Raw genomic sequence first — 72,089 nt, 5'->3', positions numbered from 1 at the left:
CGCGGGTTACGTGACAAAGCCAGCTCGTCATGCGCGCAGCGCAGGTAACGCCCATGACCAGCTGGCTTTGTCATCCGCATCGAAGGGGTTAAATAATGCAAAGCCTGTTGGGGCAGCGGTCGGAAAGTAAACTGTAATCCTCTACAATGGAGCGATGCCTGCTCAGACACTGCCGTAGGGATTGTGATCACTGATGTCCCTTTCAGGCAGCCTTTTGATGGCGGTCTGACCACCATCGAAAGGTTGTCGGAAGCGGACTTTGGGGGGGGCCCAGCAGGGCCCACATCGCTCAGCGGACTCCACTGTGAGGCCTTGTGCCACCCTAAACATCAGATGTTGCCTGGCACACGGTTCATAGATGTTTGCAAACATCCATTTTTCCAATGCGTTTGTGATGTGGCCCTGTTTCGGGCGATGCACAAGCCGCAATGGAAAATTTGATGTTTCCGACCGCATCATGGGCGGTCGCATCCAACTTCATCGGATGGCACCGCCGACTGCTAGTCGGTCGGTTTCCATTCCGACACGTTGCCAGTCAGACGCTCGTTTGACCAGCATCGTAATTAGGGTCATAGTTTGGATACCTGCAAGGGCATGAAACCATCTGTTCACACCTTTGGGTTCTTGAGTGCTTTGTGGAAACACACTTTGAGACCTGCCTAAACACAGCATTCAAACCATCCAGTGCAAGTGCCTGGATACCCTCTCTGTGATTAATGAGTTATACAATTCAATATAATATAACATACCATAACATGCTTCAAAATGACACAGAAAGCAACTGTGACACACCTGCAGCCATGGCAGCAATGCCTTGGAAAGATAATGTTACTGCTAAACTTTACCTAAGGAGCACAGGTGTTTTGATGGCTTATTTTTGCTCCAAAACAGCTTCATTCGAGCCCTGCATATATGGGATTGTGTTATCGCTAACAAGGGGGGGAGAGAGAAAGATATATCGAAATTGATTCGTTCTCCCTGGTCAAATGTACATAAACAAAAATAATACAATCCTTGAGTGTAGAGTGTATCCTCCAAATGTGGGGAACACCCTTGTTGTTTTTGGTCCCCTCACGCACCAACAGGCCCCTTGGTGTCATGCTTCATCATCGGGGTCATCGTACCCCTCTACGGGGTACGGGGTGCTGCGACCTACGAATATGCGGGAGCACTTAAGATGACTATGTGTGGTGTGGGTGGGGTATTTAATTTTGAGTGTATGGTGGGGTTTAGATCTAAGTGAGTGAAGTTTAAAAAGAACCTGGCCCGTGGGGTGGCAAAAAAACTTTTCATGGGCCCCCAGCCAACTATTGCTAAGTTTGGATGTGGAAAGCCTATACACAAGCCTCCCTCATGATGAAACCATCACTATAATTGAGGTTTTGTACAGTGCCAACTGGAAGTACCAGACCCCACGTGGTGTCGTAATGGAGTGCACAAGGAGTGGATTTTTTTTGTTTATGTATATATGGGATTGTGTGCCCATCAACCCTATAAGTCATCAAGAAAAATCTGCTGCACATGCACACAAAGGAATTCCACCCATGTCGGGAAAATTCAAGTAACAGTCATGTAGTTAATGCCAGTGTAATACAATGTTAATCTATTTACAACAGGGCACGTCTTTCTGCTGGCTCTACTGATCCTGAGGACACCAAGGGTATTTGGAGCCTGATGCAAGAATATTAAGAGCAGCTATTTCCAAATAGCAATTTTTTTCGAATCACTATTTGGTAATCGCTATTCTTAGTGTATGAAACTGTTCATTTTTTATTTATGTGATTCCTAGTAGGTCGCAAATAGATCAACCTCATGAATCTTGTTGACGTAGGACAACGATAGTGATACAATAGAAATGATAGCCATCACAAGGATGATGGCCTGCTGGAGTCCGCACACAGACCACCATGTCTGTGATTGCTTTTAAATAATTCAATTATATTTTAAATGGAGCCCATTTTCCTAAAGGAACACAGAATGCATTTCTAAAAAATAAAATATAGGGCCACATGTACAAAATGTAGGTGTTGCTATTCCCTAATTGTGGTTCTTACTGAATCGAAGCATAAAATTGCAAAACGTACACCTCTTGAATAGCGTGTGGGTCGCAAACGCCTACCTCATGAATATTAACAAGCGAGGTCGTAGTTTGCCAGCTTACCTTAAAGGAAAGCAGAAAGTGTTTTAAAAAATGAAATTAAATGCGAGTTTCATTTTCTAAAAGCACCTCTTAAAAAATATTTGTTTTAACATTCACAAACGGGCAGGGGTCCCTTAGGGGGCCTACCTATCTGCAAATGGTTACCATCTCCCTTGAGGTGTTGGTAAAACATTAATGTTTTTCAACAGTAATTTAGTCGCAAAAAATTCAAACATACCATTGTGATGCTGTATTTGGAAGGGATGCCTTAAACACGCTCCTTCCAAAAACTGAATCGCTAAACCAAATTGGAATTCGGAAACAAGTTACTGAATCACAATTTGATATATGTACATTAGAAATTGCTTTTTTGTGGTCACAAATGGGCCAATTTTGTGAATCAGCTCATTTTCGACCACAAAAAATATTTGCATATAAGCCCCATAATGCTTACATTTAATTATTTAACAGTAGCCAGAGGTCTGTAGACCACTGCCTGCTCTTAAAAATAGATTTTTAAACTATTCTCAAAGGGGAGGGAATCCCTCGAGAAACTATTCCTCTATGCAAATGGCTTATGGCTTGCTTTGAGGTGTTGATAAAATATTAAAGTTTTGGGACCAAATTTCAATCGGAAAACATTAATACATACTTCTAAGATTCAGTGTTTGGAAGGGTGATCTAAACTTGACACTTTCCAAACACCAAATCGGAAACCTAAATTGAGATTCTGTAAAAATGCCGTTTGGTGTTCGCATATTAAAAAAGCATTGTTTTGTTCACAAACAACTTCATTCTGTGAATTGGGCTGTTTGCGACCTCAAAAATGCTTTGTACATCTGATCCTTGGATGCTAGATGCTCGGGCAAGCAGGACAGAAAGTGAGAGTCTATGCACTCAGGAAAGGGGTTCGGGCAGTGGTCAAAAATCCATGCTCAGTCATTGAAACTCCTATGGGTAATGTTACACTCTTCCCAATCCCTAATGTTTTCTTGAAGTGATTGACGGTGGCATAGTGGTGACGTGGGGAAACAAGGGTGTTTATTTTGAATCAAATGGACAGAGTTCCCTTCCCTCGGAACAGAGTTCAGTGCTGATCCAAAATGTATTGTGATTTCCCTTAAAATGGGAAAATGGTGCTACCATTGTTGCACTTTTGGTCACAACACCAAATTCGTCAGTGTAATGCCATTGCCATAAAATCACATAGGGCCTGATCACAGAGATAAACGTACACTTTTGTGTAAGTTTAAAACATTTGGGGCTGTACAATACCTGCAGCACGTTTTCCTTGATTGCACTGAGCGCACCATTTAAAAGGTGCATCCGGCGTAAGGATGGAAAATGTGCCGTATTATGATGAATGCGTTGCCCCCAGGGCAGCTGCAAATTGTGGTGTCTCCAGTGAAGCGCATTCATGAGAAAAATAGAGAGGCTGCTTCAAAGCAGCACCGTGTTTCACTGTGTAGGCGGCAACCTGCCTGCACTTTGAAGGGGGAACAGAGAACCCCTTGCAGGTGGGTGCAGTGAGTGACTGCACCCGCCTGCAAGGGAATGTCTCGGGGGTCCATGGGAGCCTCCCCCTCCAGAGGGCTACTATCAGGGAAAGCAGTGACAGTACGCCACATTTTAGGTAGCGCCCTATGGTGCAGCTCATCAGAGCCTCTTTGCCTCTGCGCCCGTGTCTGTAATACGGCACGGGTGCAGAGGCAAAGTGATTACCTCATTTGCATGGGGCACGCCCCTATGCAAATATGGTAATGTTCTCTGAAGATAGCGATGACGCCTTATGTCCGTCAGCACTATCGTCAGGCCCGGACTGGCCGTTGCGGGCACCGGGAAATCCCCCGGTGGGCCGCATGGTTGGGGGCCGGTTTTGGGCCCCTGGGGGCCGTTTTATGTTACAGGGCCGTTTTTGCAGCTATGCTGCAAAAACGGCCCTGTAACAAAAAACGGCCGAAAACCGGCCCTGGCACAGAGCGCGGTCACCCCCCTCCCCAACCCCTCCTCCCGGAGGGTGGGGGGGGGGCGGCCGAGCACTTTGCCAGGGCCGGTTCTGGTTCCCAGTCCGGCCCTGACTATCGTTATTACAGTAGCGGCCGAAAAAGCGGCTGTGGTCCCTTCTGTAATACCAAAGTGTCCCAGGAGCACGCAAAGCAGGCGCAAATACCCTTTGCGCACCCGGGGCACTTGTATAATACAGCCCTTGGTATTCACAAACTACGTGCAGAATTTTATGACTCCACCATCTCTGTACTTATTTATAGTCTTGGGTGCAGAGAACGTCACACACAAACCTATAGGGAGTGTGGAGTGGTAAAATCCTGCATGTAACTTATGAATACTGAAAAGTCGAAAACGTACACAAAAGTATGTTTACCTTTATGAATGAGGCCCATAGAGTGCAACCTCAACGATCAACATAATACATTCAAAGTATCAAAAGGTAGAGGCTGTGTACTTTTTTTACAGACTGAGTAGGAGACTTAAAAGCTACAGTATGTGATGATTACATTATTTCAGTCTATAGATTTGAGAGGGCTTGCAGGGGCTGATCACACATGTGCCCAGGAGAGAGCAGGCAGAAGGTAGTAACAGTCTGGAGAAAAAGAGAGGCTGGGCCCACTATCTATGCAAGGCTGCATGTGGCAGCAAGATCACACAATGCGTCAGGGTATGACTCTGAACCTAGATACCTATGTGCTGTGGACTGTGGGGAGTCACTTAAACCTACTAAATGATGGGCCTGTTTGTAGTGACAGGTGCATAGAAAGACTTGTGAGGCAAATATTAAGCACTAGCAGACGTGTCAACATGCAAAGAAAGGTGGGGTCTCGGAAACACACATGCACCATGGGCTGATCCCATGCACTGGAGGTGCCTGGAGGCAGAGGTGTGTGGGGTGCTGACCACACACCCATGCAACACGCACCCATGGCTGAGCCCACACCTTGGAGTTTCCTGCTCTAAGTAGTTTGTGGCAATCCCCTCACACTCATGCAGCAGAGATAGATTGACCCTGAACCCTGCCAAAAAGCGAGGCCATCTGGAGGCAACTTACACTGGCTAGAGGGGCATAATGGACATAACAAATTGTTTTACACAGAGCTTGCTTCAACAGATCAACCAGGTGTTACTATTGTCCAACACGGTGGTAATCAAAGACGCAACAGACATGAACCTACTGCTAGAGATGACTGCACAAATACAAGAAGTCGAAAATTGCCACATGCATGCACACATACGTGAAAAAGAAGCTGAGCCTACGCCCTTAAGATGTCTATACAGAGTGGAATGTGTCAATCATGTGCACATAGAAAGTTATGTGGTGACAAATGCAACAGAGGCTGGGCCAGCATCCCAGAGGTGGCTGCACTTAGAGGTATGTTGGCTTCTGGTTGCTTATGCACTAAACACCTTAAAACAAAAGTGCTTTAGAGCCTCTTCGGGGGTATGAAGTGCTAGACAAATGTAGCAATACAGGACAGTAGGTAGCGAGAGATGACACCACAAGGGGCGTCATACAGGTACTATCGATGTCTCTCATGACCCTGGAGATGACTACCAGTAGACGATTGTGTTACTCTAGTCATGCACAGAGGCTAAGGCTGTGCCCCGGATGCAGCTGCAAGAGGAGGCTGGGGGAGTCGCACCCTTGCAAACAAGGGCGAGCCTACCCCAAGGGGTCTGTACTCAGATGGTTCAGGAATAATAGAGCTGGAAGAACAATAACACTAAAGTCTGCTCAAACGTGTGCACCGGGTGCTGTTCTCACACCTTGAGGGTGTAGAACACAGAGGCTTATAGGGATGTTCACAGAAGTGTGTGCAGATTCTACCCATGCAGCAGATTAGGAAACTCCCATCCACACAAAGAGTCACACCCACAACGCTGTGACCAACACAACCACACCATGCACCCTGGAAGCTGGTACCCATAGATACAGCCTCGCCATGCACCAGGCACAATGTACAACCTCACCATGCACAACCACAATCAATCAATCAATCAATCAAAGCATTTGTATAGCGCGCTACTCACCCGGAGGGTCTCAAGGCGCTTGGGGGAGGGGGGTCCGCTACTGCTCGAACAGCCAGGTCTTGAGTTGCTTCCTGAAGGAGAGGTGGTCTTGGGTCAGGCGGAGTTGGATGGGGAGGGAGTTCCACGTCTTGGCAGCCAGGTAGGAGAAGGATCTTCCTCCCGTTGTGGCTCTTCGGATGCGGGGGACGGCGGCGAGGGCGTGGCTGGTCGATCGAAGCTGGCGGGTGGGAGTGTACAAGGTCAGGCGGTCGTTGAGGTATCTTGGGCCTTGGTTGTGGAGAGCCTTGTGTGCTTGGGTGAGGAGTCGAAATGTGATTCTCTTGCTGACGGGGAGCCAGTGCAGGTTTCTAAGGTGTGCGGTGATGTGGCTGTGTCCATGCACCCTGGAAGCTGGTACCCGTAGATTCTTTTTTATTTTTACATGGTACCCATAGATTCAGCCTTGCCATGCCCCAGGCACAATGTACAACCACACCATGCACAACCACACTGTGCGCCCTGGAAGCTGGTGCCCACAGATACAGCCTCGCCATGCCCCAGGCACAATGTACAACCTCACCATGCACAACCACACTGTGCGCCCTGGAAGCTGGTACCCATAGATACAGCCTCGCCATGCACCAGGCACAATGTACAACCTCACCATGCACAACTACACCATGCACTCTGGAAGCTGGTACCCATAGTAGATACAGCCTCGCCATGCACCAGGCACAATGTACAACTTCACCATGCACAACCACACTGTGCACCCTGGAACTGGTACCCATAGATACAGCCTCACCATGCACCAGGCACAATGTACAACCTCACCATGCACAACCACACCATGCACCCTGGAAGCTGGTACCCGTAGATTCTTTTTTATTTTTTTATTTTTTTTACCTGGTACCCATAGATTCAGCCTTGCCATGCCCCAGGCACAATATACAACCTCACCATGCACAACCACACCAGCACCCTGGAAGCACCTTTGCCATGCACCAGGCTCAATGTACAACCTCACCATGCACAACCACACCATGCACCCTGGAAGCACACTCGCCATGCACCAGGCACAATGTACAACCACACCGTGCACCCTGGATGCTGGTGCCCATAGATACAGCCTCGCCATGCACCAGGCACAATGTACAACTACACCGTGCACCCTGGATGCTGGTGCCCACAGATACAGCCTTGCCATGCACCGGGCACAATGTACAACCTCACCATGCACAACCACACCATGCACCCTGGATGCTGATGCCCACAGACACAGCCTCGCCATGCAACAGACACAATGCAAACCTCACTATGCACTATCTCACCGTGCACCCCAGAAGTTGGTGCCCACATATAACCGAGTCACACTTCCTCACCCTGCATCAGGCACAATGTAAACCTCACTGTCTCATCATGCACCCTGGAGGTTGGTGCCCACAGATGATAGAGTCATAGAGCCTCACCATCTACTGGCACAATTCAAACCTCATTATGCACTATCTCACATGCAGCCTGGATGTTGGTCGACTCATACGGCCTCACCAGGCACAATGTAAACCTCCCCATGCACCTTGGAAGATGGTGTCCACAGCTGTGAATCTGGCCACACAGGCACCAGGTGCTGATCCAGGGGCGCACCCTGTGCGCGGCTGCACAAAGAAGCTTGTGATGCGCTGAGCACTCATTTAGAATGGCATCGACCTTACACTGCATGAACCTGGGATTGCCCTCATTCAGCATTTCAATCAGCGGCGGTGCGTCCATTGGGGCGTTCGGGCGTTGCCTCACCAACCCCAATGCGCACCGCCATCAGAAACTTCACCGGCCGCACCAGATAACGGGTTGTTGTGAGCGTGCGTGCTCACGCTGCTCAGCAGTGCTACTGGCGCTGGCACGCATGTTTGCTTCGGGCTGGTCATTTTTCTGACCAGCCCGAACATGCGCAGTAGCCTCCCCCTTGGGAAACCGAGGGTTGCCTCATGCCACAGCCCCCGGTCTCCGAATGGGGCAGGGAGTCACGCTGCTCCACAGCCAATCCTGGATCTTCCGTCGAAGACTGCCTCAGTGCTGGGAGGAATGAGCACAGCAGCATTTTGATGCCTAGCTACTATTAAACAAATTGTGTGATCTGTGGCACACCCTCAGCTGTACCTCGGTTCCCCATTTAGCCAAAATGTGGAGCGCCCAGCAGAGACAACTCTCAGCGCTGATGTACAACAGCATTCATTCTGCCAGGCAGACATGTGTGTCTCGGGATTTGTGTCTCTGCCCCCAATGCTGGTGAAATAAACCCCCACAAGCCAGTAACTTGGAAATTATCTTGACTTCGAGTAGATCATTTGCATAAATGTAGAACAGATGTTTCCTAGGGGGTGACGCTTTAATTGTGGATGTTACCCTTATTGCTTGTGGGAAGCTGGACCCTCGGGGAATAATTTGTTGTTACGAACCATGGGTACTAGCAAACGTTTTCCCAGGGGCCACAACATTTGGTCTGTGGTGTCACCGAGTCAGTGGCGGATTCAAGTAAGCTGACCTCAATAAACATCCTAAAGAATACAAAAAAGTGATGGAAGGAATTCTTGAATTCATCAGGTGATTACACAGGCTGCATTCCAATTCGTTGTTTTTGTGCACAGTGCAAACCATTTCACCTTAATTTGGACCCAGCTATACGCAAACCAGTCTTCACCCTGCTCCAAACGGAACAGTCCAGCATAAATGGCCGAACCAGTTCATACATAAAGACAATTTTTTCGGTGGTGAGAGGGGGGGGTGGACGGGTGTTTGTTCGGGTACGGGCGCTACGCCCACCACTTTCAAATGTCACCAGCCACCACTGATTTCAATGTTGCGTAGTCGATTAAATGAGTACCAATGAGTGGGGTAAGAATAAAGTGTTCATTATACAGCAATAACCACATGTTTGTCATAGGACTGTACATACGTATGTAGGAATCTTTTAAACTATTCAGTTTACGCCCAGATGTGAACAGGCCTTTGAGAAACTCTGGGTATTTCGAAAACGGCCTTTGCCTCTGGAGAGGCGCTGTAGGTCAGGCAGGGAAGGCCACAGCCAGAGAGTGGTCCCCTGGAGCTGCTGCTGGTGGCTGTCACAGTCAACGCAGGCAAAGACTGCACAAGAGCACATAGCATGACTGCTGCCTGCGCTACCTCTTCAAAAGTGCTGAGACTGCAAGAGGGCAGGCGGGGGCGCTGGGAGATAGAGACAGACTCGACAGAAGGAGCAGTATCGAAAATCCAGCCTACATGAAAGAGAGACAGCGTGGATAGCGCCACATTGTAAGATGAGTTACTTCTAGGCTCTTCCTCCCTAAACAGGACGCTATCTTTTATTTTACGTACGTCTTAGCATCCCAATGCTAACAGAGGGAACAGAGGCCCAGGAGCATAAATGATTTACCCAGGATCACATTGGGATTAAGTCAAGAGGCCGGGATTATACTTTAGTTTTCATCGTGCAAAAGTGGCATCAAAGGGCACAGAAGAAGAGAATATAGAAGAAAAAAAGAGGGACAGAAACAGATGGAAAAAGTCAGAGATTCCAAGAGTTAGTGCGAAAAAGAGGGAAGCAGCTTGTCGATGGAAGTGACAGAGAAAAAATGCAGGAGAAAAAGAGGCGCTGGGAATGTACTTTGCTTGCAGGGGCTCCGCTGCAGCCTTGCAGCTTTGTTACAATGAAAACAAAAGACGTTTCTGTAATGTCATCAAAAAGGACTCGGAGCAGTGGTTGAAATGGAATTATAGAAGTGTGGGTACTCACTGCCCAGTAATACATGTGTGCTATTAGGAAGAATGAACTCTCCCATTAAAAGTACTCATTGAAAAGAGCAAGTACTCTCCCTCTCAAATTAAAGAAGTGCAGGTACTCGGTGCCTGTGAGTCCCGGCTCACTTCAATAAGTCTTTATTTGGCCAATCCTGGCCATCAAAGGGATGTACCAGAAGTGGTGCAATAGCCTAAACCTTCGAACAGATCCTGGCGACCACATGTAGATCGAAGAGTAATCAACGTCAATATAAAGTGGAAAGTGCATAATAAAACTATATCACACATTGAAATATAATGAAGTATCTAAAAAGCATAAAATACAGTTAAAATACAATATCATCATGAAATAAAACATTCAAGCTTATCCAACCATGGTTTTCCTCGCTCGAACTGCTGCCTTAAGAAAAGAACTCACCCTGCAGCAGATAATTGGGGTGTTTAATAGTTGCAAATGGGGCAGGGCCTCAGAACACCTGAGGTATCCTAGCGATTTTATTAGGGGTTTAAGAAAATCTGCATGGGTAACCAAAGTGATTACAGAAAAACATATAATGCAGGAGCAATTGTGAAGAGACCCCGTTAGAGGAACATACTAAAAGCACTCAAACCCCTCCATTGGCTGCCCATACACAAAAGGATCCTCTGTAAGATCCTAGTAATCACCTTCAGAATGGCCCGGTCAACTGGACCCACATACCTCAGGACGAGAATCAAACCTCCCCACTTTCACCTGACGTCCAGAGGGGGAAAGTCAATGGCAGTCCTGGGAACAAAAGCTCAGAATAGCCTGGCCACCCATTTAAGACTTACACAGTCAGAACCCATGTTCAAGAAACTTTTGAACACCTTTATTTTTGCAGTCCCAGATAATCTGGTACTGTCACTTATTTGATGTCTTACCGACTGAGACTACTCCCCCTCAAACCTCAATCCACCCGCTTCCTAGCGCCAAGATGCTCCTCAGAGTGAATGTTGCGCTCTATAAATGATGTCATTCATTCATACCTGAATCCCGGCACATTTAAAGCACTGCTCGGAAAATTTACACATAAGGAAAATGGCCAGCAAAGTGTAGAACCGAGCTCATGTGAAAAGAACAGAGATAGGTGCAAAGCAAGTGTCACAGGAGAAAAGTAAGATGTCTCAATTAAACTTGTAGAGAACTGACAGAGAGAGAATGAGTGCCCATCAGAAATAGACAAAGTGGGAGAAACAGAGGGGCTAAATTACCTTGCCTCAAAACAAGGGTCTCTAGGAAGAATGGTAAGAGTCTAAGAGAAACAAAGAGAAAGATGAACTAAGATAAAAAAGTGAAAGAATAGAAATGATGAGAATGATAGAGAAAGAAGGACTGTAACTTGCTAAGATAAACAGGAAAGGCGAGTCAAAGAGAGAAAGATATAGACAAAGGGTAGCGGCAGGGCTTTAAGCGGGAGGAACAAAACGGAGAGGGTCTCTCAAAGGGGTGTGGCCAATGTAATTAAGGACGTTGTTTAAAAACACCTATGCTGAAAATCTGTGCTTAGCTTAGTGTGCCGAGCGACTGGTATTATGCTACTTCTGTCATTGCATCGAGATATATTATACAAGTAACACTACGCCTACAACAAGCACCTACAACAACTATTGGCTTTGTCAATGGTTGTTAGTTGCATAAGATATATACAGGGCCGGGCTGACTACCAGGCGTTTTTTGCTGGGGTGGCAGGGTGGGGTCCACGTTAACTGCTGAGGGGACGATTTTGTTGCTAGGGAGCTGCAGACACTTTTAAATGAATAATGCAAAACAAATAGCTTTAAAGCGTACTTTTTAAAACTTTTTTAAATCCAGGGTCCGGCCCTGGATTTATAAGCAACAACTATGACTTTGTTGTATAGCAAATTGAAAATGCTTCAGTTCTGAAATGATAAGACTGTGAAAAAACTATAATGTGTCTCTGAAGGTACATCAAAAGCAGAAACGTTTGGTACTGCTGCCTAGTCAAGATTAATTTTTTTCATCCTCAGTGTGAGCGCAAAAATGGAGAGCCCCACAGGGACTCGTCTCAGCACAAGCGTTTTAGAACTGCCAGTGCTGAGCACTGGAAGGACCCGGCCCACTTAAAGACCGAGGTAGCCAAATGATGAGAAGGGAGAGGGTGGCAGGAATCAGAGAGAAAGGGTCAAGTGTCACTGGAAACACTGGTGTGAGAAACAGAAAGCATGTGAGCAAACAGATGGACGACAGCCGCAGAAACAAAGAGAGCGCAAGAGAAAGAGCAGAGCATGGTAAAAGTGAGGGAAAAAGTGAGACTGAAAGAGCAAAATATAGAGATACGAAAGGGAAAATATTGAATTTTTCATCTTTACACTGAGAACTGGGGCTAAACCTGAAGACTGATCTAGGGGAGCTGTGTAGAACAGAAGTGTGACTATCAAAAGTGGCACTGGGGCTCAGGAAGCGAGAGTCCAATGTCTCCATAATAATGGCTGTGTTTTACACCCCCTAGTATATACAGGGGCCTGTTTACTTAATGGCATATCTTACTTTTGCACTAGAGACTCTTAAAGCGAGCTGTATCAAAATGTAATTGTGTGTGTCTATAATAGCCAATTTTAATGATATGCTATTATAAATTCGCAAAGTGCAATTTATGTAGGTTTCAGATTTTTTTTTGCGATTCCTACACATTCCTTGTTAGCGACTCCCAAATTGCAAGTCGCAAATAAGGAATGGTTTACCATTAATTTCTATGGGCGGCCCATAGGAATGAATGGGAATTGCATGCGCAATTTGCGAGTACCCAATAGATACTCGCAAATTGCCCATGCAATTTCAAGGGTGCAAGGGGGGCAAAAAGCCACCCTGATGCCACTCTAAAATATGCATGTGTGCACATGTGGCGAACATACAGGCATAAGTGCATGTACGTGTGCCACATGGCACTTAGAAAAATGCAAAATTGTGCATTTTTCTAAGGATTTTCAATTTACCACTAACTTGAAGTTGGTGGTAAATTGTGTTTCTTTTAAACAGGGTCACAATTTAAAAAGCCCTTCCTGTATTGCATTTAGAGAATCGCAATTTGCGATTCTCTAAATGCATTTGCAAAATAGGTAATCACAAAAATTGTGATTCGCTATTTTGCGATTGCCTTTTGGGATGATACATCCCAAACGGCTTTTTCCCGTTTGCAAACGGACCGATTCTGCAAATCGGGCCGTTTGCGAACAGGAAAACACTTGATACATCTGGCCCTAAGTGACTCCACGTCATAGTGACACTCACAAACTCTGATTCTCTCTCACACACACACACACACACTGCTGCACACAAGAACAGAGGCTTAGAGAACCTGGTGGTTTCCAAAGCAGCATTTTGGCATATTGCTCCCTTCTAACAGTTTTCAAACATGTTATAGACGGCCACACAAGTAAAGGGGGTCACAAACATATTACCAGGTGTTAGTGGGCGTCTTGTCAGTGACTTGGAAAAGGTGTGCAGTGCACTGCCCACAGCCCGCGCGTTTCCAGATTCCACGTGTAAGTTGTCATCCAGTACAGATTTCTTCTCGAGCTGTCCCACTCGCCTTGCAAATTCACACTACAAGTACCATGATGCAAAGTAAAATCCCAGGACTGGATGAACTACGCGCTAATGGAGTCAGAAAATGCCAGAGCTCTGCTGCTCCCGGACACCCACACGGGGTGTGCGTGTCTGGATTCTCGAGCGCACTTGGAGATAGTCTTACAATTCCCTGTGCCGACATCCCTTTTAGGTGCTTGCGGGACTTTACATGTAAAAAAAAGTGCAACTACCGGCAGCTGTTTATCCTGGACGTTGCAAAGATACTAAAACCATGAGTGGGCCTCCCAAAAACATTTTTTTGCTCAAGTCAGTTCACAACATTTCTTGCCCCTTACTGAACCATACTTCCCCCATACAACTATACCAGCCAAAATAATTTCAGACAGGTAAATAGAAAACGTTCAGTTAGTAGGACCTGCCAGGCGTGATCTATCTGACTGGCTCAGCCCCAGCCCCAGCCCCACCGGCCTTTACGAGGCACCTGCTTGTAGGGACCGTCTCTTTAGACCACCCCGTCTCTGCTGCGCGCTCTAACCAGGAGGGCAGGCCAGGGACAGGGGCACAGGTGAACTTCAGGCGTGAACCCGGTGACATTTGGCTGGGCTCTCCAGCCACCGCCAGCTCCCTCTCGCCTTCCCGGAGCTGCAGTGCGCAGGCTCGCCAGCTGCAGCACGCATGCCCGCAACTTATTCCAGGGCTCAGCCTGCTTCCACACCACCCCGGGCAGCGGCGGCAGGGAAAGTTCCCCCCGCGTGGACACCGTGGGAGGACAGGGGCCCAGGGGCCACGACGGGGGCAGCTCTCCCCCGGACCCCCGCTCCCCTGCGGACCGAGGAGCAGCCGGCGCACGGGAGGAGCTGGGACATTCGAACTCGCTTCATCCCCACTGGAGATTCTCCCCACTGGTGTCAGTTTCTGTCTGGCGCTCGATTGTCTCTACCCCCCTCCCCCCCATGCCTCCTCCCCTCCCTTCCTTGGCACTGCCATCTGGATGCATGCAAGGCCATGGGTGTATTGCTTGCAAGTTATTTATCCAATAGGGGGAAAAACAAAGGAGAAATAATAAAAAAAGAATGATGCTGCAGCCTGAAAATGTACAGTTTGGAAGCAATGCCGGTCCTGATCAAAGCATTCCTCTATTGTGATTTATCGGCTGCCTGGTGAGTTGCACGAGCAGACCTGTGAGCGCCATCACTTTCCTTGGATTGCCAGGAGCACCCCACTGCGCGGAGTCACACCCGGAGCCCGGATTACTACATTTTGTGTCTTGTTTTATTCCCCCCCTCCACCATCATCCCCCTCTCGTGGCCGCCGTCGGAGAGGTCCGTGCGCGGGGAGCAGCCCTCCCCGCTGGCGGGGGCTCTGCGATGATGGAGGGGCCACGCTACCACCACCACCGCCACCACCGGCTGGCCAAGAAGCGGAGGTCCCGGTCCCAGAGGAATAGGGACTGGGAGAGAAAGGGGTCCTCCCGGGGCGGCAGGGGTGGGGGCCGGCTCGGGCGCTCCCTGTCCTCCTCTGGCTCCGAGAGGGATGAAAACAGGGAGCCCCCCGCCCGACCCAGGCCCCCCAGGAGGAAAAGGAAGGAATCTTCCTCTGCAGAAGAAGACATCATAGACGGCTTCTCCGTGGCCAGCTTTGTCACTTTGGAAGCTTTGGAGGTAAGCCAGACGTGTGCAGAATGTCTCATTGTTCTGGGCGCCTGCCCGCTGTCTCCTCTGCCTGTGCATTTTTGGGCTAGTCTCGTTTTTTTTTTCCTCAAGTGCACATTGTAGTGAAAGCGGTGGGGCGATGGTGCTGGCGGGGAGGGGGCGAGATGACATTGGCTGGGATGGTTCACTGTGGTGTGCTGCATTGAAATGCTGCCGGGCTGGTGCTGATGCTGTGATGGGATTTCGCTTGCACGGGGAGGGAGGGGGGATGTCGCTGTGGCGGGGAGGGGCCGGCCGTGCTCCGTCTTCGTGTTTGTTTTGGAGAGGTGCTCCTCTCGCAAGGGACCAGGTGGCGGGGTTTGCCTGTCACAGGCTTTACGGGGGGAGCCGTGGTGTTTTGCGTGTGCAGGTGGGCCGCTTTTGTGTGGACAAGGGTTCTGCTTTGTGATTCTAAGGGAAGTGCATTTGTTTCTCTGGAAGGGAGGGGTTGCTTTATGAGATCCGAGTCGCTTATCTTGACCCAGTGTTACTGGGGCCTCCAGGTCAGTAACTGGTAACTATTACACGGTCTGAGGCCGTGGCAGAGAAAACCGCCTGGATAATGGATTGCCTCGTTAACACCAGACGCTCCTGGGCGTCTCTGTGCATCCACCCACAGGGAGGAGGGTTAGTCCTTGGTGCACGTGTGCAAGACGTCCACAAACCTGAGTGCCCCCCCCCCTAGGGAGCAGGTTTATTCCATGGTGCATAAGTGCAAGACGTCCTCAAGCCTCAGACTGGACCAGCTCCAGGGAACTGCTCATTCCTTGGTGCTGGTGTGCAAGACGTCCACAAGCCTCAGAGTAGGGCCACCTCCAGGGAGTAGGTTCATTCATTGGTGCAAGTGTGCAAGAGTCCACAAGCCTCAGAGTAGGGCCACCTCCAGAGAGTAGGTTAATTCATTGGTGCACGTGTGCATGAAGTCCTCAAGCCTCAGAGTAGGGCCACCTCCGGGGAGTAGGTTCATTCATTGGTGCACGTGTGCAAGACGTCCACAAGCCTCAGAGTGGCACCACCTCCAGAGAGTAGGTTAATTCATTGGTGCACGTGTGCAAGAAGTCCTCAAGACTCAGAGTAGGGCCACCTCCAGGGAGCAGGTTCATTCCATGGTGCATAAGTGCAAGACGTCCTCAAGCCTCAGACTGGGCCAGCTCCAGGGAACTGCTCATTCTTTGGTGCTGGTGTGCAAGACGTCCCCAAGCCTCAGAGTATGGCCACCTCCAGAGAGTAGGTTCATTCATTGGTGCACGTGTGCAAGAAGTCCTCAAGCCTCAGAGTAGGGCCACCTCCAGGGAGCAGGTTCATTCTTTGGTGCACATGTGCAAGACGTCCACAAGCCTCAGACTGGGGCCACCTCCATGGAGCAGGTTCAGCCCTTGCTGCACATGTGCAAGAAGTCCTCAAGCGTCACAGTGGCACCACCTCCAGGGAGAAGGTTCACTCCATGGTGCATAAGTGCAATACGCCCTCAAGCCTCAGACTGGGGCCATCTCCAGGGAACTGCTCAGTCCTTGGTGCTGGTGTGCAAGACATCCACAAGCCTCAGAGTAGGACCACCTCCAGAGAGTAGGTTCATTCATTGGTGCACGTGTGCAAGAAGTCCTCAAGCCTCAGAGTAGGACCACCAAAAGAGAGTAGGTTCATTCATTGGTGCACGTGTGCAAGACGTCCACAAGCCTCAGAGTGGCACCACCTCCAGAGAGTAGGTTCATTCATTGGTGCACGTGTGCAAGAAGTCCTCAAGCCTCAGAGTAGGGCCACCTCCAGAGAGTAGGTTCATTCATTGGTGCACGTGTGCAAGAAGTCCTCAAGCTTTAGAGTAGGGCCACCTCCAGAGAGTACGTTCATTCATTGGTGCACGTGTGCAAGACGTCCACAAGTCTCAGAGTGGCACCACCTCCAGGGAGTAGGTTCATTCATTGGTGCACGTGTGCAAGAAGTCCTCAAGCCTCAGAGTAGGGCCACCTCCAGAGAGTAGGTTCATTCATTGGTGCACGTGTGCAAGAAGTCCTCAAGCCTCAGAGTGGCACCACCTCCAGGGAGTAGGTTCATTCATTGGTGCACGTGTGCAAGAAGTCCTCAAGCCTCAGAGTGGCACCACCTCCAGGGAGTAGGTTCATTCATTGGTGCACGTGTGCAAGAAGTCCTCAAGCCTCAGAGTAGGGCCACCTCCAGGGAGTAGGTTCATTAATTGGTGCACGTGTGCAAGAAGTCCTCAGGCCTCAGAGTAGGGCCACCTCCAGGGAGCAGGTTCATTCTTTGGTGCACGTGTGCAAGACGTCCACAAGCCTCAGACTGGGGCCACCTCCATGGAGCAGGTTCAGCCCTTGCTGCACATGTGCAAGAAGTCCTCAAGCGTCACAGTGGCACCACCTCCAGGAAGAAGGTTCACTCCATGGTGCATAAGTGCAAGACACCCTCAAGCCTCAGACTGGGGCCAGCTCCAGGGAACTGCTCAGTCCTTGGTGCTGGTGTGCAAGACATCCACAAGCCTCAGAGTAGGACCACCTCCAGAGAGTAGGTTCATTTATTGGTGCACATGTGCAAGACGTCCACAAGCCTCAGAGTGGCACCACCTCCAGGGAGCAGGTTCATTCATTGGTGCACGTGTGCAAGAAGTCCTCAAGCCTCAGAGTAGGGCCACCTCCAGGGAGCAGGTTCATTCATTTGGTATTCCCTCGTGCTCTCGTATGCTCTTCAGAATGCTGCTCCCCAAGAATATGCTAAAGGTAAATAGCTCCGTAAGGAGGACCTCCGCGCAGTCTTGAAATAAGGCACTTTCATGCAGGCTCCAGTCATTCACAAGTTGCTGGATTAGGAGTCTAAGATCTTACGCAAAGGAAGATTTGAAGATGTCAGTCCTCTCTGAAGGGAGACAGATGCCTCACTCAATGCAATTCATCTCAGGGATTACAAACCTATCCAGCAAGGCATTGGGAACAAGTTCAAGAACACGGCATCTACCTTGGCTTCAATTATCATGGGAAGATAACAGGTCTGGACCCTTTCTAGGGTCATAGCTCTCGGTCCTCAACTGAAGGGACTTATGTACAAAGCTGTCAAAAATATGGTACTTAAGTTTCTGTTGAGGAGAACGTGACATCAGACCTTGCCAGGTGTGGTTGCTATACCGCAGCTCTAATATTTCTTCATGTGCTTATTGACTGGTGTTGTGCATGCATGGCTTGGTGAGCAAAATAACGATGGATTAAACCCAGATCTGTGACTGAGGGTGAATGTTTTGCCATTGTGCAACATTCCGTCCATCATCTTGTGTGTTTTGCTGTTGGGCATGCATGCACCCACAAATGCCCACAACAAACAGCTCCACCTGTTCTCACTCGTAGACAGCTCGCTCCTGACCCTCCAGGTAGGCAGCCAGATCTACATTTTTTTACAATGTGGATGTAGAGCCCCTCAGAACCCTGAGTTCTGAAGACACTCAAACATATATACAAGAATTATTCCACCTCTGCCGCTGCAGGCTCAGGAGTGATTTAGGCTTATGCACACCTATTGCTAACTTGGGATTGATAAAGTGCAACATTCACCCTCAGTGAAGGCCTGTTGCTGCTTTAGAAATAGACACCAGGGGGACCACCCCAGACTAAAGACGCTTCAAAAATGTTGCTCATGTAACTTTCTCTATGTTTAGATGGAACCAAGTCATTATCTCTGAGGCCAAAAAGAACCCTGGCAGCAAGCAGCACTCTGGATGTGCTGTTCCCTCAAGATGTACTGTATTATAGGAGTTTAACTTGGACTGGGTGAAGGTGTCACTGCTGTATTGCACAGTGAATTGTCCAAGAAATAGAGAACTCTTCTCTGGACACAGAGCTAGAAGCACCAAGTCTTTGTGACGACTGTGACCTGCTGAGTCGCAGTCATTACTCCAAAATGCCTAATAGATTCCACAGGGTTGCATGGAAACCGCAGGTCAGGGATTCCAGATGAACAAGAAGAAATCCATTCCTGTTCCGTGGAAAGAAGGGCTTTGGGTTTTTTCCAACATCTTCTGAGTGGAACAAAAATTCAAGGAGCTTCATGGTGATCATAGATTTAAAGAATTTCAATGGGCTATGGTCCTTTACAAAGCAGACCCAGTGCAGGAGATCCTCCTATTGAGTCTTCCAGGTGAATACTTGTAATCTTCGGACCACCCCAAATATGCATCTTCACATCCCTATGAACTGAGCCCGCACTACCCCTTGAAGGAGTCAGCCGTGCTTGTTAATCTTAATGGGCAAAACTCGCACCAAGTCTTAGGTCAATCATCTGAGATGGACAAGATCCAAATTGATACTGAAAAATTGGTTGAAGGACAAGGAAAATGCCATACTCAAGAACACATTAAGAAACATCATTCTTACTGTTAACCAATTGAAAACACACCAAACAATACTTAGAACAGCCCAGTCTTTAAAGACCAAATATAATGGCACTGACCATTGGGACTCCGATAAATGAGAAATTCCAGAATCCTATCGCATTGACTCCCATTTTCCTAAATCACCAATGTGGCATGTGAATGGTCGAAATTAGCTCTACAAATACTCACAGCATAACATATCAACGCTCTAAAAATGCATATTGCTTGACAAGGCATACATCAGGTGGATATACTCAGTCACAAGTTTCTCTTGTCTCAAAAGTTTTGTTTGACTTCCCAGATGTAAGGCGCGGTTTGCACCAGGTTCTTGCATTGTGTTGATTCCCAGCAAAACGTATTGTGTCACCAGTTTATGCTGTGTTCCTGGATCTATCACTGTGGAATGTGTTACACTATAGTGATTTAGTGATAGTGGTTTTCACGTCACCTAATTGCATTTCCACTAATGCCGCCAATGCTTCAGCTTAGTATTCATTTCTAATCCCTTTTAGACAGAGAATGTCTTAGTCTCTTATGTTGTATCACATGCTGTGATAAGAGCAACCTCTCCTCACTCGACTGCAGTCTCTGGTTTCCCAAACTCCACTCTTGCCAAGCTCTGCTCTTGGGCAGGTGCGTCTTTATTACATTAGTGTTAAAACGAAGAATGATGCGCAGGTAAGTCTTGTAGAAAAGGTAGTAGATTTATTCTTGAGATTAAATCTTAGGTTACAGGTTACAGGAAGATAATATGATCCATAAATGTGCCCCTCCAGGAGCAGCCTCCTCGCTGCACAGCCCTTCCACATCAACTGATTCTCCTTCCAATACACACCCACAGAACGTATTAAATGACCTAAACATAAATTTTAAGAGAAGTTTATTCCAAGGCGAGGCAATCTCACTGGAGTACCAACAATCCAGGCGAGACTTCCTCAGTGGGCTTCCTTCCAATGGTGGTGTCTTCAGTGATCTATTCAGTTCTGGGCAGACTCTAACACTACAGCTTCTTCCAGAAGTTTGATGACAAGGGGAGCTCAGTCTTCAGTGGGGTTCAGAAGTGGGATGTGCACATCATGTACTAAGGCACAGATGGCTCCTACTGCAACATTTTCAGAGCAGCCACTTGCGTGTGCCTTTCACATGTGTTCCCATTGAAGCTTACTTGTCAGGTGAGGTTGTGGTTACCGCTAGAGTTGTCGACTTTGTAACTTGGGAATCCGGTTCCAGACCTGGCGTCAGGACTATATCAAGTGATTCTGGGACTATATCAAGTGATTCCCATATCATATTACAGAAAACCACTCTTGTCTTGGGTGACAGTGTTGGGAACCCATATTTCCCTGTGTTACTTACTACACGTTCCTGTGAGTGGAGACACCATATTTCAGTCCTTTACTTTCCCTTCAAAGTTATAATCTAAATGTTAAGAAAAATGGTCTGATTTAAGTTTAAGAGAAATTAATGTCTTTAAATGAAACGGAGAAAACAAATGTCTGCGGTTGCCACACAGCATGAAATGGTATGGACTTGTCTGTCTATTTCCTCTTTCTTCTTTTTCTGTGCGCATGTATCATTTGCTTCAGTTATATTTACTTTATTTATTTATCTACGTTTGTAGTTGTTTGCAGTGGGGAGGCTACTTGAATCTGGTCCACTTGGAGAGGGTTTGTATCCCTGAGGAGGAGGTTGTGTTTGCAGAACAATCAACATACAGTACTAAGTATAGGACATTCTCTGTACATGCTGTTTCTTTTTGTGCCAAAAAAGCTTTCCTTCTTAGCTGGTGTATCCGGTTGTTTGCTGCAGTCCTATGTAGTTGCACATCCAACCGTGCTAAAAGAGCAAGGACAACTTTGTGTAAGTGTTGTGTGTGATTTTACCGAGATCTACAGGAGTGCTTTGATAGCGACCTGTCAAAGGTGATAGAAAGTGCTTCTGGCACTGTGTACTGCTGCTGACATCAGGGGGTTAGTTGCTTTGGTGAATGCCCTGAGGGGGAGATGGTTTACTGTCTCAAATAGATTAGTGTAAGTGTTGATGGCATTAGACAGGTCAAAGGCCACTGTTTGTCCGAGATTTAAAGTGTACTGACATTCACCAGATTCCATTGTTGTAAATGCATTATTTGCACGAATAGAGCAGTTTAAAAAAATAAAAAATGTTTTGCATCACTCAGTGTAAATGTTTTTTGTACGAGTGGACTCTAGCAAATTTTCACTGCACTGGTGCAGTTTTATATAACTTTGACTCATTTTTCTTGAGAGTTCTTTAATGTAAGTGATTGAGTAACAGTTGTCTTTGTGTGCCGCACAAGTTTGTTATACATAGCTCCTGGATGCCCTCATGGGTGATTAGCGCGCTATGAAACACTGATACCATAACAATAGTACAAAACACTTCCTTCTGTCAATTTTTTGTGTATGTCAAATCCAGTTCTGTCTTATGCTTGGAAAAGCTGCTATAAACTATCATGTCTACTGGTTTTGGATGGAATCAAAATGAGAAGGTTTGCCCATACACCTCCCTCTGATGGACCACATGCATTCAGGGTTGTCATCACAGGATATTCTCCTGGCATTTCCCAGGTATTTAAATCTGAGGCGGACGCTGACACTCATCAGAGAGTGGGATAGTGCAGAATGCCCTGTGAGGTGGGTGCTATATAGCAAACATCTCATCTGCTGTGCCAGCCACAAGTCTAACCGTGCTGGGGTTTGGGAGGCCATTTCATCTGATTCCTTCCGGGGGTAGTGCTGAAAACTCCATTTGGACATTTGCAATGGGCTTTAACTTGATCCAGGTCCAGCATTTTTAGTTTTTGGGAAATTGTTTTATAGCTCCTGTGGAGATAGCAAGAAAAATCTTACTTGTTAAATAGAGCATGGCAAATTAAGGATACTATGCACCGCTAGACACCAGTAACTAATTTGAAGTGTGAAGGCGCATCACAGTTTGGGGGATGTCCTCAATACCAGTAAGCCAGGAATGGGGACTAGAAACGGTCTGTGACTGAGCAAAAGGAATTTTCCACCAGGGTAATCATTGTGGACCTCACGGTATAATTTAGCTGCTTCTCATTATATGGAAACCTTCAGCAGAAGTGGTCTGAGGGAGCCGCTGCAGCGTTCAAAGAGGATATTCAACGCAACCTGTTGTTGCATGATCCTCAATGAGCTGTAATAATTCCCACAATTGTAAACACCGTTATTCCATATTATTTCATTCCTTTCCAGATCAGCAGTACAGACCTCCCCGCTATGCACATGCTGGGGCCGCGTGCCTGCGTAAAGCTACTTTGGATGCAAAGATTTACAGTGTGAATTGCGTGAACTGTTGGAATCAATTTTCTAGTGTATACATCATGCCTGCACCAGATGCCTTGCAAAAACAAAGCAATACATTTTAAATATGGTAAAACATTCTCCGTTCTAAAAACAAATACGTTATGGTAATTGGGAAGCTTGCTCAGCACTTGGATTTGTTTGTGTTGCAGCTCTGACAGAATCAGATTATTTGCAGGGCAATTTTCAAGCTACACTGTTGAGTCTAAAAACTGAGCATTTTTCTAAGTCGAATTTCAAGGCAAATTAAGAAGACAGATCCCTCAGATCCATTTCCCCATCTTGTATAATGCTCTATTTATTTATGGACGTGTTTATTTATTTTGCAACATGTATTGAGTGCTGCCTTAGTCACTTCGCAGAAACCAAGATAGACAAAGTGCCCAAGGGTTGAAAATTGTTGGTATTGTTTCTTGTGTAGAAGGTCTGAATCACTTCCAGCTACAGTGAAAGTTTGCATTCAAGGAGGTGGTCCATGGTGTGGGCTAAAGTACCAACTGCAGACTGGAGAAAGGCTTTAATGGACAAGGGCACCTGGGTACTTTTTTTTAAGGATGCTCGCTGGAATAGACCATGGTACGGGTTCCATTCATTGCAGTGCGCACTCTGCCTTTTGATTGTTTTCCCCCCAGTGCTTTCTACATTTTGTAACATTGAGTCTTGATCTGTCTGGTTCTGTCTGATCTCAGGTGTCACCTTGGGGTATAGTAAAGCTCAAGTTTATGCTGGTCCATGCTGGTTCCACCACTGGCCACCACTGGCTTTGTAAATTGTGTGTGACATTCTAACTGTGATCATTTGTTACAATGTGAACCAAGATAGATCTTTCAAAGGTGGTATGATGCAATAGCTCGTCCTCTGGTTTAAGCATAACCTGTCTCTCATTCTGATTCCTATTTGGTGTTAGGACTCGCTGCTCTGGGACTCCGATTATAGACCTTGTCGCAATAGTTTTAATCGAGGCCGTTTCAGAACCCTATCGATCCCTGCTCAATCTCAATCTGCAGCAGAAGTAGGACCCATCAAGCATCACAAGCGGTCATTTGGTGTCTATCGTAATTTCCCTCAATAGGTCTACTTTGGCCTCCTCTGGGATACACAGGAAGTGTTCTGTTTATGGTCATATATGAAGACGGCACCTTTTGGATCCCGAATGTAGGATTGGGATTGCACTCAGTTTGTTATATTAAAAAATGTCATGACTTGCTGCTGCGACATGCGTACTGTGTATAAGATGTTCAATATGAGTGGAATTGTACACCAGCTTGCGGGTTATTACCCCATGTGTTTCTGTGCTCAGTGGGGGATGGACTTTCTCATTTGTGGCAAAGCCATGTAACCTCTACATCACGTTGTTGTGAATCACAGTCGATGGTATTGTGTCTATCCTGTTGCTAATTTCCATTAGTCCATTTTTCTCTAAATGGTAACAAAGTTAGGGGGCATTTAAAAAACTGTGCTGATAGCATTATCTATTGAACTACATTTGTTCTCAGATGATGTGAGATGCGTACCGATGCCTGCCTTGCACATGGTGATGTGCATCACCTTTGGCACATGATTACAGACCCCTTGAGCATCAGTGGCTGCCTCAGCACTTGAGTATACGAAAGAGATTTAGTGCAATGAAATAGCTTTGAGAACATGTACTTTAACCAAGTGATCACCTGCTGGTTTGTCTTTTATGTTTTAGATTAAATGCATTTTGCCTTCTTCAGTTTACTGTTTTGGCTTCATATCCTACCAGTTTTGTCACTCAACAAAACATTGCATATGTATTGAAATGAAGCATTGGCACCCCTCCACAGAGCACATGGTACATTCATCCCAGACAGCCCAGCCTTGGCTAGTTATGTGTTTCACAGTGGTATTTTTTTATACATAATTTGATGGTAAATCAATGTCAGTAAAATAGCACAGTCTAGAGGCGTTCTGTTTGATATGGTCCTCTATGGCGGACAGTGAGAGGCGAATATGGAAGATAAGACGACTTATAAATATAAATATATGTCAATTGTTTTCCATTTTGTTTACGTTTTAGGTGCGATGTGCAGCTTCTTATTGCTATGACGATCCACTTTAATCTTTTTATAGCCATGCGCATATTTGTGATGTACTCTAACACTGCTCATGTGCTCTTATAGGTGTGACTACTGCACCAACCTGCATTGTTAAGAAGAGCCGGGTCTTATGGCTCGGTGGGCTAATGCATTTACTGCAGCTGCAGGGATCTGTGTTTGAGCCATGGTCACAGGTCCAACCCCAGTGGCTCTACTAAGCCTTTCATCCAACCGAGGTCCATGAAATGAACACCCTCGAGTTGAGTAACCATAAACATATATTATTCGAATAAATGTGCTTGAAAAAGACCTGTATTCTATGGGGTTAAGCCACATTATGAACCTGAAATATTCCTGCCCTTTGAAAGATAAAACCCCGCCCAAAAACACACTTTAAAAATTAATATAGGGAAAAGAGTGAAAATTGTACATTTGTATGAAAAAATAGATGTTGCAATAAATCCCTTCTATATCCAGAGCCTCACTACTTGCCAGTACCTCCCTCCAACTGTCCTTCCTCGTACATCCCAACCTTCAATACATATCCTTGAGCTCTATGTGGAGTATTGCATACTACATTAAATAAATACATATACACATTTACCGCACGAGTTCCAATGTAGACGTCATCGGTTTGGTACTCATTCGGAGACAGGTACACTGGTAGGTTTACACAGACTCTGCTAAGAAAGTCTGCTCATGCAGGAAAGGGCAGGCGCTGCCCCTGTCCCACCCACACGTCACGCCCAACCTTCTCATATTCATTTTTAGCAGTCTGTCTCAGCTCACAGTGCTACACAGAAATATTTTGGCTCAGAGCTACAGAAATGTTGGCTTGCCAAGACCCACACATAGCCCAGCCAAAAAACTGAAGCTTTTAGGATGCTACCATACTATTTAAATTACCTTAAAACAACATACATTTTGGACTGTATTTCTGTTTTTGATGTGCAGTGATACAATACGAGATGCTTTTTCTAATGGCACGCTGCCTGTTTCTTTCTCTGAAAAACTGCAGACTTTCTCTGCAACAGTGCAGAGAATCAGTGCTGTGTTGGAAAGACTTATGGGACAGAAGGGTGTGTGTCGATCTTGGTTGTAGGTCTGGAAAGTCATGCAGTCAGTGTGCCACAGGGAAGTCAAAACCACACGACTGGAGCCCCCAAAGCCTGCCTAACACTTTACCAGCTTTCAAAAAAGCAGTGTAAAGAGGCAAGGTGTTAATGGGGTGGAGGGAATCTGGAATTTCTCTGCGGAATATCACTCCTCATAAAACCACACACTCTTCAGAAGACATCGAAATGGCAACCGTCTACAAAAGAGGCTTTAAATTAAACTCTTCTTCCTCCTGCCACCCTCCATAAAACAAAACTGGACTTTAGTGCAGTATTGTCGAGCATGGACTTGTAATGTGACATGTGTGTCAGGATGCAGTTCCTAATTACAAATGAATTAACCCTTTCACTGCGGCGGCTATTCCGCCGCAGTGCTAAGGGGGCGGGGGGGAGCGCGCGGGGCGCCCATGCTGGTGACGGAACCGCTCGGTTACCAGCCACGGTTGCGCTGTGCTCATGACGGAGCGGTTCCGTCACGGCCCCGCCCACTCAATAGAATGCTCAGCGCAGGTGCGGAATCCGCGCCGCGCAGGCGTGCTGAGCGGGCCATGACGGAACCGCTCCGTCATCAGCACAGCGCGACCGCGGCTGATGACGGAGTGGTTTCGTCACCAGCAGGGGAGGGGTTAAGGATTGGTTGATCATTTCAAACCTTCAGTCGCTAGATAGTGTAGAGTACAAACTGTCCATAAGTGTTGGTGGCAGCCTGATAGATGTCTGGATTTAGAATGACATGTTCATGGAGTAGTGGAATGTGCCTCTAATTCCGAGATAGTGCCAACACGTGAGTTTTGAATAGCACAAGAAGGCGGTATATGGCTCTTTTGAAGACGTTCCAGATATAAAGTGAGTTTTAACATTAGAATTCCTTCTAGCTTGGGTTTTACTCCAGGTTGTTCTTATTGTAAAGAATGCAAAAAGTGTTGTGGAGGAAAGGAGAATGGGTAAAGTGGACACCTTTGATGGGATTGTTTGTGAAATTCATGCTGCACCATTTTGTTTACGGTGCCCAAAAAAGATTGTGCCCCAGAGTAATCACTCTAAATAATCGCATGAGACTTTATTCGTATTTGACACGAGGCCGGGCTTTTTCAGTTCTGCATCAGCATCACATCTGCATGAGACAAAGGGTCATTTCGTTGAAAACAGCACGTTCGTCTAATTGGTTGGAATGCTTTCCACCATGTTCGAAGGTTTCAGCTGCGGGTGATCAGGTCTGATTGTGTTCTTTAAATATTAGTAGGTCCAGGAATCTGAGAAAGGGTCATCAGCCATGTTTGTCAGAATCCCCTTATTTTCATGTTTTACCTTTGTACGGACAATGTGGGTTATATTTTTATGAAAAAGTGTTTTATTTATTTATTTGGACATTTTTAGAAAGTGCAAACAAGACCCTTACGGGTATCACAGTGCAGTACAGATGTGGCGAAAGCACAAATAAAACACAATTGTACACATGGTGCATTGTCAAACAGCGGGAGGAAACAAAGAAGGTCAGGAGTTGGGGAGGTGACCTTACCCGTGCTTAATCATAATTGCCCTAGAGCCAGATACCAAAATTAACAGGCAAGAATACAGTAAGACGAAACAACAGAGTCCAGTAAGAATCAGTTGCCCTAGAGCAAGTTACCAAACATAAGATAAAGATAAAATACTTCAACACAACATTGTAAAGATAGGAATCAAACTTGTAGATGGGGAATAAGAACACGTTGAATCTGTGAGTGTTGGCTATCTCTTTCTCTGATTTATACCAGATTATCACGAGTGCAGGATAATTCTAGAAAAATTTCGTGATCTAAATATAGACTATAAAAATATTGAGAAGGCAAGAATACGTATTAAGGATACGTTTACCACAGTTAACATCAAATATGTGTACCCTGACAAAGTATATCGTTAAAGTATTTTCACTTGCAGTTAATAGTGATAAATCTATACTTACCTTCACGATATTGTAGTAGTCCGTATTTAGCTCATGATATTTTTGTAGGACAATGTTTCCTAGGCGATATCCTGACAAAGTAATTCTGGCCTACTTTGCTCATGCCTCAATGAATGCCTCTGCTTGAATTTGCAGTTGACCAATTAAGACATTGATTTAATTACTGCTTATGAGTTGTTGAACATAAATAGCCAGTAAAAAACATGAACATTCTGGTTTTACAAAAAAAGGTAGCTGAATCCAGCTATCTTTTGGAAATGAAAATTAATTTAACTATAAATGTTCCCATAGCAGTTCAGTGGATATGCATACAAATGGGCAAGCGGCTGGGTCAAGTAGAAGCTATTTGTAAGTATTTCACTAGATTTTCCGCCTGGGGTGTTAGCCATGGGTTGAAACATCCCTGGCGGGGTTCTGTTCTGTGTCTTCAGATGTGTGGCCTTACTGTTTTCATTTCTAAATCTCGTGGAGACCTTGTTGCATCCGCTGACGTTGCATCAGAATTGTTGTACAAACAACAGTGGTATCATGCTATCAAATTCAAATGATGAGGAACCCAGATTTTTGTTCCTTTAACAAAAATGTCTTTGTTTTTTTAATGAAACATATAATTTGGCATGTACTATAGCTCTTGAATATCTCCCAATGGGCCTCATTTGTTCATTTTTGTCACCAGGACCCCTTGATAGCATCAGAGGACTATGATACATTCAAGCCTTTAATCAATTCATGAGAAAAATCAACAAACGCTCTAATTTTCTTATTACAGTACACTTGCAGCATTACTAATGCTTGTTTTAAGAACATCACATAGTCTTCCAGTGTATGGTTTTTACAGTAACATGGTACCATCGCAGTGTCTGCTGCCACTGCCAGCAGGCACTGTGAAAAGCAGCCTCCTGAGCCAGAACAATTAAGATGAAGTCTAGCTTTGGAGACCCATTTCCTCTTAACCTTCATCCTGAAAATCCACAGCCATTGGTTGTTTATGGTGAAATGCCTTTGTATTACACCGCTGAGGTTCAGTGCAAGGGAGCAGGAACCTATCTGCATGTTACACATTCTAAAGCACAAAAAGATCTTCGAACCTGAGTTACATCAATCTTCTTAAGGTGATGTGGTTACAAGAAATTACAAGCTGCTTAATGTTTTTGTTTTTCAGCACATGAGAGATCGGGCATTAATTATACATTTTCTGCAACGTGAATATCTCTTTGATTAGAATGAGTGAGAGACTAAGAAGTTATTTGAAGTTTGAGGGGAAGGTGACAGCGTGGCCATGTGTTATAATGGAAATATACTATCCAGTGGCAGCTGCTACTGTTACTTAGTGGTGAGGCGGTTGGGGGGGGACAGTCGGAAGTAAATACATAATTAAAATTATTAAAATTACACTTACCTGCCGCTTCGGCCGCCACCATACTTCTCTCCTCCGATCATGGACTCCGGCTGCACACTGCGCAGGCTCCCAGATGCCAATCCCAGTGCTACTCTCATGGTGGGAGTACTATTCCCTGCATGAGAGAAGCGCTGGGATTGGTCTGAGCGGCAGCGTTTGCCGCTCAGACATTGTCTGGAAGCCTGTGGTGTTTCTCCAACCCGGCTGTGCAACACAGCTAGGTTGGAGAAATGTAAGTGCACATGTCTGTTTGGCCGGCCTAAAACGGCCGCCAAACAGACAGGTGCCCCCCACTCTTCCCCCTCCCATGCCTGTCACACAGGATTGCCTGGCCCCGCCCTGCTGAAGACCCATGTATCAGCTGCCAGACAGAAAAGAATGCAATTATAATAAAATGCTTTTATTCTCATTTTATTTTTATTTTTTTAGCAGGGGCGGCGGTCCTCTGCCATTACACAGGAGTCGCCCTTGATACTATCCGAATTTGATGACTTTCTTAAGAAACATCTGTTGGAGTTATTTACGTCTGACAGGAGGGCGGGACCAGGGCAAGGGGGAGTACTCTGCACTTATAAGTGCACATATGTGTTTAGCTGGCCAGGTCAGGCTAGCATACACACATGCGCACTTATGTTTCTCCAACCCAGCTGTATTGTACAGCCAAGTTGGAGAAACCCCACAGGCTCCCAGGCACCGTCCTATCGCTGCTCTCGTGTAGAGCAGCGTCTGGTTTGGGTGGGGAGCTAGTGTCCCTAGGCCCATCCACCTCCTGCTTCGAGAGGTGCAAGGCAGCTGGCAGCAGGAGCATAGTGGAGTGCAGCAGCAGGTAAGCAGTTTGTATTTGTTACCCTCTCCTCTCCCCTTCTGCCCCCACCGCACTACCAGTTTCAATTGGCGGCAGACACCGCTGCTCATAGAGCCTCGTTCCTACATTTGTGCGCAGGACTCTTTTATTACTTGCAATATCCTTACACCACATATTGGAACTACTTTACTCATCTATCTCTCTATCTATCTATCTATCTATCTATCTATCTATCTATCTATCTATCTATCTATCTATCTATCTATCTATCTATCTATCTATCTATCTATCTATCTATCTATATATCTATCTATCTATCTATCTATCTTTTGTAAATAAAAGTCACACTAATTTATTCACTGCTGATCGCTGCCCAATTAAAAATGCCAGTTCTCTCCAATGACTACTAGAACTGTATTCAAGAAGGCAAAGCATATGTTTTCAAATTGTTTCTCCAAATACCAGATGACAGTAGATTCTTTGTAGACTTAAAGTCACTCAATGTCATTCCTGAAGGTTGTCAAACTTTGAATCTGATTGGTTAACGCTCAAATGATGTTCACAACTAGGATGTAAGGAAGGTCAAACGCCCTAGGCAGGCCGTCCAGGTAGTGAAGGACACTGGTGAGGCTAGCGAGGGCGTTCTTTTCCTTCAGGTTTCAAACTTCGTTGCCTCAAGTTTTCGTAGTAGTTTCCAGCAGTAAAGTTCAAGTATCTTCACCTCCGGTCTCTCAATAACTTCAGGTACAGGTAATCTTTTGTAACACACAGGTGGTTCTCTCCAAATCGTCGCCATTGTTCCATTCGAAAGAAGTCCATTAGTAGCCATGAGGTAAGTTGTAAATAGGAGGTTTATTGGCTTGGTTACAGGATGGTAGTTACCAGATGGTAGTTCATTAGTTAAGCCCCACCAGGAGCAGCATCCTGGCTTCTCAGCCCCCACTCTCCAACTGTCTCTCTCTCTCCACTCCACCAGCATTCCAACATTCCACGTACACATGACATTCATACTGGCTGAGCAGCAGGGAATGGATTACCAGGGAAAGGATGCATTTAAAGGAAATCAATGTATAACACTCATTACTCGGGAGGAGTCCAGGATGAACCCCAGGTTGCATGCGTGATTCGTTGGCTTGGGGGCGGTGCCCAGGGCAGGGGGCCACCAGGAGTCATCCCAGGCGGAGGGGAGTGATCCCAGGATGAGGACTTCCGTCTTGTCTGAACCATGACTGAATCTTGGTTCCGTAACATGTCTACACTCTTTTAGACACTTTGGCAACTCAAGAACGCAAACTCCTGCAATGAGACTCCTAAAGGGAGTGGGTCATATATCCCTCATCTTTGCAGCATCCCATCTCTCGTTCAAAGCTGATAATGAGAAAACCTTTGGCATTCAAGTTGATGGCACTTTCTTTAATTCAGTCTATTAGTATTTAATTCTGTAAACCACAGACAATCTATGGACCCTATGGTCGAACAATGTATTTATTAATTAAGTATACGAATACATTAGTTTACACCCTCCTTGCTAGAATCTGAAATCAGTATTTTCTTAGCGCAGTATGCGCTGATGATTGTAAGCATTGGGTGATTAAGGTTGGAATGCATGTAAGATTAGAACCTGTTGAGGCTACTTCCAGGAAAAATCTTAAAACCTGGCTGTTTCGACAAAGTAATTCCTCCAGTGCCTTGGCACCAGACTCCGACAGGTTCTCGACCCATTCCCCCCTCTTATAGAAGCCTTTTCACCTTCTGTGCTGCCTTTTTATCCTTTCTGTTCCTGTTAGGATAGCAATCCTCGCGCCGGGACCCTGCAGCTGGAGTAATCTGTGGCTTTAGAAAACTTTTTAACATAACAATGGAAATCAACGAGGATTATTGAACAGCTACTGGCAACGACTCTTCTGCACGAGGTTGCTATGCAAAGATAGCCTATGCTCCCATGTGTATGGTGCACAGGTTATGTAGTAATGGCATATTCCTTTATGGAATATGAGGTAGGAACGCTGTGGTAGTTAAATTGTACAGGTTACATATAGAGAGTAGCGTACACTAACCCCTGTGTGATACGCCATGCAAATAAACCACCTTTGTTCCTATTGGGTATGTCATTTGTGATATATTCGCTGATGTCATTGATGTCTGTTGTGATGTCATCAGTAATAGCCACGTGAGGTTGTGAGCAGGCCGTTGCAAGGGCAGGGTCATCAGAGTTGCATAACTTGGCATGTTTGGTGACGTTCATATGTTTCCGGAAGTGTATTTGCTATCGTGACAGCAGACCTCGTCAGTTACCAGTGGCAGCGCTCAATGTGTTGCCGTTTGACTCGGCTCCAAGCCGCAGTGAAAGATGGCTCCGGAACATTACAACCTTATAAAACCCCTACACTGTGTAATGGATCCCGCGAAAGGCCTGTTTGGAGGTAATGGGAAGTGGTTAATGCGGGGGTGGGGGGTGGGGGGGGGGGGGGAGGGAGGTTGGCTCGCTGGAGCAGCGGTTCGTGCTGTGAGAGTGAGTCAAACTCCTGGTGGACTGCCTCGAATCGTTCACCTCCATACCCTCCGTCTTTGTTTTCCCACACTCCTGCCCCCTGTGGCCGTGCGCCCCCTAGCGCCGCAGGAAGGTAGCTATCATTAAAATGATCCTTCTTCGCACTTGGAGACATTACTTATTCAGAAAGAATGCAATATTAATATCCTACACAGGGCCTCTTGCCTGCATCCTCTTTCAATATACGTCATAATCATGCTGTTTAGCATGATTCTAGGCACTTTAAATTTCGGTATATTGAGGAACTCTAAATCGAGTCATTTATCCAAGATCACACCATTTGATTACGCTTTAAGCCGGAAATAGAAAATGATTTTCCTGCTTCCACAGTGAGAAGTGATACAATAAGTCCTCCTCTCCCATTGTATCCAATTATCAAACTGTGTGTGGCAAGTACAGTTGATTAGGCGGGATTATTCTGAGCGACCAGCTATCCTCAGTGACAGCAGGCGGAAGGAACCAGAGGCGGGTGTCCTGGTGCACGTGTGCCACTGTGTACCTTACATTGAAAGGGCTGCAGGTTACTGTCAGTCAGTGGATTCCGTACGAGAGAATATGAATGTGATCTTTTACAACCGTATCCTTTTAAATGTTAGGATTTGGTAAACAAAAGAGGGTCTTCATAGAAGCACATACTTACCCTCTTGTCCTAATCTCATTTTTCCTATGCATTCTTCTTTATACTGGTTACTATTCAACATCAATACGCGTGGCAAAAATGTAAACCATACTTTGCTTTTTTGCATTATAATATGATTATATTTCAAAATAAAATAAAAAATGTCTGTATTGTTGATAGTTTGTGACCATGTTTTGTACACGACTGGTTTATAATAACAACTAAAATAAGTTATGTAGCTGGACAATTAAAAACGATGTCCTCTTACGCCTGGTTCCTGTCCTGTTCATGACTGAAGTAAGTGCGGGTATTAGTCTGTGTTGTGTCACATTAATGCATGGTACGGGTTCTATATTATATCGTGACATCCAATGCGGTTCTGTTACTTTGTATCTTGCTCCTAATAAAGAATGCCTTCTATCATATGTGTCTTGCACTTACAAAAGTCTGCCTACAGTGAGGGTGATGCCCTGATCTGTTCATTGTCCTGTTACCCTGTTTTGTAGTATTGGAAACCAGGCCGCACATGATCGAAAAACAGTCACATGATTCTGTTTAGCAGCTACAAGGTCAACCTCCTGTCACTCATCAGACCCAGTGCATGGATCCACTGCTGCAGGTGCAAAGCTACCTAGGCCCGGGGAGTATGGGCCCGTGAACCCTAAATAGGGTTGTATGTTTCTAACACAACAGTGAGTAAGAGGAACTCATTTTAAGGCTTATGTCACCCTTAATCCATCAAAGTGCCAGACTTCACATATTACAGTAACAAAGTACTTCTCTGCTGTGCTCATATAGAGAATTCTGCATACACTCGATACTTCAGTTTAGTTTTATTTCATAAACTCCCAATTTTGGCTGATACAGGAATACTATGTGAGGGTGCTCTGTGCTCCTTAGCGATAGAATGTCATATGTATATTCTAACAAGAAACCCTGCGAAGCTGGAACCATGACTGTCAACACACAGCATTAATCCCCATAACTGTGGCCATCCCCCACTCGGCAGTGCTGGCAGAGGCTTTATCCCTTATCGAGTCCCTTGAGAGCCCGCGGGACCTCTCGTGCCCATTTTAAACTTCCAGCTTGGTCTTGCAATGCAAAATGAAGATTACCTCTGTAGTGGACTCTATTCTGGTTTCTGTCGGGAGTTGCATTGGGTTGTATGATACAACCATGCATGCCTTATCAACATGCCTTATCCATGCATGCCTAAACAACGTTGTCGGAACCACGCCCGCATCTTTACGACGCATGCCTTTACCATACATATCTTTACAACAAATTTCATTCTGAAGGCATGACTGGCAACGGGATGCGAGGTAAAGATCACACCTCAGCCCCTCCCTACACTCTGAGCCCTAAAAACGCCTGTACCTCAGCCCTGCAATCCACTGTGCCCCAGCCCTAAAACCTACTCTAACTCCCCACCTGAGCCCTAAAGCTCACCCCTAGACCTGAAAACTGCTACTTCCCCCCAAGCCTGAGCCTTAAAACCTGGGCCCAGCCCTAAAAACTACCCTGAACCCCCCCACCCTGAGCCCAAAAAACTGCCCTTCCTCCCCAAAATCTGTCCCCAGCCCAATTTTCAAGCCACGTCCCGGTCCTTCCTCTCCTGATCCTTTCTATTCCTCTTCGCGCCCTTCCGCTCTTCATCTAGCCTGCTGACTGCCTTAACCACACACATGCGTCGTTAAGGCATATGCGTGTTTATGGCAAATACGTGGTACAGGCATATGCACGGTTAAGGCAAGCGTTGCTCTGCTTGCATTGAAATGTCACGTGTGGCTTAGCTTGCTTTGTAACTGACGTGTCCTGTTGCGTTGGCCTCCACATTTTCCCCAATGAGAACACAGACCATGCTTTCTCCTGTTTGTGTGACGGTATTCCCCCCTCCCCCGTGATAATGAAAGAATGTCCCTCTTCGAAGGTGTGATTCACGTGCTGGGTCAACCTCTATGATTTCAACATTATTTTTTAAAGTATTGGAAGAAGGGCACAATTCAGATGCTACTGGAAGGAAACTAGAAGACAAATGGCCATCTTGACAAAGCATCCACATTTGGGAACAGCTGTCGTACAACTACTTCATGAACTTTATCTACTATGCCTGCCAGTCAATGAAGGGTTTCTACGCCCAATATGAAGCATGCCATAACAACGCACCTTAAAGTACACATTTTTTTCCTGATTTGACCAAAAGCTACTGTCTGTATTATTTCTTTTTATCATTTTGAAGCACATTGGAACTTTTCTGATTTAATATTTATATAAAACGTAGTCCAAACAAATGTGAGCTTAGATGAAAATGTAAACCGTATGTATCTGCAAACTGGAATTTTATTTTCCTTTGCTGTAACATATATCTGCTTATTGGCACTGATCGTTCATTATGTGCTCAAATTATCCTGCTGCTTTATCAACAACAACAAAAGTGGGCCTCCCACACAGCAAGGATATTTTTCTACCTACAACTAGAGCTCGAACCATACAAGGTTTTCAGAGAGCCCTTGGTAAAAGTTGTCATTTTATATCGATTGTATATACATGGTTCTCCATGTGGATAGGCTGAAAACCTTGCTTGGCTCTGGACTGTCATGCGCCAGTATTGGATTCATAAGTTAAAAAGTGTTGTCCCTCAGAATCAGGGTCACTGCTTCCATAAGGAGAAGGTACTCCTCAACCACTGAGTGCCACAAAATGGTACCACCAAATTACCGAGAAAACTGCCTAACATTTCCTTTTCACTGTGTGGGAAGCACACCAGGTAGTACAATATGGCACAGTACTGTTTTGCATATTGATCTATTTCTGTTCAGGCAAGATGAAGGATTCCAGCTGTTCACATGGAGACAGTTAACATCTGTATAGCCCATCATCCCAAGAAATGTATTTATCCCGCCATGAGCAGCTCAAATCTATTTTTCTACATCTGTGTTAGCAAATAAGTGGATATTTAAAGATATTGGGTGTAATCTATCAAAGAATGAAGGCTATTTTTCACTTCTGCTTGTCTACAAGAGACTTGTCAGTCCCTTTGTCAATGGGGCAATGAGGGATGGGCGGTGGGGCAGTTAGATAGTACGTGGAGAATGATTTCCTTCTGGTACTGCCATGGGTGGGTGCTTGTCAGTGACCTGTGTTGTTGGAGAAATTCAATGTGTGTTTTTGTGGTGGGGAAGTGCTTTTCTACAGGACCTTAGTTTGGGGGACAAAACCTCCAACCAAAAGTATATTTTGCTGTTGTTTTGTGTCACAAGCATATTTTATCAGATACCTTCATCACAAAATAGGAGAATACTCTATAGACAGTTAATTAAACAGATATTAGTTGATCTGCAAAGGTATAAATTACCTATAACAAAAGGATAACATCTAAAAAATCTGTCCTCTCGACTTTGTCTATGGTTATCAGTTTAAATTACTTCACTAAAAAGAATCCCTAAATTCTGTTTTTAGGGTATTCATAACAAAAAAAACAGGCACTCTGCATAAAGGTAGTATGACATCAATTTTTTTTAGGTCCGTTCCAAAGATAAAACGTCTAATATATTTTATAAAGCTCTATAAGAGGTTTCTGTCAATACCTTTTAAACCAAGCTCAATTGCCTTGCTACAGGGTCGAAGACCAAGTCTGCCAAATCATGAATGTAAAACATTTTTGATCACATGTGCCAAGCTTTCAAATTTGTAATCAAAGAAATGACGTCTGATATTTCTCAAGCATTATCCTTTCAGGATTGGCAAATTTCTCCTATCAAATAGGCCAAATCTCAGGAGCAGTATTGAAATTTGGTTTACAGCGGGACGTGACAAACATGGATTCGATTAGATTAATAAATAGGGTTTATTTGAATGCTAAGTGCTCCCTACTTAAACATTGAACAATTATAAACATGCAAGTTTCTTTTCAAGTTCTTCTTTAAAATGTTCTTGAAGCAATTGTATATAACTCCATGCTCTCATAATAGTGGCATATTCAATTGTTGTATGAGCGAGGTTTTGGTTTCATGCCACAGGGTTCTAAAAACGATAATGCGTGAGTCCTGTTCTTTTCTCAATTATCCTGTAAATGTCTCCGCTTCTGAATGTGCAGTCTGAGCCAGAATCCTACAATAGATGCATTATGCGTAAAAGACTGATCGGAGAAAATACATTATAAGCTTATTTGATCTTGAATAGTTGAGGTTGGAAGACCAAACAGTGTTCTGAACAGGTTTTATTGAAAGCTGTTCAGTCGAGCACCAAAGGACAAAGGATATGCTTCAAAGCCATATAGTAATGCTGGCATTAATTTCATTTATCTAAGGTGCAATAGTGGCATTTTGGAGGGCCAAGAACACTTTTTGATAGCCTCTTGAGTCAGTGGCAGGATCTTCTTTGCCATATACGCCAACTGGTCTTTTATGATTTCTTGAGTTCCCAAATAGTTTACCAGGTAATTATAAGCTTTATTAGTTCCAATTTTTCCCGACCAGGGTCCCCAAAAACCTGGAGCTGCAGATGTTTATTAGTATAATTGTATGGGGTATTTCTGAACAGAAACTGAAATAATATTCCCTTAAGTTACCCTACTCACCTCATTCAATTACAAACCACTCATAAATTATATTATTAATGTAATAAAAATATATTATAAGAACACTGTGAAAGCAACCACACGAATATCCAGAATTGTAATTCAAGACTAATTATTGTTATTACAAATATTCATACATTTTTTAAAGTATTGTTAGAACATAAATAAACACACATAAACACATATCGCAAACAATTGGAAGAAGCATAAATGTCAAGCTCATATATATGCTCTTAAAATTAAAACATTTCTTTCAATTAATGTCACTGTACAACCATGAACTGTTTTTTCATATACAAGCGTTCATTGTTAATAGATTATGCCCATGTGTTTTTTCAATGCATTTTGATTGATTAAATGCCTAAACCCACCCGCTTCAGGACTTTTAAATTAATATTTTCCCATTAAATATTTTTAGACACTTTACTATACATGGAAATACAAAATCTCTCATATGTGGCACACTAGTGTTTGAATCCACCGGCGAGAGGAGGGGATCTCAATCAGACTTAAAGTAATTCTTAGCCAATCGCCCACGGGACTGTAATGCAAAGAGCTCTCAGGACATTGTGTTCATAGAATACCTTCATTTGGAATCTCGAGTTCATTGAATAGGTTGTACTTGTTTTGTAAAAGACATCTTCATTTATTATCTCAAGGTTCTTCAGTGCAGTCTTACACTGATCATCTATACAAAGAGAAATATCTGAACTGGAGCTATTGTTTTAATCATTATCCAACTACTCTTGCTCCTGTTCCGAGCTTAAACTGTAAACTTACCACTCGTACCATCGTTGTCTTGCCATGAATCCAAAAAGAAGTTGATTAGCACAACCACTTTTTCCATCTTACTCAATTGCCAATATTTGTCAAGAGCGTTTATAGTGTGTTGCAGGCCTAACCTAATATTGTCCAGCAGAACTATGTTGTCTGTGCACTACATCAAGAAAGCTGATTATGGTCTTATTTTGGAGGGCATGATGCTTATTATTCTTGTTTGACTCACATCCAAGACATTTTGATTGAACAGCAGAGGCACCAAAACACATTCTTGTTTTAGGCCATTGTTGACCGTAATAGGAGACATAGGAGTAGTTAAATATGTTCACATTTGCCTTCCCCTATTGAGTTAAATAATTTTTCACCACTGATGCCGGGAATGCAAAGAGAAAAAATATGGGCCAATAGAGTAAAGGGGAAAACGTTTGTTATCAATTTCCTTAATTTCTACCTTAGTCTCTAGATATTAAATACCCATACTTACATTATCATTGTGTTCTGAGCTTCGGTAAGTCTCAAATAAACTGGGTGCCTGAAAGCATATCTCCTTTATTGATCATTTGTCAAGTTCAATTATCGTTTGGATGAATTGTCAAAATTAGGGCTCTAGTTATGATGCAGGTTTAAAGAACAAAATCAAAAAATGAAAGCATAAGCAACATTGTTGCACGTATGTGAAATTCACCCATTCACCTCAATTAATGTTCCTGTGGAGAGCAAGTTATCTTGATTTCTGGGTTTTACAAGCATCTGACTCAAATAAACTTTCAGTTTTACTGTTTTATTTAATATTTATTTTAAACAGTGCAATCCATATCATAAGCAAGTGTAAAAGTTAACAGCTTCCTTGAGTGGAGCCTACCACTTATGACATAGCTCCATTTGATAAACAGATAATCTTCAAATTTGTTTTTCTACTAGGTTAATTGATCAGTTCAGGATCAACTATAAAGTTAATATCAAATGACCAGAACAATGTCCGATTCACCCAAATCACTAATGAAGGTCACATCAAATTGTGATCAAAATGTTTTATGAAATACTGAGAATTTGATACCTTTCAAAGGTTAATATGTACATACACAAATGACGACATAGTACAGTAATCCCAGTCTAGAATATTTTGTCATTTATGAGATATCCGTGCATAACCTACTCATGGAATAGAAATTTAAAAGATAGTTAAAATGATCTATCATTAATTTGTTTGTCTTTCAAAAGGCTTAAAAAATGCAGCTTTTAAAAGAAGCAAACAATTTTGTGGCAGTCCAGTTCTTTTCAGATGAGCGGCACGTTCTCACAGAATTTCTTCTGTTATTAGACTTTTCCTGTTCACGGATATATAATTCCTTGTGTTTATTGAGAGGCATCATTGTTTGTTAGTTGTATGTTTCTGAAAATGGTTTGCTCTTCTTACTATTTTTCAATGATCCATGTGTGGAAATGACTTATTTGGATGTGCACCATGGTAGTTCTGTAGTGGGAAGATTTAGCCTTATACTTTGCCTTTGTGATTAACAAACCAGTACCACACTACATTGTTAGCGCAATCTGACTGAAGTTGGGTTCGAGTACATATTTCAAAATTGGCTCTTAGACATTGAAGGAGATACAAATTCTGCTGATGCACACTATTGGCTGGTGAGGCAATTATCTATTGTTGTTGAAGACTCAGTGTAAATGTTGGGCCAAATCAGAGTCACTTTGATCTTCCTAGGCACTGTCTGCACGCTGTTCTCTCCATTCTTATTGGTGGAGTACAGGAAATGTGGGACTCCAATGAAATTAAGCAGAGTGACATGAATAGGCCTCTTTGGAATGCAGGCATGGTTCCTCGAGGTCTGGTGTGTGTATATGGTAGAGGCTCTTCTTCTTGCACAGACCTGCACAATTAGGAGATGTGTGTGCCATGACAATGTGTCCCTATGGTAGAGCCATCTAGTTTATTCATCTTTAGTTAATACATCATCATGACAACATATCCAGAAACCTAGTTGTGCAATTTCGCATGGGCAAATATTTGCTATGACTATATTTTGTGACTGTGACTGGTAATAGTATTGGGAGGTTGGAGCTATACTGTACACACAGAATTGCGTTGATACGCGTGTTTTTGCTTTGAGTGAATTTATGGTGGTCCGACTAGGGCTGAATCACATTTGAGCAATTCTAACCATATGTTGGCGTAAAATGTGGGATGCATATCCTTGTAATAAGACCACATTGCCATTTTAAGTGTGCTCCAATCCATGAGCTTAAGTTACATAGTGTAGGAGATGAGTTGGTTAGACACAGCTGACAGATATATATAAGTAATCTTAAGAGGAATGTTCATGATGAATATTAATGCAATGCACAAGAGGAACATATAAAATGTCAGTAATAAGTGGAACTGAATTATCACAAAAATGTATATATACTCAGATGATTAGCTATGGGCGTAAATATTTGATTTTATAAATTTTGTTATGTGTTTTTCTCAATTAACATGACAATACGTAGCTGAGCTCAAATACTATAATACAGTATCAGATAGTACAGAAGAAATCTGTGATAAATGATGTGCTGAAGCAGGAACGCAGCATCAGCAATAAGTCTTGTGGATAAAGCCAATGCCTAGATTTGTATGTACAGGACAAAGGTTTTATTCTGAAGGTGAAGAACAAGGACTGGCACTTGTTTGATTGCATTCATAAAATGAATGGAAACAGTTGAAAAATGGAAGGTGGGCTATGGTGAATTAAAATATGGAGGGGTTATTAATTTTATTTTGAATAGATGAAAGAGTACACAATACAAATTATCACAGAATGATGTGAACATATGAAATACAATGTTTTGAAGTAAATGGGAACTTATCATTTTGTTTTGCAATATGGCAGCATCTGTGAGTAATATAATACTAGAACGAGGGTTTGTTCCATTATTTGATTTAACTTAACTAGAGCTGTATCAATGTAGGTTTGTGCATAGTATTGACTGGTTGTGGTTCCAAAACTAAGCATGTGCCAGGAATTGGAAAGGAATTGAAAAGGTGTGCAAAGCTCTGCCCTAACAACTAAAAGTTATTAATGAAGCCAGTGGCCAGATGCTGAATGGTCATAGATTACCTTCTGCTATAAAAATATTAAAACTAGCATGCTGCGTCAGTGAAGTACTGACATCTGCTTTTGTTTCCTAATTATGACTTCAAAGCACGACAAAGTCAACACAGGATTCCATGATTATGTGGTTGGTAAATTAGGTAATGCTAAATTAGGGACTAGTAACACCAGTTGGTCACAGTGCTTTCAGAAGTGTGATACGAAATACTATATGCAAACAATATTTATTATTGTTATTGTTATTAATCCAGCTAAAAACACTTAAAACAATTACTTTCCCATTTTAAAAAGTTTTAGTACATTTACACTGGCTACCGGATTATCATTACTCATGTTTATCTTGTACGCCTCGCTACTGCTACTGCTACTGTTAGGGAAGAGGATGTGGCCTAATGGCTACAGCGGTCTTCCTCAAAGCTGAGGAACCGGTTTCAAAATCCTTTCCTTTCCTTCTACTGACTACAAAACATCCATATATTCATTTGCATTGCTACTGTATGTTTTATGTATATGTCTATATACATTTCATATATGATGTGCAAATTGCCTTATCTTCGTTATGAGGTGCACTGGTGTCACTCCGGCTATAGCAGCACATTTAAAAAAACTATTAAACACAGATCAATTTATGTGATTTACCAATTATCCATTTACATGGCAATTTGGTTTAATTGATTCAGAATTATTACTTTTTCCAAAAACTATCCCTTCTAATGGTTTAGGTGTTTCATTTATGCTCCTTTTTCCATGAGACGTACTACAGTTGTGCCAGAAATAAATATCCAGGATGTTTTAAAGTTGTCATAGCAAGATTCAGAAATGAGACAGAATGCATTAAAATCATGATTGCAATGCTAAAGAATAGAAACTGAGAATCTTACCCTTTGTGGTGTCAGCTATTTAAAAAACAGAATATCTTTCCTCTTTAGAATTCAAAATGGATTTACAAAAAGAACAATGAGGTGATATTCATGGTACCAGAGATTCAAACCTAAAGAAATGTTGCTGACCCCACAGCTAACATAATACTTGATTCACAAAAGAAGTAAACCTGTCATTTATAGGCTTGTTTGCACAATTTTCAAAGTCAATCTCTAGTTGTGTTATTCAGAAGCTCCGCAGCAGAATGCTCAGTAACCTATGTAATATATCGATATCCAAGTGTAGGTTTGGTTCCTCTTTTGGCTATTGTCTTGCTGTAAGGGGTCTATGCGGCAGTCCGGTACCATGTAAAAAACTGTGGAATATTGCCATCTAACACCCTGAGTCGCTTCTTCTAAGACGCTTTTCATTGCCTGCCTTCTCATTGCCCCCCAATCCCCTTTTTATCAGTATTGTTTATTTGATTCATGGATTGTGATATTAGCGATTTGCCTGTCTTTTCTATTGTTTATTGTTTAGTCTATTTTTTTCAGATTTTTATTGACTTTTGTCTTTATTCTTCTGTTTTGTATTTGGAAACTTAATAAAAACAAATAAATGAAAAAAAAAGTTTAGGTTTCGTTCCAAAACTTTACTCCGCAGGATTGTTTGTTGATTGAGGGATACGTAACAAATAATACCTTACCTGTTTATTGCCCCCATAGGTTAATGAGCATCCCTTTCCAACCTATTTCTTATACTGCCAACACCAGAAACCCAACCTTGGTGGATTATTATCACTGTCATATCTACTATTTACTATCAGAAAATGTTATACATTTTTATTTTGTTTTTATAGAGTAAATGATTCTTTGTCATACATAAGGTTGCACATCCATCAAAACAAATATTGTGAGTGGGTCACCATGTTTGCTTGTTTCTTTCCTACACCTGATCTGTGTATCGTTTAACACTGTTGAAATTGAACTATGGGTGCTCCAAAAATATTGAATTTAAAGTTGAAAGTTAGAGGAAAAATAGCCTTGATTGAGAGAGACATTCATTTTTATTTTTGTACATTTTCATAGTAATCCGGCACTTGTTCAACCTGGTTTAGGTCTTCCCTACAGCCAGGTTTTAACTGGTGGCTGTCAAAAGACCTATGGTTTACAAATACCAGTACTTTTGGTGGGTTTTACCTCAGCCCTCTGCTTAATATAGGTTGGCTTTCTTTTCTATATCATTTGTTTGCTTCTTATTCATTGTTTTCTTTCTCTTCTTGTATTTCTCACTCCCCTGCAGCATTTCTTCTTAATCATCTCTTTTATAGGAAAATGTGTATCCATCTACTGCTTACAGTCAGGCAACTACTTTTTTTCTATTGAACCTCCATGGAAAAGCATGTGTTTTCTGGCTCTTTCTTACTGTTCTACACCCCCCACCACACCAAATCTCCAGGCTCTGTGTTGCTGTTACCCTGCCACCAGCTTGTTCATTGTTTCCACTGCACATCTCCATTCTGCTCAGCATTTTTTTTCACCCACTCCCACTGCTTCCCTCTTTCATAGGCTCCTTGCCATTCAGTGGAGTTTAGTTGATGTCCCTCACTCCTTTATTTTTTTACAGATTCTTTTTTTCTTTTTTGGAGTATGCTAAGTGCAATTTACTACTGGTCTTCTCATTTCTGTAAATTGTGCTTCTGAGCGCCTATTAACTGCTCCAAGATTGGAATAAGCCATTGATAAACAGTAATTTTCAAAAAGGGCACAAAAGGCTGCTGCGATGTAATGATGTATGTGGGCATAAGTTATCACACTGCAGCAGGCATTTAAACATTTTTTTTTACATTTTGAACAACTACAGCAATGAGCATTTTATTCTTTAAAAAAAACAATTTATCATCGGCAAAAAGCATTGGCAAAGCCAAAAGTTAGATTAATGCCTGTGAAAGGTGAGATTTATTGGCCTTGCCAATACATATAAAATGCATGTTGTAAAATACTGTGTTCGGTACTGTACGAGAAACAACTAGTCCTCAGTGAGGAAAAGAGAGCAGAGTATGCTGAAGTAATTTGCATTCTCCGGGTGCAGGTTTGCGAAGATTGCATTAGTGGCCATGTAGCTGTGCCCTAACAGTTATATTTATTACTTTGTTAGTGAATTTGTTTTGGAGATTTCTGCACCTACTGATAAACGCAACAAAAAAAGAAACATTTTGGACTGGTCTGCCAGGCCAGATCTTAGTGCGGCACTGCATCATCACTTGTGCAGTCTGTCTAATCAAGAACTGTCTGTGCAAAATTTGACAGGCTGTCTTACAGTTTATAGCATTCAGCCTCATGATTTCGAAGGGAACCATGTCATTTAAGTACATCTTCAATGATTTATGACCAAACACCATTCAAAAACGTGTAATTTTTTAAGTCAGTTGTTCAAGTGATTTGTTCCACTGGCTTTTCCCACTTTAAAGTTGATCAGTTGAAATGAGGAGGCTCGATCTGTATCTTATTTTTGGAAAGATCCTTGTATCTCAGAACCAGTACTCAGTTGTGAAGCAATGAAGCCTGAGAAGTGATTCAAGGTGTGCAATTCAATTAAGGTTCTACACATTTGAATCCATGTCTATTCTTTCCACAGCTTGTGCTTAGGACCATCCATGAGTGTTACACCCCATGTTTAGAGCATGCCCCCAAACCTCACCAATTGCTTCGAATAAAGGTTGATCTACAGCCAAAACCCAAGAAACCATAGGCCTGGTTTAGAGTTTCTCTGCATGCCCTATTTTGAGTGGGTGGACTAATTAACCAGTTTTTACTTCCACACCCTACCATACAAAACGTGGCAGTAAGTGGAAATAAAAACTTTTTAATGACCCTCCCACCCCGGGAGTAAACGTCCTTGGCGAGGGGTGGGGTTATTGCTTTTTTTATTTTCAAAAAGAAAATTCCACTTTTGTATCAGGCATTAGAACACAGGTCACAGGATACCAATTCAGCACTTTAGCACAAAAAAAAACACCTTCCCCTCAATGCATAATGCGTAAAGTTTATTCTAGTGTTCCAAATCAATTAAAGCACATGGCCGAAGATTTAAATTTAGATTTGTATGTGTTAGTGCGGAGAAGTGACTATGTTTTTTATTTGAGCTTTTTAGTTGAGTGTAAAAGCCGTGGCTCAAAAGAGCATAATTGCAGGGCCCCCTCGAGTCTATTATTAATATCAAGGGGAGAGATCGTTTTATACTGATAGGAATAATGTGGTCTTTGTAGCCGAAATCCTGATCTCACATTCAGAGCGCGTGCACGACACCTCTCTAATCAGCATCAAAGGGATTCATACGGTGTCGATTATGCCCTGGATTATATAAATGACAAAGGACATTATTTCTATCAAACTGGCTGTTCGTGCCTGCGCGACTCTCGCATTGCAGGCTTGAGTTGTGCCTCGCAGGTGGAAGGCACCATTCTTTACAGACCTGTGGAAATGCCTTGTCTCAGTCTATTTTTATAATCATTGATTTATAGAATAAATTGTGATCGGTTTTACAAAAGCTTATGAAGAAAGAATGCACATTAAATCATTACAAACTCTTCCAATTAGAAAACGTTAAAAGGGCATGCCTACATATCTTGAAGTTACACACACACACACAAACACACAAGTTACACAGACCAAAGTTACGCACACACAAACACAGACACACACTCTGGGCCTGAGTTAGATCTTGCGGATCTGTTACTCCGTTGCAACGATGACGTATATCCTGTCCACCGAGTTACAAATCCTATAGGGTATAATGGAATTTATATTTCAGCGGATGGGATATCCATCACCGCTGGGACTGCGTGACCCGTCCACCGAGATATAAATCAGGCTCTCTATCGCTCTCTATGATATAGGAACGTAACACTTATTCATAACCAAATACTTCAATGCAGCCGCGTAGCTAGGGGGGGGCGGTCCGCCCCAGGCGGCACCATTTTGGAGGCGGCAGTGAAGTGCAAGCATACCTGCTTGCAGACAAACACACAGCGCAGGCGGTATGTCCCAGCCAGGGCCGTCAATCCTGTAGAGCGCGAAAGCGCTTCCAATGACGGCCCTGGGTATCTGTTTGGCCAGCCCCCGCCCGCGCTGTAGCAGTGGCGCAGACTAGTGCGTGCGCAGTGCGCTCTCTCGAGTTGACTGTTGGTGCTTGCATGCACTGGGCCTGGCCTGCTATCTGTGCCGCCTCGAGTCGACTCAAGAGTCGAGAGAGACACCGACACCGACGGACAAATGAAGGTAAAGCGAAAATTAATTTTATTTGAATTTTTATCCAGCAACCCACTTGCCGAATTGACGTAAAGTTTGTTCTTATACCTGCGTGTCTAGCATATCAGGGTCGTAACACAGGCCCACGCAGAGCTCGCGTTGCGGGGGGGCCCGGCCAGCCAGTAAGCACTTCACATCCGTCTGGGATGTGAAGTGCTTACATAACTTGTGTTAGGTTCCCCATCATTACACCTCGCTGTGGCCTCTTTTACAAATTAAATAGTGCTCCGTGGGTCTTCTCTCTTTTAGGGTGGGGGCATGGGGCTGGTAACCATTGTGAAGCGCATTTCAGGAGAATTAAAAGTGCGCGCGTGAGGCATATCGGAAATGACTAGAGAGATGGCGTGGCCACCGGCAATAATTTAATTTTTCCTTGTCCTGTTTCCTGCCGCCCATTCGCGCCTACCACTGGAGCTGAATGGCAGGCATAAGGTGAGTGTTGGAGAGAGGAGCCTCAGAGGGTGGGGTGGGATGGGATGCATCCTGGGGTCATTAAAACATAATCTTTTAGGTCCCGCAGCAGCCCTCGTGTTCCAGGGCCCCATCGGCTCTGTAGCACACACACAGAGAGGAGACACTGTTGTCTGGGTGTACTTTGAGGTTTCCTTGGGGAACGAACGGACGCTCACTTTTGAAGTAATTGAGGCAAGTTTTGTTGCTTTATTAATGTCGGTGGTTGCAGCTGCAGGTGGTGGGCATTTAGACTCAGTTTTAGGGACTGACATTTCCTCACGTAACAGAGGGAGAGAGACCCGAGTCGTCCTGAGGTTATTATCCAGATTGATTTTGCCGTCAGGCAGGCCACACTTTGCCTGGCAATATGTGTTTTGTTTTTCGGTCAGCCATTTGTTTGTAGTTGCAGTTGGGGCCTCACATATGCATATCCTGTTGGGGCCCTCCATGTGCGTTGCAGGGGGGCCCCTCAAGTTTCGTTACGCCACTGTAGCATATATTGCAGTATTATACCTCAAAATGTACTTTGTTTTCTCTTGTAACCTAACCTGCACACTTGTCACTATTTCCTCCTGTAATGCACTGTTTGCTACCTCATTTATTTTGTTTGCTCACGCACAGCTCTGTGGTCCACATATGCTCCTGCTGGGTGGTGAAGAGGTACCATTTGCACTCAACTGGAGCCTTATTGAGTTAGGCAGCAAATTATTCACTTACTGTACAGTCGATGCACCTAGTAGTGCTCATTATTTTTTCTGTGGTTTTTGGAACATTTTATTACAAAAGTATACACAAGCAGCTAAATTAAAATGAATTTTGGAAATAAGTAAGTAAGCAGCATACTTTGCAACCGGTAATGATATAGGGGTTCTACAGGAGCATAATATAAGCAAAAGCACGAGCTCAGCCTCATAAGACAATATAGGAAAGAAATTAAAGATAGCAAAATAAGTAAAAGAAGATAGATGGATATGGTGATTCAATCATGATTTGTTGTTGGACTTTGATATATGATGCTTAGGGGTAGTAGGTGATTGTAGGCTCGTTGATGGAATCTAAAGTCCCTAGGTGGACAGGAGTGGGAACTTAGTAAGCAGCCATAAAGGGTGAGATGGCATTGCACTAGTATTTGCGTATTGTTTAGTAGATGTGGGAAAGTGCCTTATTTTAGATCGTTCCTAAATCTTAGGTATTCTAAAAAGTTGTAAATTAATGTAGGAAACATGTCTCATGGTATATTAGCTGCTTGGAGTGAGAAGGGTGTCATTTCCCCTCTTGTGGAAAGGGGAGGTGTCTAGATACTGACTCTAGGTTTTGGTCAGGGACATTCACGTCTCATGTAAGCTCAGTAGGTGATTTTGTGGACCATGCCAAGCCCTTCGAAGAAAATCCTCTGAGAAACTGGGGGCCATTGGAGGTGTGACATACAACGTTACTAAGCTCTGTGGCTGCAAGATGTAGAAGAAGCCTTACTGCTGCCTTTTGTACACGCTGGGTTTTGCACTTGAGTAACAGAGCAAGGCCCACATACAGTCCACTGGATTCTTCTATTTCTGTCACTATGCTGGGTAATATGTGGAGATCTTAATCCTGGAAATTTATGTAAGGTTTATATTCAGTAGGGTCTTGAGGAAGAAAAAGGATTCTTTCCATATTGTTTTGACGTGTTAACGTGTGAGATGAATAGCTGGATGGAGATAAGGATGGATGGAGAGAAGAGTGAGTGTGAGCGTAGCTAGGTGGGGTTGGTCCGCTCCAGGCGGCACTATTTTGGGGACGGGGCTGTCTAGACCTGGACCGTGTCATGTATGTGCATGTAACTTGCATGATCGAGGTAACTATTAGCGGCGATACTACGTGTCTCTCGGACCTCTTTCAGGTGCTCGCCGTCCTTTTTCCCGAGCACCCTCCCAGGGGGGCGGCAATCTGAAGGATAGCCCCGGGCGCCACAAGCTCTAGCTACGCCCCTGCTTCAATGGCTTAACTGTGCGTTAGACTAAAAGGCCTGTGAGAACAGCGGGTCAATGTCTCCCCAGAGCTCCGCAGTCCCCCACATTTTCTCACTCACCCTACTTCTCATTTCCAACTATCGTGGCAAGCACAGTGTTGATACTAGAACAAGTGTTATCCCTATTGTGACGTGTCACGAGGCCGGCGTTCTATGATAATGATACAAGATCATCTTGTCTATTCAATCTTTATCTCAGCCCATCCATTACTGGTTAATCTAACACATTTCAATGCTTGTCCCCTCATCACCGCTTTGGAGTGCAATGCCACTCATTTCCAGCTTCTCAGTCTGTGTCTAATTAATCAAGGTTCTCTCAGAGGACTGGTATTAAAGATGGCGCGAACTGTAAGCCAGCACCCCAGAGCCTCGGGTGGGGTTGCCACAGACACGGGCAGGCAGGGGCGGCTCCTCTGTTATGGGGTAGGATCTTTGCCCCACTGCTGAAAGGCAGAAAATGAAAAAGTAAAATGATATTTTATTATCATGTTATTCTTCACTTAATCGATCAAGTCCACTGAGTCTAGGGAGGGGCGGGTATATGCTATGCATCAGCAGCAGCCATGCCCAAAGAGGCGTGGTAGGTGCACTGTACATGTGCATGTTAGTTTGGCCGGCCGTTTTAGGATGGTCAAACCAACATGCACACTTACATTTCTCCAGCCCGACTGTCTTGCATAGCTGGGTGGGAGATTAGGCACAGGCTCCCTGTCTCTAACTGAGGGTCATTTCAGCCCGCTCAGACCAATCCCGGCGCTTCTCTCATGCTGGGTAACAGCATGAGAGCAGCGTCTGGATTTGGTGGGGGTGGTAGTAGAGAAGCACTGCGGTTGACGGAGCAGCGGAGCGCCGAGGCGGAGTCCGGAAGTGTCAGGTACGTTCTTTTTATTTATTTATTATTCCCTGCCTCCCCTCACCCCCTGCGCTGCCCCACCAAGTTTTAGTAGCAACAGCTGCCATTGCGGTCAGGACTTGATTGGCAGACCCTGTTGCCAGCACTTGAGCAACATTAGCATGAGGTTGTGCTGTGTTACCAGCTAAGCTGAAGCTGTCCACTTGCAGTCCAGGGTGCACTAAGCCATGGCCAGGACTGCAATATTCATTGTCACTGCTGCTAATTTGACTTTGCAACTTGTGCACAGTAGCTGTGACGCAGCATTGTGATGTAGCCGCCCATTAGTTCCAGTATCAAGTGCTGACTGCTCTCCTGACTAATTGAGCTACTGAGTGACCTAGAGACACAAAAAATGGCCTGCCCTGAGATGCGCTTCATCCAGTCTGACACTTCAGAAGGTCAGTGAGTCCAAAGCACGGCGGGGGTCTGAGGCACGTGACCCCTTCAAATGTAGAATGCAAGCTTTCTAGTTTGTCTATCTCAGTCCCACTCGGACAGCTCAAGAGTGAATGATTGTAATCCAGCGATCATGATGAACTGAGAAAGAACAAGAGCGGTGACATTGCTTTAGATACTACAGTAAAGAAAACAGTGGAAACAATTCCAGCAAAAAAGGCCCACTGAAGACCACGTGTCTTGATTGTGGGTGTGGAAGGCATGTTGTGTAGTTTGTACTCTGGATATGGGTGGGATGCATTCTTACGTCTGGCATTAGCCAATACCTTTTGATTTGACAAAAAAAATACGTATATTAGCCTTCCTAAAATGACTTTTCAGCCACCTGTGTTCATACATTAGTCTGTATGGTGTCCTTCACATGTTGCTGCCGTCCACTACAGCATACAGCAAAACTTCTCTCTGAGCACATCCACGCACAAGGCCGTCCCCTTCAAGCCAGTGTTTTTAGTTTTTATTTCATAATTGATTTAGCGTTGTCTTTGTCTTTAGAGCCTGATGTGATAGCAGGGAGTTATTCATTTGAATAGATCACCTCTCCTGCTAATGCTGCCGCAAATTGCTTTTGGAGTAGACTTGTTTATCTGACTTATGTTATTTCACATCACGTCATATGAACTCTGAATATCAGCTATGTAGTGTGCTCTATCAATCTTGCCAACCCCTTCTTTCTTGCTTTCTTTCTTTCTACTTTTTTCCTTCATTCTTACTTTTGTTCTTGCCTTCTTATTTTCTTTTCTTCTTTATGTCTTTTTTCTTTCTTCCCCTCTTCCTTTCCTTCTTGCCGTCTCTTTATATCCTTCTTTTTCTTTCCTTCTTTCTTTCCTTCCCCATCTTTTTGCCTTCCCCCCTTTTCCTTCCTTCCCCTTCTTTCTTCCTTCGTTCACCTTCTTTCTTCCTTCTTTTCCCTTTTTTCTCAAACGGAAGAGGTGGCGAGCCAGTGGCAGACCAATTTACTTTTTTTAGGTCTGTGTTAGCCAAGACCTTTTGATTTTACTAAAACTATGTGTATAACCTCCTTACTTATAGGCCAGAGGTGAGTCATCCATTAGTCCCTGGCTATGTCATTCAAACATGTTTTCCATCCACTCCGGCATCATCAGAGGGCAATGCCACAGCTCACCTCCGCCTTTGGCTGGCACGCTGTCCTTTCACAAGGAGCATATCTACCGACAAAGTAGTTCTCAAATTAAGCATTGGATTCTGCTAATGAAATGTCTCTTATCTTAACCCCTTGTATGCTCATGACGGAGCCGCTCCGTCATGAGCATCGGCTGAGCTGTGCTCATGACGGAGCAGTTCCGTCATAGCCCTGCCGCCGAGCCTGCGCGGCGCTGATTTTGCGCCTGCGCGGCGCGTTCTATTAAGCGGGGGGGCCATGACGGAACCGCTCCGTCATGAGCACAGCGCAACCGCGGCTCGTGATGGAGCGGCTCCATCACGAGCATGCGGGCGCCGCTCGGGCCCCCCCCTAGCGCTGCGGCGGAATTGCCGCCGCAGCGAAGGGGTTAAATTGTCCCTAGATTTGATGCATCACACATGCACTTGAAGGACAGTCTCAAGGTGCAGGATTAGCATTGTACAGGTCAAAAAGAGAACAAGGAAACTGCTTCCCTTTCCCCTGCTGTGCATCATCTCCCCTCACTTTTGTGTCGCCAAATTGCATACATTATTTTACAATTAGTGCAGACAATGGACCCAAACCCAAATTTGATTTCTTAACACATTTCTGTTTGCATCAGACGCCCTCACCTCCCCACCTTCCCCCACATTTAAAAAAATCCATGTTGATAATGTTGGGAAAGGGATGAAAGTGATTCCCTTAAATAAGCACTAAAGATTTTAGGATGTTTTTAGGGCATTTCTAGACCACTACATTTGATACCAGGGGTCATTTCTGTAGTCTTTCTCATTATAGTAACCTAACTGCTTTGTTCTTGTGATAAAGACTCACTCTTAGTGTCACAAAGAATGCATTACTTGGCAGCTATTCATCTGTAAACCAGGAGTCTCCAGCCTTTTGTGTAATAAGAGCTACTTATATTCAATTAAAAAACATCTTGAGTTCTATTATTAGTATTGTAATAATAATGACCACATCAGACAAGATTACATTAGTGGCCACAATATGCAAGATTACCCAGCAGTGATTACATCATGCATTAGGCAGGTTTGCCAGCAGTGATTAAAAAAAAGGCATTGTAGGTTTGGAATGTGAATACATAGGCCAGCCACAGTGCAGTGCCCCTGGTACAAAATAAAATTAGTAATTAGTCTCTCCACATGAGTTATCACTCGAAAATCAGTTTAAAATATATTTTGGGAATCCAACAATTTTTGTCCAAACATCCTCTTATGAATTCTGAAAATGCACACATTTTCATCTAAATTAGATAATTGTTAAAGATTAGACTGCAAAACGTCAACATTATCGGCGCCATCTTGCCCCTTTTCCAGGCCCACTCGTGCGCGTAAGCGACAGCCATTTTTTAGCACCATGGCCTCCCGGCCCCTCACTAATAGCCAGCGCGTCTCTCTCTCTCTCTCTTAACCTCGCAAGCATTCCCCCGCACGCTGACAACCCCCGCTCTCTCATGCCTCGGGTCATAAACCCCTCTTCAGCGCAGCTTCACCACGGAATCCCATCCTGTTCCCAGCGCGACACCTCCCCTCATTCCTTTCATGGCCTCAGATCCTTCTGATACAAACCCCTTTTTCCTCTGCCCCCGTTTGCCTTCCCTGTTCCCAGGCCGCCACCTGGCTCTGCGGATACTGTTTATTACCCCGTACAGTAGGAAGTTTCCCCTCTCCATCAAAAGACCCCCGAACCGATCAAAGCCCCCACCCCATGAGATCCGATCAACCCCATGCATTCCGTGAATCGGCGGAATGCCCTGCTGTGCGACGACTATCACCTGTTGTGACCAGGGTGGGGAATCCAACTGTAAATGTGTGTGGGAACGGGTCTGAAGGGGAGATTCCGAGGATGTTCTTTCAAGTTCTACAGTATTGCGAGAATGTGTTATGTGCAATAAAGGTCGTAAACCCTAGTATAAGAGGCCAGGCCTCAGAGATGTGGTTAGAGCACCTCGTGACGATACTTGCTGTCTGAATTGATGTGTTCTCCTCCGGAGAGAATAAAATCCTCGTTTCCCGCCTTCCAGTCTCCAGCGCCTGCTTCTTCATTGATTAATATTGGTGGGTCATAGAGGCGATACTGCCGGGCAACATAAAAGGGTCTTTGGTTACCGGTTGTCTTTGGAACCCTTTTTAACAATTGGCGTCCCAAACGTGGGGCCCATCAGTGACTCGTGGATCCAGTGGGAGAGGTCCCGACGACAGAGTGAACGACTGCAACGATCGGAAGGTACCCTGTCCGATAGACCCTCGTCTGACAGCCGATCATCCGAACTTCACTGGTTCCGAACAGACCTCTCTCGAGTGATCTGCGGTCCTGACTGGGAACCATCAGGAGTGCCACGAGAAGTACGAAGAGAAGAGGACGATCGGGCGCTGGATTCGGAAGACGAGAAACTGTCCATGCGGTCCGGGTAAGGTCGTGTAAACACGACGAAATTGCGATAGTGGTAGATAATAGGAAGTGATTGATAATTGTTGAGAAAATACTAGTATTACTTTTTGTTAATTTATTGGAGATTCACTGTCTACAAACGGAGAAACAACAGGCTCTCCCTTTATAAACAGCGAAGGATAAGTACGCACCCGTCGGACCTATCTTTCTCCCCCACTGAACAATTGCCCCTTCCCCCCTATTGATTAACTGTTATAGATTGTTTTCTGGAGATTCTCTGTCTGCAAACAGGGAAAAATAGGTCCCCTCTTTGCAGATAGCGAAAAGGTAGGTGACGCGAACCTTTGCGAGCCTACTTATTCTTCCCATTGACCATATTGATTTTTTATTTTTGACCTAATATTGATCGCTCAGAATTGGTTCATGAGGTATTCACTACGTGCAAACAACGTAGAATAGAAATATTCTGTCTAGTCTTTGCGCGCAGTGATAAGACAGGTAGTGCTGACTATTATCCCATTGTGATCCGTCATGCCTGTCTTCTCCCCACTGGTTAGTAGCCTGTTTAGCCCGGACCGCTTATTAGAGATGAACCATCCGGTTCCGCTGGAAGGTACCCCTAATAAGGACATGTTCACAAAGCATGGATTAGTCGCTATAGCCTATAGCCAGCTGTGGCATAAATATACAAAAAAGGATCGAGAAAGTCAGTGGCCACTGATAGGATCCTTCGAAAACGATAGAATAATCGCACTAGAAACAGCCCTTGGTAAAAACAAGACGACGTCCACTATGCTTGACAGCTTCGGCATGTGGCGAAAAGAGGCCGAACAACGCAAAAAGAGAACTGAGAGTAGGTTGGAAAAAGAGCTGCGGAAAGCAGCCCACCTAGCGGCTCAGAAACTAGAGAAAGAGATAAAAGAAAGAGAGGATACCAAACAGAAGCTAGAAATAGAAACATCAAGCCAGTGTCTGGTTAGAACCCCCTCCGCGCTCTACCCCGAATTACACTCAAAACAGCGAACCAACGATGATCTGCTGCTAGGTCCTCCGATCATCCACATGCCCCCTCCATATGCCCCTTCCCAACCCTTAGCCCAACACCCACTATCCCCAGGTACCAACGAGAGTAGCCCCACGGCTTCAGCCCCCATGGCCTCCGTGCCGGCTGAACTCCTCGTATTAGATGTTACGCAAACAACAACGCCGGGCGACCCAGAAGCCCGAAGGGTTGGTCCTGTTAGAGCATATAGACTAAACAAACATGAACAAGCAGGGGTTGACAAGATAGCAAAGATACTGGTAGAGAAGAGGGAGGATGAAGAGTCCGTCACGGATGTGTTTAATTCTTATACTGGGAGTCACAGACGACACTTTGCTGTACAACTGTGTTACCACGTCTTAAATGCATACGAGGACCGATATCAAGAAAAAGGTCCACAGAGCCTAACGACTCTGTATCGGAAGGTTGATATCGGGGATGAGGGTGAGAGTGATGTGACGGACCTCCTTACGCGTACGCTTAAGGTTCTCCGCCACCTCACTGAACAAAAATCAAAATTCGAATCCACTACATCTGTAGCAACCGACCCACAAACTGAACGACCTAACACTATGATGCCGATACGAGAGGCTGCCCCTTACTGGGTTCCTCCACGAGGTGAAGGGACTCACGATGACGCAAATAACAAAGATGCAAAGGGAAGGGTAGTATACAATTGGGTCTACCAACCATGGGACCGGCAAGAGATTTTGACCTTCCGGAAATCTCTGCCTGACCTACGTAAAAACCCCACTGCCTTCTATACTGAGTTGGGCACGGCCCTAGGTTCGACGATTATGACTCTAGCTGACATCGACTTGTTTTTCGGGTTATGTCTACCAGCTGATGTGTGGAAGCAAATCCGGAAAGTCGACCACTCTGAGCTGTTTGGACATAACTGGTCACAACTTGATGGCATAGACAGACAACGAGAACCCGGACAAAAGCCCTTAAAAGCCATTTTAGACCTCCCGGATAAAATCGTGCAGAAATTAAAAACCCTGATCCCAGAAAAGAAAGTGGACTGGTCGATAGTAACGGCTTGTCGCCAGAAACCTCAGGAGGATGTATCGGAATACTTCTCCCGGTTTGAAACGGTGTTCTCCGATTACAGCGGCCAGGACCTGACCACTGCAACCGGACACCATCTGTTTGTCCAGAATTACGTTAAGGGCTTATCACCGGAGGTCTCGCAGAAACTGCAGGCCAGTGAAAGTAGTTGGGCAGCCTCCAAACCTACGGCTATCCTCCAGATGGCCCAATATTATGAACATCAGAAAAACGAAAACGATAGAACCACAGAAAGGAAGAAGAAAGAATTAAAAGAGAGGGTGATGATAGCTCAACTGCAAGGGGTGACTCTGGGACGAGACCAATACCGAGGAAACCATCAGATGAATGTCCCTAAAACGGCACCTCCCAAAGACCGTGCTTCAACTCCCCACATTGGACGTACAGACATTAGAGAGGACCAGTGTGCTTTCTGTAAAGGATCGGGCCACTGGAAATCTCAGTGCCCGGTTCTTTTGGAACTCACCAGAAATAGAGATCCTAGAGATTCAGCAAACGAACCAAGAAATAGGGGACCACAGCGAGGGCCCCCAAACAACGCAACTAATGATAGATCCAGTAGACCAAACACATTTGATCGACCCCGACAGAACCAATGCCAGCAATCTGACTACGATGACGTTCATGACTTTGCATAGGACTGCCTAGGGCAAGGGAGGGATCCAGTCGAGCTCCATGTTGACCAGCAAGGCCCTTATGTCACTGCTAAGGTCTTGGGTACAAAGTCACCATTCCTGGTAGACACTGGCGCAACACGTAGTGCGTTATCTAAACGACTGATTCCAAGGGCACCCTTGTCTGGCTTACTAATAACATCGACAGGTTTCGATGGGACGCCCTCCACTAACCCTTTGTCCGCCCCAATCCTCTTTGACTTAGAAAACAACACCACTGACACCACGTTTTTGCTCTCCTCCAATAGCCCCGACGCAATTATGGGACTCGACTTATTGAAACACTTCCGAGCAACGATTAGATGTTCTCAAGATGGAGTCCGAGTTTTCCTTTACGACAATCCTGTTCTGCTTAGACATTGCCCCCCCAGACACATGTTTTCCATCACCGACGCTGACACTTCCCTACTTGACACTCTGCCTCCGTATCTGTGGGCCAAAACGGATTCGGATGTAGGGCGCATGATGATTGACCCAGTGCACATCACTGTTCGACCGGATGCAACACTCCCAAAACTTCCACAATATCGGATATCGCCCGAAGGCGAGAAGGCATTGGTAGAAATCATCCAATCACTGATAGACGCAGGAGTGGTAGAGGAAGTAGTTAGCAACGTTTGCAACAGCCCGATCTTGCCCATCATCAAGAAACAGGGAGAAGGAGATGAGAAAGCATACCGCATCATCATTGACCTTCGAGAGATCAACAAAGTGGTGGTGCCCCAGTACCCTGTGGTCTCGGACAATACCACCATCCTGACTTTGATTCCCTCCACTGCCACCACCTTCACTGTCATTGACCTCAAAAACGCATTCTTTTCCATCCCCATCCACCCAGACAGCCGATATCTCTTCGGTTTCACCCTAAAAGCCCGCTCATATAGGTTCTGCCGAGCACCCCAGGGCTACACAGAAAGCCCTAGCATCTACAGCCAGGCCCTCAAGAGACAACTGGATCAAGTCCAGTTACCCGATGGAGTGGTATTAGTACAATATGTCGATGACATCCTCTTGGCAGCCGACACCACTCCACTAGCCGTCACAGCCACCATTCAACTCCTGCATTTCCTTGCAGAAAATGGCCACAAGGTCTCTAAGAAGAAGTTGCAATTCTGCCAACCCCAGGTCACTTACCTAGGCCACCTTTTGTCCAAAGACGGAAGGAAACTGACTCCTGACCGGATCCAAGCCATTCTCGACACCCCCGTCCCTAAGACCCAGAAACAGGTCCGCTCCCTACTAGGCCTCACCTCCTTCTGCCGACAGTGGTTGCCCAACTTTAGTCTTGTAGTAAAACCACTGCTTTCATTGTTAGCAAAGGACATCCCTCTCCCACTCCCTTGGACCCCTGAGTGTCAGGCTTCTTTCATGCAACTACGAGATGCCCTCTGCTCGGCCCCTGTGTTGGGTACCCCCGACTACACAAAGCCCTTCTCCCTTTTCACCCATGAAAAGGGGGGGTGCGCTTTATCTGTCCTGACCCAGTCCATCGGCTCAAAGCAACGACCATGCGCTTACTTCTCAGCCACTCTTGACCCTGTAGCCAGAGCCCTGCCTGCTTGCCTTCGAGCCGTAGCTGCTGCTGCGATCTCTATCCGACAGAGTGAGGGGATCGTGCTCTCGAATTCCCTCACAGTACTGGTACCCCATGCAGTTGACACCCTCCTAAACCAAACCAAAACGCAACACCTGACGAGTGCACGACTGACAGGATACGAACTGACTCTGCTCGCACCCCACATCACTCTGAAGAGATGCACCACACTGAACCCAGCAACCCTGCTGCCCTTACCAGAAAACGATCCTAATGCGCACCCTGTACATGACTGTGTGACCCTCACAGACGAACAGACTAGAAGTAGGGTTGACCTTAGAGACACGGCTTTCCCCGACCCCGACGGAGAGCTGTGGGTGGACGGTTCTTGCATCAAACTCCCCGATGGCACCACTTCAGCTGCCTATGCAGTCACCACAGCTCGAACTGTAGTCGAGACAGCCCGCATAGCGCAACGATCTGCCCAGGCAGCGGAACTGATTGCCCTGACACGAGCCTGTATCCTAGCAACAGGAACCACAGCAAACATTTACACCGACAGCCAGTATGCCTTCGGGGTGGTTCACCATTTTGGGCTCCTTTGGAGGGAGAGGGGATTCTTGACCTCACACAGCACCCCCATTTTGCACGGGGACCTAGTCTCCGCCTTGATCGAAGCCGTCCTTCTCCCCAAAAAGCTTGCAGTCATCAAATGCCAGGCACACAAAAAGGTGACAGACATTATTGGACAGGGAAATGCACTAGCCGACCTCACCGCCCGAGCGACAGCTGAAAATAGGACGACAACACGCATGTACGTGACCAGGTCACAAGCAGAAAAATGGTCTGACGCTAGGGACACTATCAGAGACATTCAAATGGCTAGCACACAACACGAACTGGCTGAATGGACACGGGTGGGATTGAAAGATGAAGAAGGCTGCTGGCGGACAAAAGACACAACCAAATGGTTGTTACCTGACTCATACCTGATTCCCATACTGACTATGGCACATTCCCCTGCCCACATAGGATCAGCCCCCATGATTGAACTTGTCTCCAGAGTTTGGCACAATGATAAGATCACAGAGTCCGCCAAACGCCTGGTCCAACAATGTTTGATATGCCTGCAACACAACCCCGGGAAAGGAACTGTAGTACCCCGGGGAGGGTTCGGGGTCCCGAATCACCCATTTGAAGTCCTGCAAATGGACTACATCCAACTAGACAGATGTCAAGGCCTGAAATATGTACTTGTGGTGGTATGCGCATTTAGCAAATGGGTGGAAGCATATCCAACCCGTGACAACACTGCTATGGCCACAGCAAAAGTACTGTTAAAGGAGTTTTTCCCCCGTTACGGCCTTTGTCGAGTTTTGTGGAGCGACAATGGCCCCCACTTCGTAGCCGAAGTTATCCAACTCATTTTGAAGGGGTTGGGTGTAAAACAAAAGTTCCACGCAGTCTTCCACCCCCAATCTGCTGGACTAGTTGAACGACATAACGCCACACTGAAACTAAAATTGGCCAAAATAGTGGCTACCACAGGACTGAAATGGCCAGACGCACTCCCCCTGGCGTTGCTTTCAATGCGTTCCACCCCCACCAAACACCACTTAACGCCATACGAAGTTGTTTTCGGCCGACCTATGAATGTCTGGTCTGCGCCGAAACCAACTTCCATTCATGACGTCCCGGATGTCCTAATGTCTGATTACTTATGTCAGTTGACTAAAACGCTGTCTGTTATCCATCAACAGGTGCTGCATGCCATCCCTGACACTTCCAGGGGTCCCGGACACACCATTCAGCCTGGGGATTTCGTCCTAATCCGGAATTTTCAGCGTGCCAAGAGTCTGGAACCCCGGTGGAGGGCCCCTGGCAAGTCCTCATCACCACCCGAACAGCACTACGGGTGGAAGGAAAACGCAACTGGCTGCATGCACACCACTGTAAGAAGATCTCCCCGACCCTGACCTCGACCGAAAACATCGACAACCAAGAAGAGCTCCTGAACAAGGACCGACCATCGCTAACCTGCTATCCTGATACCGACCCACTTGAACTTTCAAAATTCTCTGATCCCACAGTGCCATCGAAAGAAGGGTATTTCCTGCGTCGAAAGGAGGGAGTCTCGGCTAAGTAGACCACGGACTGAGTTAAATCTCAGAACGGTGACCTAAACACTACCAAGGGTTACCCGGAGAGAAGCAAAACAAAGTCTGTGGTTCTGCCCGCTACCGAGCCCCTTGAAGATGATGGAAGCGCCAGATAAGAAGATGATGGAAGCGCCAAATAAGAAGATGATGAAGGAAACAGGAAATACCCACCGCAGAAACCCAAAGGCAGACAGACTCCATAGCCCAAAGACTATTGCACTCTTCATCACAATCCTCTTCTGCTTTCTCCTCATGACCACACTTTGGATTGTGGAAGAAAATGCACCTGCTCACGAAACATTCCTGACCACTGTCCAGCCTACCACCATGAAGGAACATTATCTGATTTCGCTCTCACCCCAACTCAGAGAAAGGCGAAAGGAATTTTGGAATAACTCCTTCGTGCAACTACTTCACCAGCACAACCTTGCCACCAATGCCACCAACTGTTGGATCTGTGGGTTGCTACCCCACGCCACTGGACATTCGATACCATTCATCCCTTCACCTTTCTCAGTTCACGGCTCCTGTCTTGCCTGGCTGATGCTTCTGCAAGAAAGCTTTAAGGACAATGCCACCTCCAGCAAAACGGTAACGCATTTCTACCACGGTGTCTGGCGGAACAGAACAAAGACACACTTCTGCCCGCAGACCAACAACAACACAATCCACTTGGACATCCCTGCTAAAGAACCAGTTGAAATGCAAGTGTTCAATAATCCAACCAGAACCACCTTCTCCTACCTGCGAAAACGAACGGCTGCCACTCTGACTGTGGCCCTGTCAGTCATCAACGTCACCGGCCACATGTGCCTGGAAGGGCTTGGGACTCAGTTGGTGGGCCACAGTGCCTGCCGGTTTTCTAGAACTCTGGACTCTGCCGACCCACCTTCCTTTGTGGCATCTCCAAACATGTATTTCGTCTGCGGCACGAAGGCTTACACCTGGCTCCCCAAAGGCTGGGGAGGCACTTGTTTCATTTCCTTCATCCTTCCTCCGACTTATGTGGCACCAGCAAATCATCACAGACAAAAACGAGCCAAGGACATCGAACAAGCCGACTCAACAGGAGCGCAATTCATCGATGCTATGAAAGGACTAGTCCCCCTCTGGGGCCCGATGGCAAACAGCCGTGCCATCCGACATCTGACTCAAGCAGTTGAGACAACAATGAACATCACGGCTGGTATCCTCGCTAACAACACCGCTGAACTTCAAGCGGTCCGCCTGGTGGCCCTCCAGAACCGCCTTGTCCTGGATGTGGTTCTTGCGGACCGTGGTGGAGCATGCCGCATTATTGGGTCCAGCTGCTGTACGTACATACCGGACAACTCACCCTCAGTGTACAAGGCCATCGAACATCTTCATAGGCTCTCTTCAGAAGTCCACCAAGAACAAGAAGAATGGTCGCTGGGTGGGTGGTTCTGGAGCACCGTTAAAAACTGGGGCTGGAGACTATTCACCATTATCCTGATTCCTGTGGTTGTGCTATGCGGTTTATGTTTAGGAATTCAATGTCTACCACCCCTGTGTACATTATGTGTAAATTGTATTTGCCCTAAGACTGTGGACTTTGAAAACGAACGTATGAGAGCAATATATGATGCCGAGGTTAGGAATTTGATGAAGATTGACATTGAGTAAACAAGTTGGCTAAGATATGTTGAAAAGGGAGGACTGTTAAAGATTAGACTGCAAAACGTCAACATTATCGGCGCCATCTTGCCCCTTTTCCAGGCCCACTCGTGCGCGTAAGCGACAGCCATTTTTTAGCACCATGGCCTCCCGGCCCCTCACTAATAGCCAGCGCGTCTCTCTCTCTCTCTCTTAACCTCGCAAGCATTCCCCCGCACGCTGACAACCCCCGCTCTCTCATGCCTCGGGTCATAAACCCCTCTTCAGCGCAGCTTCACCACGGAATCCCATCCTGTTCCCAGCGCGACACCTCCCCTCATTCCTTTCATGGCCTCAGATCCTTCTGATACAAACCCCTTTTTCCTCTGCCCCCGTTTGCCTTCCCTGTTCCCAGGCCGCCACCTGGCTCTGCGGATACTGTTTATTACCCCGTACAGTAGGAAGTTTCCCCTCTCCATCAAAAGACCCCCGAACCGATCAAAGCCCCCACCCCATGAGATCCGATCAACCCCATGCATTCCGTGAATCGGCGGAATGCCCTGCTGTGCGACGACTATCACCTGTTGTGACCAGGGTGGGGAATCCAACTGTAAATGTGTGTGGGAACGGGTCTGAAGGGGAGATTCCGAGGATGTTCTTTCAAGTTCTACAGTATTGCGAGAATGTGTTATGTGCAATAAAGGTCGTAAACCCTAGTATAAGAGGCCAGGCCTCAGAGATGTGGTTAGAGCACCTCGTGACGATACTTGCTGTCTGAATTGATGTGTTCTCCTCCGGAGAGAATAAAATCCTCGTTTCCCGCCTTCCAGTCTCCAGCGCCTGCTTCTTCATTGATTAATATTGGTGGGTCATAGAGGCGATACTGCCGGGCAACATAAAAGGGTCTTTGGTTACCGGTTGTCTTTGGAACCCTTTTTAACATAATGTTCTCATACATATCTTCATTTAACCAAGCAAAAGGTTCCACTTTAGCAGGTTAGGAATAGGATGCACACAGGAGAGCTACTTACAGGTAGTTTGAGAGCTCCAGGAACTCATGAGCTCCTCGTTGGAAAAGCCAGCTCACAATCGTTTTCGAAAGAACATTTTATCCTTAAATATAGTTATTTTATTGCTTGTTCTGCAATACTGCAACAGAGTTCTTTCAGTGTTTGGAATACTGCACACTGCTCCCATTACATCAAGCATGTGCCTAGATCTCTTTTTCATGAATGTAATGCGCTACATGATATTGTGATATGTTTGAATACTCTTTCCCAACCTGAGTAAGAGCTGCAATATAGATGCCAATAATCTGGCCCTACATTTCCTGTATCGGCTGCCAGTGGTTGCACTAGCTTGAATATATCACTCATTATCATTTCATATTTGTTTTTTTGTTATCCAGTTCCAAGTACAATAATTCTGGTGGCTTCCCAGCTTTGTCAGTGTAGATTTGGACCTGTGTCCCAATCTTTTGATCTAAATGGGGGTTGCTGTGCTGTTTTGCTAGAGTGTTTCTGTATGGATGCTACCTAAAGGAGCTTGGAGGAATAGCTGCACTTGTTAGGGTTGACATTATTGTATATTTATGAGCATGGATCAGAGGGCACAGTGTGTATCCTCTATATGTGCAAGTGCAACCCAGAAATCAGTCCACTCTTGATTTTAGAAAAATGCCCACATTTCTCTAGAAAAAATACATTCAGAATAGAGAGTTGCCTATTCTGCAGGATGTTTCAAGTTACAGATTGCCCAGGTCATCTCACAGCCTCGAATAGCATCAGCAGCGAGCAGCCTGGAGGGAGTGTAGCTGTGGCAAGAAGTAAAGGAACAGAGGATGGGGAACTAGCAGCATCCATGAAAGGAAAGTGCAAGAGAGGGGCAGTGATGCCAGAAAGTGTCCCAGTACATTTAATATCCCACCATGGATAACGTTTTGAATCCTGGCTGAACTTGAAACTTGATAGTGCTGACTCAGCATTTCATCTTCCTGAAATTTTGACTTTTGGGAGAGCTACCTCAGCTTTCTATTCTTCTAAGGGTAACACAAGTAGTATCATTCTTTTGAGAAGTTTTAGACATTCTTGCTGGTGCAGAAAACCTCATAATAGGTAAGCGAATGCCGAGGTTTGGTAACATGGCCCGGGAAATAAGAAGTTGCTTATTACTTGGTGACGAGGGGAAATAGAGGCGTGCCAGGGTGAAGACAAATGGGGTGGACATGTTGTACGCTTTAGCAGAGTTAAGGTAGTGAAGGAAAACAGGACATTGGAAGCTGTGATACATAATTCATAGGTTGGTCAACACTCAATGTGACTGTGGTGGCAGATGCAGGGACCTGAGTATGTACAGAATGTCAAGGTTCGATGTGACATGAACATGGGTGGCACCAGTGCTTAATTTAAGCTGGTGCTTTCTGGTGCTGGGCACAAGGACCTAATTGTCAACACCGGCATTAAGAGATTCTGATGCAAGGTGGGCTGCAGTCTAATACATAGGTGAGTATGATAAGTTGTTTGTCAATTTAGTATACATGAAAATTCTATAATATATGCCGCCCAAGCCACTCTTATAGATTTGAGGCCTGGAATAGTCTGTACTGTCACACATGTAAAGTGTGATGTTTAGTAGTTGTGTCCATTTATTTATTAATTTTTGGATTTGTAAAGCGCGTAGCTGCCTCAGCAATGAGGCGTCCCAGGGCTATCAGACACCCCAAGAGACCCGGGCCGATCAGTAAACGACAACAGATTAGACTACTTACAGGGAAAGAGCCAGGTCTTTAAGGCTTTACGAAATGCCAAATGATTCGGCATTACTCTCATGGTGAGAAGGAGTGCATTCCAAAGTTTCGCGGCCAAACAACCGAAGGAACGACCTCCGGCCCTCGCTCTCCAGACGCGTGGGACCCGGACCAATGCAAGGTCAGCATGTTGATACTGTCATTGAGAGCACTGTCAGGGGAAGTGGGTTGTGAAAGCTGCAGTGGCCTCCTGACAAGAGCCCTGACACTTATAGTTTTTTTTCCACAAATTAAGCACTGGTTGGCAAGGTCTCTCCTTGGGTGGGAGATTCAGCTTATTATCAACATTTAATGGAGGAAGAAGTGAGTGCGACGATCTGCATTAGAAACATGTTTCCATGAACAAATCTGTCAAACATCTGCTGCTGTTACTTTGTCTCAGTCAGTCCCACACAGGCTCGTTTTGGGAAAATATGCCGTACTTACATGGATACAATGATTCACTGGGAAATCATTTTGAAGGTTTTAAGAGAGAAAGGTAATCTTTCATCAGAGCTGAGGGCCCTCGGGGATTACTCATGCATGGTTGCGTGCATTGGTGATTATAGCTCTATTTTAGAAGTATTTATTTTTATTGAACTTAGCATCATACAGAGCCAGGTGGCGTATTCTATACACAGAGGTTTACTGCACGAACATTCCAGAAATAAGCAACATTTCACAACTAAAAGGATCCAGAGAAATACAAAGTGCATCACACAATAAGAATTTACCCATTTTAAACGCTGCTGCACTTTTGAAGATCCAGGGAGCATATATGATGTCTTTAGCTTCACCCGTGCACGTTTCTCTATAGTTCCATGCGAGTTTTCAGATTTTACATAGATTAATTGTCACTTAAACATCTTTTCTGCACAATGGCTTTTTTGAAATCTTTATTTATATCAGTGCATTATTTTTTTAAACTCTGATATTTTTTTGATTTCTTAACTCCTTATCTTCTGAGACACTTGGGAGTAAATTGTAATGATATTGTTTAACACTTCTGACCAATGGCCCTTCGTGTAATAGGAAATAAAAAACATTTAAATAGCTGTGAGTACAGTATTGTTTGTACTGCCGCTACATCTTGTTTTGACATGCGATAGAATGTAAAAATGTTAGTCTTCTTCCTGAGTTTTCCTGCTTTCAGACTTTTTCCTCAAAGCCACTATGGTTCACCTGGGAAATAGGCACTTCAAACCATTACTGCCTCTCAGTTTGTTGATAGAATGAAGATGATTGCGGGTCAGGTGTTCCGTATTCGCAGAAGATTTAGTAGCGGACATATGCGGCCAAATTTATCACCACACAGAAGAGGGCTTATCCCCTTCGCAGCAGCGGCAATTCCGCCGCAGCGCTAGGGGGGAGGGGGGGCCGAGCGGCGCTCACATGCTCGTGACGGAACCGCTCCGTCACGAGCCTCGGTTGAGCTGTGCTCATGACGGAGCGGTTCCGTCATGGCCCGCCCGCTCAATTGAACGTCCAGCGCAGGCGCGGAATTCGCGCCGCGTAGGCGAGCCGAGCGGGCCATGACGGAACCGCTCCATCATGAGCACAGCTCAACCGATGCTCGTGACGGAGCGGTTCTGTCACAAGCATGGAAGGAGTTAAGAGCAATGAACTCGGTCAAGCCATTCAAGGCCACCTAGCATGGTCCTGCGTGGCTTGATAAATCTGGAGTGACGTAACACAGCGCAAATCGCTGCATTGAGTTACTTTGCACCAGGGAGGCGTTCTATGGGTGGAGAGTGTATGATCCATGCATCCATTGATTTCGTCGATTTGCCAGATTTACCATTACTGGTAGAACCTAGGAATGCATTGAAATGCTACGCCTCCCCTGGTAACGAGAAATATCTTTATTTTTCTTTGTTTATTCCTCTTTTTGTGTGTGCTGCAGAAGCACACATCAAAAGATGGAAGATGCCTCAGAGGACAGTTTTTGTGCAGTGAGGTGTCCACCCATGGTGCAAGTGTGCCTGTGTTTGTGCTTGGCAGCACATTGTGTGACAGAGCAGAGAAAAGACAGAAATGCTCTGTAAAATGTTAAATACTGCACATGTGACTTGCTGCTCTGCATGTTATTTTGACAAATGTGCCCCGTAGTCTATTTGGGGGTGGGGTGATACATTCTGCATAAAAATAAAAAATGGGTTTAAGATTCTAATCAATACCCGCATCACGCACTAACTGATGAATGGTTATCATGCCTCATGTCCAGATGTTTGTTGAGTGGTAGTGTTTTGCTCTGGACCACAAGAGGTGGATTTTCAGTCCTAGGGTGATGCTCAGGGATGCCTTCCTTAGATTAGTTGTAGACATTCATCTCTCTTGTAGGCACTGTTTCAGGAGACCTTTGGTTTGGTATTTTTGAGGTTTCAGGTAGTTTTTGGCCCTGATGACTGTTCTTTGCTCAATTTGGCTAGTATTTGCCGTGTTTAGAATGATTGGGTTCTTCTGGATTCAGATTTCACCATGATGTCTTGCGTGGCATCAGAATACTGTATTTTGGTGGAAGGGAGGGTCCGCAAGCAAAAGGGAAAGAAAATAGTTGAGGGTCCTCAAAGATGGTTATATAAACTATACTGGTCATTTCATATCACTACTCAAAGATGGACATGTAAATTGTTCCTTATTGTTGCATTTTAACGGACTGTATGGCTACAATTATCTTTTTTGAGTTTTATTGCACATGTGGGATCCTCCAGTCAGTTAATCGTTGAAGCAATCCCAAAATATTCAACGATGGACAATCACCTGAACTGAAAGGCCGAGTGAGTAGCAATCACTACCAAAATTAGATAGAGGGACCAGCAAAATATGGTACATGTGGCCATCACATTGAAAGAGGGAAAGAAGTGAATGAGTATCAGTGTGACTATTGAATATGTTGCAGCCCTACCAGGAAGCAGCATGGAGCAGATTTGTCTTTAGTTCTAGCAAGGTGACGAGTGAATTAGGTCGGGTGACCTGGTGATCAAGGTAGGATGATCAGTGATGTAGGCATACTGACCAGTGAGGAAGGTATGGGATACCAGCGTGGAAAGCAGTGTGACCACTGGGCAAAGCAAGGAGATGAGTGGAAAAGCAGGGTGACCACTGGCAAAGACCGGCTGATCACCGAGGGAGGCTGTGTGAAGAAGGCTTGGTGGTCACAGAGTGGGACCAACCGACCAATGATTGTAATCAGTTTCCAGCGAATATGGCCAATAACCAGTTAATGAAGCAGGACAGCCCTTTGAGTGAGGTAGGAAAGTATGCAAGGAAGGAAGAGTGAGAAAAACAATATTGATTACTAATGGATGACCAGGGAAGCAAGTCACAGATGAGGGACTCAGAATAAACACTGGTGAAAGAGAAAAATCCATGAGCATGGCATGGTGAACTTTAAATTGCACCGACAGCAGCAAAAAAGGTAGAGATATCCGCGATGGATTGATAGTCAAAGTGCATGGTGAAGAATGACCGATGAGTGTAGGTGAGGAAGCAGTGAATGGGTAAGGTGACAACTTGTGTCCCAGAATGATCAGTGAGTGAGTCAAAGGGACAAGTTAAGTAGACTTGGTGCCCATATACAGTGAGCGAGTCATAATGAGAACTGAACAAGGTAAGACATACAGTAAATAGAGAAGGTTTAGAAGTGCCAGCGGCACTGACTCACGTTAATTAAAGGAGGGATCTAGATACTGCTTTGAAATTATAACACCTGTTTCATTCAAATTGATTGAAAAATGATGGTTTCATTTGGCATATCTCTGAGTATTAGGTAAAATAATATAATTGTTTGTGAGTTAACTGTAGATTTTTAAGTGTTATAATGTGCAATCTGAATCTTCCAAGAGATGTTACTGTAAGGATTTCTCATGGTTATTTGGGTAAGTGGCAAAAGAGACATCCAGGGCCTGAAGAGGCTGATCGCAGTGCAATTTTTACATTGCTCAGTGACCAGCCATCCCATTGCAATGTGAGGGATGCGCTAAGCCCTCCTTCCAAGCAAACGCATTTGCAGTGTACCTGCAGAGTGGTACATTTTAAGTTCAACATAAACCAGTGTATGCAGTGGTCCTTGGCAATTTTATATGAACTTCCTGATGCCCCCAGCCTCCGCTAGCAGAGGGTTAGCTGTCAGATATTGGCACCTTACACTTTGCAAGTGACCACTACCTGCATTTAGCAGGTGCTTACCATTTCATGGTTCCACAGTTGCAAACGGTTGAACAGCATGTTTGCATTTTCTTGAGAATCGCAAATGGGAAGGATGGAACTTTGCAGGCCAATTCCCTTTGCAGAGTGATTTCCCATGGTTATCTATGCTTGGGTGGAGATGCATCATGCCCATTCTTAGGTACAAGACACTTTTGGGTACTGCCAGCTCAGACTTTGCTATCTGAATGACCCTTCTACTTGCTTTGCAAATGCAACTATTTGATTCATAGAGAGATTCCTTTTCACACAAGTAATTGTGGCCATTAAAACCGAATCTCTTTTTAATTCCTCATAGGAAGCTCCAACTCCTTGTACAGTATCTTAGTAGGAAATCTAGCTTCCTAAAGGTCATCTAACCAAGGAATTGAGATATAGTAACTCTCAGATCAAGATGACATCTAGCGGTGAGGGTATCAATGTCACAAAATAATCCTCTTCATTGAGTTAGCCCTTTTACAACGCCGTACTTCAATTACATTGAATAAACTCCTCGTTAGTGGGTGAGGGGAGTGCCTTGGAAAAAAAGTATGTTATTCTCTTAAGATATTTAAAGACCATTGGCATCAATTCTATTTGAGGTGTGGTGACGCGGTTAGGGCGACTCACTCCGGAATCTGGGGATCACGGTTCGCTCCCTGGCACCAGCGGCAGATTAGCCCAGCACCATGTGACTCAGGGCAATAGCTTGCTTAATCTTCCTGGCGGCCCCCAGCGCCTAGAAGCCCTTACGGGTGATAGTGTGCTTTACAAACAAATGTGGATTATTAATATTATACTTGCTGAATTCTGTTGGCAACATTATTACCAATCCTTTGGAGATATAATAAGGTAATAGTTTTGTTTACTGCCATTACTGGTTGTCTTATTGGTATATCAAGACATGTATCTAAGTGTCCGGCATTAGGAATGGAGTATAACTGTGAGTAAAGGTTGTTATATTAAATAATTATGAGAATTCCTTAAATCTGTATGTGATACCTCCAGCCTCCAAATATGTTATGTATGAGCTTCCACCTGGTTCCTTTTTGTTTTGCTCTGAAGAATTAGATAATATCAATTTCTGCTCTATCATACCAATGTATATATATACATATGTTGCTGCTAGGTTACTTCCCATTACTGTTCAAAGATTTGAAGATATAATTGACTTACAAATTGGAAATTGACCTTCTGCCCTGAACTGCATCATCAGGCTCCTTGAGGTTTACTGTTAGATGTTCCTGAAGAGCATCTTTACCCCTGCAGGTGCCAGTGTAAATCCATTCCCTCATTTCTATGGGCCCACACTATCAAGCAAATGAGACCATTCTTATTTCACATTGCGCACATTGCGCAAGGGCACAGTAAGCACCCCTGAAATGAACTAGCATTGGCAAAATGTATAGGTCTTGCATGTGGTTTTATTTTTTTCATCCGTTTTGCTAAACGTTATTGTTGGGGGGCCTCATCAATCTAAAAGACATTGGCTAAAAACAAACATACTTTTTGTGCAGAAAAAGTAAACATTGTCATAGTTGTTCCTGGCACTTAAGTAGTCCCTGGCACTTACATAATGGGATTTATTTGTCGATGTGATTCTTCTAAAAGGGCAGAATGCCATGGCTCACAGTGAAGGTAGCCATGACTAATGTGAACTTACCTACTAACCCATGTTAAGTCCGTTATTGTTTGAAAAAACAACTGAATGGTATCAGAACAGGCATGGGTGAAGGGAACTGGCTGAAAGCCCTTAAAAAGTAAGTATAGTACACATATAATTTTAGAAAAAATCAATGGGTTTTTGCTAACACAGCACTAAGGTTTACACCAATACATGCAACTCTCCCTGTAATATGGAAGTGTCCCAGGAGTGTAACAAGGAGACAACACCAGGGTGCCTACAAACCTGATTATCACATTGGGGTAAAAAGTGGGTTCAAACGTGCATAAACAGTATGTGTATTGTAAAATGTATTTTCTTCATTTTGCTCTCTTTTATCACATAAGCTTAAAGCTGATGATAAGTGTGAGCAAAACAACAGAGCAAATAAGTTTATGCCCAGTTCTTAACTGAAAACACTGCATGAAGTGGCATCTTGACTGATTGAGTCGTATTTTTTTGTTATTTTTTTTTACAACTATTATCTATTAAACACTATAAACAGAGACGTTTTAAGGCATGGGCAGAGTGGGAAATTGCACAGGCCCCCACTTTCCAATCTCCCCCCCCAAGAGACAAACCAACTTTCTATTTGATCTCTGTCTATTCTGTTTGCCTTTCAAAATCTCTCTCCCTCTCTGCCTTCCTCTACCCAGTGCCGGCTCCTCGGCTAAGGTGGAGGAGCGTTGCCCCACTGCCTTCCAGCAGGAAAAGACAGGAAAAAATAAAATGATAATAACATAATGTTATCATCATTTTATTGTGTCCTCGTGCTGCTGCAGCTTATGTGAGGGGGTGGGGCTGAAGAGCATGGTTGGAGGGCACAACCCCCCTGTGCAATGACTGTTTGGTCGGCCCTCTCAGGCTTCCCAAAAAATTCATGCTCACTTTCCCTGTTCTCCATGCAGGCTGCTGCATGGAGAGCATGCCCACCCCTACAGCCCCTGGCTGAGTGCTGTG

This window comes from Lissotriton vulgaris, chromosome 2_1, assembly GCF_964263255.1.
Source record: "Lissotriton vulgaris chromosome 2_1, aLisVul1.2, whole genome shotgun sequence".
Lineage (NCBI taxonomy): Eukaryota > Metazoa > Chordata > Amphibia > Caudata > Salamandridae > Lissotriton > Lissotriton vulgaris.
This window is presented reverse-complemented; position numbering follows the sequence as displayed.